Source organism: Schistocerca americana, chromosome 4 (genome assembly GCF_021461395.2).
Source record: "Schistocerca americana isolate TAMUIC-IGC-003095 chromosome 4, iqSchAmer2.1, whole genome shotgun sequence".
NCBI classification, from domain to species: Eukaryota; Metazoa; Arthropoda; class Insecta; order Orthoptera; family Acrididae; genus Schistocerca; species Schistocerca americana.
Genome location: NC_060122.1, coordinates 68048959 through 68121047, shown reverse-complemented (window position 1 = coordinate 68121047; position 72089 = coordinate 68048959).

The following is a 72089-nucleotide window of genomic DNA, read 5'->3' as shown; positions in this document are numbered from 1 at the left end:
CGCTGCTCAAACTAAAAATATTGTGCAGGCGTTGGTTAATTTTAAAATCAACATTATGCCTTTCTCACTTATATTATCTTTTCTGCCGACGTTCCGTTCCTAATCCATTACATACGGAAACATTTATATATGTCTTTCTTGCATTGACAGTGCCAGATATGCACCTGGTAGCGAAAATAAGAATTAATTTTTTTCAGCTTAAAACGGTTCCGTATTTAGGAATTAGAATATCTACCACGTTTTTCTGCCATACGATAACTATAGCCCATACTAAATCTCTACGAGTAGCTGCTCCTTAATCATAACCGACAGGAATATCCGTATTTGTTGCAGACTTCTTGTCGTGGTAAACAGCCGTCGACGGAGTGACTACTGAAGTCAGTGCCGCACAACGAGTAGCCTTCACCACTCCCACATCTCCGTAACGAATATCTAACAACAGAAAAAACGAAGACAACACAATACACAATTTCTGTATTACTACAGCTGCCGTGTGTCTCCTGCTTAGAAATGAAGCTCTTTGGTTGCAGGGACGAATGAAAATTTGTGCCTGGCTCTCTTGCTCACTAACGCTATGCCGTCGTGCCACAGCGGCTTTGCATAACTGTCCACCTCGTGGCCTGAGGCGTGAATAGGAATTCTGATTGAGGAACGTTGCGTTCTGGGGCAGTCAGTGCAGCTGTGCAAAGCCACTGTGCCAGGAGGGTGTGGTGGTTAGCGGGTTTGCCTAGGGAGCTCGAGACCCGGCTTCGAATACCGGCCTTCGTACAAAATCTTCATTTCTCGCTTCAGTCTGTAAAGCTTTTACAAACTTGTTCAGAGGTGCTGTCAAGAATGTGCGATCGCTCGTTTTTCAGGACTACTCTGTTCAAAGAAGAAGTTCTACGCATAATCATTGAGCCATGCGCGGCATGTAGTTTACTGTTTGTAATCTTCTCTTTCGGTACTGCCACCTCGTTTTCTTATTCCATTTACTGGCGTCACTAACTTCCTGCCTTACCTGCCTGTGAGTGGCAGCAGCAGTGCTTATCGATTAATACCATCCCTGGAGCAACCGATGGTGTTTTCCGGGTCGTCGTGTGTCTGGAAGGGTGTGGGGACACACCAGTTGGGCACGGAGCAGCAGTCGGGGACGAAGGAGCGTCGGGCATGGACCGTCAGTGAGGTGCGGACAGCCAGTACTTGCTGACCGCTGGCGACACACATGGACTGTCCGACTGAAGAAGGCTGGAGCGGGAACGACCGTTGGTTGGTCATTCGGTCGGTCGTCTCATCGGCTGACGTGTATTTGATCTTTTGACCGTTTCTGGATGGGGCAGTTGGTCGGTTGCGGCCTGTAATGGTTCTTTATTTACGTGACCATTGCGGCACTCCAACCCCATTTATCGATACCAGTAATACCGTACTACTTTTCTGCGAAGTGACAGACATATTTTTGTGACAATATTCACATTTGGTTTTATTAATGTATAGGTAATCCGATGTATCGATATATTACAGTGGTATGGTTCTTGTCTGTATTCATTTCTGTGAGACTGTCATAATCTTTGACTTACTTGTAACCGTTTTGGCGTGAATGCGCACAGAGCAGCCTTTGTTTCACTTTGCAGAAGTTAATTTGTTATTTCGCTTTGTAAAAGAACAGTCAAGTCTTGTGTTTGGTTAAAGTGGAAATTAAATATATGAAGATTGATACAAAGCTGTTTTCTTGATGATGTGACAATTAAGAAGAAGTATATGCGAATTTACAAAGAGTTTAATGAAAATGTGGATCGCGAACACCAAGTCAAAAATTATTTCTGGCATACCATTGTTCTGACCTGGGATTGGTTGATCATTAAGAATTTCCTGAAAAACGCATTTGTTAGGTCTTCAAATATTTCTAAAATACAGATCTGGACCTTCTAGCAGTCAAAGTGGAATCACCCTAGAATCAACAAGATGAGCCATAACAACTTCGACGAAAACTATGTGGGAATCCATTCAAGATAAGTGGCAAAATTAATGACTTTTTTACAGTGACTTCATTATTTCCATTCTGACGATACCATCCACAGTCAATAACTTTGTTGTTGCCCGATAAAGCGAACATATGCTGCGTGAACAACATTATTAATCTCATTTCTAACCTATTTTGTAAGTGGTGGTATTGTTAGAGGCAGAGCAGCGTGGAAGGCTCTGCGTCGTGTGATCAGGCCGGGTCCGCTGGCGGTTGGAGTTGCGTTGCTCTAGCTGCGAGAACTGCTAAGTTCGTCACCCACCGCCATACTGGAGTTGAGTAATCAGTGAACCTGTCATGAAGGCCCAACCATTGTGACGTCTCTTCGTTAACTGCTGGTTCTTGCATCCTGGCTGTCCCCGCAAGCAGCAACGTGATGGAGTGTTGGATTTGGCAAATGTTTGCAGACGTCTCCTTGTTGGTGTTTAACCTTGGAAATGATTATAATTTATTAGTGAAGTGCACCAGCGGTACCTTCTGCCTTGTGGTCGTTAACGTTCCAGTTACCTGCCCTGGTCGTTAGCGTAGTTTTGCGGCAATGTGCTTTCTTCGGGGTGTTAATGCTGTCTGGCACGGCATGTAGTTCGACAGCTTGACGTTCTTCTCTTTTTCTCTTTGAGTGTTTATTGTGCCTTGTCTGTGTTTATACGCCCGTTATTATTAAGACATAATCCCGCTGCGATCCTCGTCTTCGCTGATACCTTGGTTGTCGTGCTGTTGGTCGGGTGGAAGGGAATTGATCAGGCGGTTTGTTGGTTTGTCAGCCGTCCGTAGGTCGTGCTGCAACCTGATTGTTTAGTGTTACGCTTGGCTGTCTGTCTCACCTAAACTGTGGTTAGAGTTTCCTCCCCAGGCCGACCCTTAGAACACTTCTGAGCACCACTGTTTGGAAAGTAGGAGACGAGGTATTGGCTGAAGTAAAGTTGTGAGGGCGGGGCGTGAGTTGTGCTTGGGTAGCTCAGATGGTAGAGCACATTCCCGCGAAAGGCAAAGGACCAGAGTTCGAGTCTCGGTCCGGCACACAGTTTTAATCTGCCAGGAAGGTTCACCACTGTTTGTTGTTTGAGACTGTCATTTTATTTGGTCGCAGGTACTGTGCCAGGCCTTCAGCCGTGTATTAATATTGTCTGTTTTATGTTTAGTATAAGGCCTTCAGCCGAACTTCATAACAACTTTAAGATTAGGCCCCGCCGGCCGGTGTGGCCGTGCGGTTCTAGGCGCTTCAGTCTGGCGCCGTGTGACCGCTACGGTCGCAGGTTCGAATCCTGCCTCGGGCATGGATGTGTGTGTTGTCCTTAGGTTAGTTAGGTTTAAGTAGTTGTAAGTTCTAAGGGACTGATGACCACAGATGTTAAGTCCCATAGTGCTCAGAGCCATTTGAACCATTTTTTGATTAGGCCCCCAGCCGTGTTTCATTGAAAATTCTTGTTGCTCTGTATTTAGGCCTTCAGCCGCGTTTGTGTCAGAATCTGTTGATTTGATATGTAAATCCTCGTCTGTAAGGTTTCTCTTTAACTAACTTGAACTCTTGAAACGGCCTTCAGTCGTGTTCTGTAAATGTTTATCTTAAGGTTGTCTTTAATTACCATTGAGTAATTGTTTGGGCCTTCAGCCGACGAGATTCTTCAAGTTTTCTTAAGATGTTTTTTTGTTGTACTGTGTAAAAAATTAACTGTAAAGTCTCTCTTTTATTATGTAAAGATTTTTTTTTTAAATTGGGCTTTCAGCCGAAGAATTAACTTGAATTTTCCATAATATGGCCTGTAGCCGATATTTGTAAATGTTTGGCTTTTAAAGAATTTCCTTAGCTGATCTGAAATATTATTTCGGCCTTTAGCCGAGAAGATATTGTAATTTTACTTAAGTAAGGCCTTCAGCCTTTACTCTAAATCCGGGTGTTTCAAAAGCAATCATTTAAACTTATTCTGGAGAAATTACTTGGGCCCTCTTTGTTGTTTTAAAGAGACAGCTGTGCATTGGTTTGAAGAAGACAACTGTGCATTGGTTTGAAGAATAAAATTATATGTGTTCTTGTATAACTAACAGTAATTGACCTTGGCCCCTTTCCACAACCTGATCCACTCTGTCCTGCGAAACCAGGTTTCAATCATGTTTTCAAGCCATGCTTACGAATTTGTCACATTTCTGGCGTGCAAAAATAGAAAGTCCATTTCATCTGGTGATATCTCGGCCGTATTCTTCTCGGCCACCTTTAGAGTTAGCTAGCAAACTCAAGCTACAGTACTCGCTACCTTTATTTAAACGCTACACCTGCGTCTCTGCACTTGACAGCACAGAATACACGAATACATACTGTTGACCACGACAGAGAGCTTGTGTACGAACTATGTCTACTGTTACACTCTCACTCAATCCTGGGACATCGATACATCAACTAGAGTTATAATGTAGCTACGTCTTCCGATTTGTCACAGACGGCGCCGGCTTCCATGCTTTGTCGAGGTTCGATGCGCTATCACCATTAATTAAATCCTCCGCCAAACGAATTTCCATTGCTTCCTTCACCATCGACTCCAGAATGATGAAATCAGCGGTAGGATTTTGACATTGTTATACAGCATAGAGTGGTCGACATTGACTCAGCGCTGGGCCACAGTCGAAGATACGTCCGTTACAGGATTAGAAAACTCGGTTACAACTGTACTGATATACCTTTGTGGACAAATGCTCGACCTAAAACTTTATTAGCTTGGTTGACTACGAGTCAATAGAGAGTGAACGTGCACCTTTAAGAAATAAACAATCTATAAACCATTAAAAAGTAGAAAGAATTAGTTAGGGAAACCAGATGAAATAATGAACGGGAAATACTGAAAATAAGTGTAATTTTCTGTACAATTCCAGCAGGGTAATAATGCAGCATAAATCAACAGCTTAGCGTTCAGTTCAAACAATATTGATTCGACGAGCATCCACACAAAATGCTAAGTATGTCCTGACATGCATTTCCAGAAAAGTTGCTAAATTAACTGAACAATAATTAACGAGGCAGTGAAAAATGTAATCACATAGTGTGAGCGGAGCATTGGAAAATAGTGGCACGCACGAATGAAGTTCAGACAACAGCTCACTAGCTCTCGAAAATCGGTAGCATCATAAAGTTCGACAGCGGGAAAACCTCACTAATAGTCTCTACTTAAACTAAAGGTCACTAATCTCAATCACTGTAGTGATAAGACAATAAGCAAGTTCGTCTCACAATTATAAATAGTACATACAACGAAATCCTATAATTCAATAGCTGTCAGTATTTCTGTCATCATTTGAAGCCCAGAACTCTCTCCCATGAAATTATTCTACATCAACATCTACATTTATACTCCGCAAGCCACCCAACGGTGTGTGGCGGAGAGCACTTTACGTGCCACTGTCATTACCTCCCTTTCCTGTTCCACTCGCGTATGGTTCGCGGGAAGAACGACTGTCTGAAAGCCTCCGTGCGCACTCTAATCTCTCTAATTTTACATTCGTGATCTCCTCGGGAGGTATAAGTAGGGGGAAGCAATATATTCGATACCTCATCCAGAAACGCACTCTCTCCAAACCTGGCGAGCAAGCTACAACGCGATGCAGAGCGCCTCTCTTGCAGAGTCTGCCACTTGAGTTTGTTAAACATCTCCGTAACGCTATCACGGTTACCAAATAACCCTGTGACGAAACGCGCCGCTCTTCTTTGGATCTTCTCTATCTCCTCCGTCAACCCGATCTGTTACGGGTCCCACACTGATGAGCAATACTCAAGTATAGGTCGAACGAGTGTTTTGTAAGCCACCTCCTTTGCTGATGGACTACATTTTCTAAGGACACTCCCAATGAATCTCAACCTGGTTCCCGCCTTACCAACAATTAATTTTATATGATCATTCCACTTCAAATCGTTCCGCACGCATACTCCCAGATATTTTACAGAAGTAACTGCTACCAGTGTTTGTTCCGCTATCATATAATCATACAATAAAGGATCCTTCTTTCTATGTATTCGCAATACGTTACATTTGTCTATGTTAATGGTCAGTTGCCACTCCCTGCACCAAGTGCCTATCCGCTGCAGATCTTCCTGCATTTCGCTACAATTTTCTAATGCTGCAACGTCTCTGTATACTACAGCATCATCCGCGAAAAGCCGCATGGAACTTCCGACACTATCTACTAGGTCATTTATATACACTCCTGGAAATTGAAATAAGAACACCGTGAATTCATTGTCCCAGGAAGGGGAAACTTTATTGACACATTCCTGGGGCCAGATACATCACATGATCACACTGACAGAACCACAGGCACATAGACACAGGCAACAGAGCATGCACAATGTCGGCACTAGTACAGTGTATATCCACCTTTCGCAGCAATGCAGGCTGCTATTCTCCCATGGAGACGATCGTAGAGATGCTGGATGTAGTCCTGTGGAACGGCTTGCCATGCCATTTCCACCTGGCGCCTCAGTTGGACCAGCGTTCGTGCTGGACGTGCAGACCGCGTGAGACGACGCTTCATCCAGTCCCAAACATGCTCAATGGGGGACAGATCCGGAGATCTTGCTGGCCAGGGTAGTTGACTTACACCTTCTAGAGCACGTTGGGTGGCACGGGATACATGCGGACGTGCATTGTCCTGTTGGAACAGCAAGTTCCCTTGCCGGTCTAGGAATGGTAGAACGATGGGTTCGATGACGGTTTGGATGTACCTAGACGATCACCAGTGGTGTACGGCCAGTGTAGGAGATCGCTCCCCACACCATGATGCCGGGTGTTGGCCCTGTGTGCCTCGGTCGTATGCAGTCCTGATTGTGGCGCTCACCTGCACGGCGCCAAACACGCATACGACCATCATTGGCACCAAGGCAGAAGCGACTCTCATCGCTGAAGACGAGACGTCTCCATTCATCCCTCCATTCTCGCCTGTCGCGACACCACTGGAGGTGGGCTGCACGATGTTGGGGCGTGAACGGAAGACGGCCTAACGGTGTGCGGGACCGTAGCCCAGCTTCATGGAGACGGTTGCGAATGGTCCTCGCCGATACCCCAGGAGCAACAGTGTACCTAATTTGCTGGGAAGTGGCGGTGCGGTCCCCTACGGCACCGCGTAGGATCCTACGGCCTTGCCGTGCATCCGTGCGTCGCTGCGGTCCGGTCCCAGGTCGACGGGCACGTGCACCTTCCGCCGACCACTGGCGACAACATCGATGTACTGTGGAGACCTCACGCCCCACGTGTTGAGCAATTCGGCGGTACGTCCACCCGGTCTCCCGCATGCCCACTATACGCTCTCGCTCAAAGTCCGTCAACTGCACATACGGTTCACGTCCACGCTGTCGCGGCATGCTACCAGTGTTAAAGACTGCGATGGAGCTCCGTATGCGGCAAACTGGCTGACACTGACGGCGGCGGTGCACAAATGCTGCGCAGCTAGCGCCATTCGACGGCCAACACCGCGGTTCCTGGTGTGTCCGCTGTGCCGTGCGTGTGATCATTGCTTGTACAGCCCTCTCGCAGTGTCCGGAGCAAGTATGGTGGGTCTGACACACCGGTGTCAATGTGTTCTTTTTTCCATTTCCAGGAGTGTATATTGTGAAAAGCAATGGTCCCATAACACTCCCCTGTGGCACGCCAGAGGTTACTTTAACGTCTGTAGACGTCTCTCCATTGATAACAAGATGCAGTGTTCTGTTTGCTAAAAACTCTTAAATCCAGCCACACAGCTGGTCTGATATTCCGTAGGCTCTTACTTTGTTTATCAGGCGACAGTGCGGAACTGTATCGAACGCCTTCCGGAAGTCAAGAAAAATAGCATCTACCTGGGAGCCTGTATCTAATATTTTCTGGGTCTCATGAACAAATAAAGCGAGTTGGGTCTCACACGATCGCTGTTTCCGGAATCCATGTTGATTCCTACATAGTAGATTCTGGGTTTCCAAAAACGACATGATACTCGAGCAAAAAACATGTTCTAAAATTCTACAACAGATCGACGTCAGAGATATAGGTCTATAGGTTCGCGCATCTGCTCGACGACCCTTCTTGAAGACTGGGACTACCTGTGCTCTTTTCCAATCATTTGGAACCTTCCGTTCATCTAGAGACTTGCGGTACACGGCTGTTAGAAGGGGGGCAATTTATTTCGCGTACTGTGTGTAGAATCGAATTGGTATCCCGTCAGGTCCAGTGGACTTTCCTCTGTTGAATGATTCCAGTTGCTTTTCTATTCCTTGGACACTTATTTCGATGTCAGCCATTTTTTCGTTTGTGCGAGGATTTAGAGAAGGAACTGCAGTGCGGTCTTCCTCTGTGAAATAGCTTTGGAAAAAGGTGTTTAGTATTTCAGCTTTACGCGTGTCATCCTCTGTTTCAATGCCATCATCATCCCGGAGTGTCTGGATATGCTGTTTCGAGCCACTTACTGATTTAACGTAAGACCAGAACTTCCTAGGATTTTCTGTCAAGTCGGTACATAGAATTTTACTTTTGAATTCACTGAACGCCTCACGCATAGCCCTCCTTACGCTAACTTTGACATCGTTTAGCTTCTGTTTGTCTGAGAGGTTTTGGCTGCGTTTAAACTTGGAGTGAAGCTCTCTTTGCTTTCGCAGTAGTTTCCTAACTTTGTTGTTGTACCATGGTGGGTTTTTCCCGTCCCTCACAGTTTTACTCGGAACGTACCTGTCTAAAACGCATTTTACGATTGCCTTGAACTTTTTCCATAAACACTCAACATTGTCAGTGTCGGAACAGAAATTTTCTTTTTGATCTGTTAGGTAGTCTGAAATCTGCCTTCTATTACCCTTGCTAAACAGATATACCTTCCTCCCTTTTTTTATATTCCTATTAACTTCCATATTCAGGGATGCTGCAACGGCCTTATGATCACTGATTCCCTGTTCTGCACATACAGAGTCGAAGCAGAGTCCAAGCAGTTACTAAGTATTCAGTCCAAATATGCTGTCTTCCTTAAGGTACACTGCACTGTGGCTGCACAGTCCAACCCACCAACCAACTGCTCTCCACGACTGCTGAAAAAAAACCACGTGCGTGGCTCTGCTAACGCTTATAAGCGTCTCGTGACGTCATGGCTACTGAATTCATATTAAACATTTACAAAAGACCCCCATCCAATTGTACATGCAGTTACATATACACACCATATACTAGTACATACAGAAAAATCTTCCAGTCTCTTTGGGATCTCTCATACATTATTGGTAAATACATGAATAAATTACACGAAGGCCAGTCCACGGTCAGCGCTGCAATGTGCTGAAACTAACTTTCAAATTACAAATTCTTCTTAAATCACAGGACAATGGTTACTCATACATTGGAAACGTTAGGTAATTGACAGGGGACAATTATGCTGATACAATGTGAGGTTTGTGCGGAGGGAGAATCGTTCAGTTGTGGCCACTCCTTCTCTCTTTGCTCCGTTTCTTTCTCTGATCTTTCCTCTTCTTTCCTCCTTCTTCGTTTCGCGGCTATATCTCAGTGTTTTCAATGCAGAAATATAGTGAGAAGGAGGCACATGTGTGTGGTGGTTCACGATACCGTAGTGCTGTGAGGAAGCATCACTCTTGTCTCTCTTTTCTTTTAAAACTATAAATAGTAGCGTAGGTAGTACTACCCATCGTTCTGCTTAACTGAATGAGCGCGACACCACTGATGAAGTTTCAACCTCGAAAGAAGTTTATTAATACCAATTAGCTGAAATAAAAATAAAAAAAACTCATTCATTCCAGAAGTCACTCACAGTTAGAGTAATTAGTTTCTGATGTGTATGTAGTGGTCATTAATACTTAAATGATCGTTTCAATAATTCTATCACTGTCCGTTTATTAGTTGTTAAGCAACGTATCAACAAGCTGAGTATGCAATGATTAATATTTGTCCTATCCCGACATTAAATCGCTTCTCGCTTGCTTTAAGCATAAAGACGATTACTATGCCGCTCATATAAGTCTTTGATAGTTATTATCAAGCAAATGTCCGTAAATTGCGTTTAATGTTACTGAATCACACACGCGACGATAACGCCCGATATCCAGCCGCGTATCTTAAACTCCGCGCCGATATTTTAGAATTCGTGGCGATTTGTTTGCTCCACAGTCGGACCGTGGTTCCCTAGAAGAATTTTTAAATCAACTACGGGTTGTAAATTAACAGTTCTATACCCATTCATGAAAGGTACAGCAGATCGACGACTACTTGATCGCGCACTCGAGCAACACGGAAGTTTTTTGTTCTTACAAAGAGAAAACATATCATGCGTAATGCAACAAGGTGATTTGCTATGTCAAAAAATATTTATATCTATCTCACTAAAACTCATTACCTATTAATTGTTGTACATAATTCAATTCTTTACTCTGCAATTAATCAATAAAATTTAGAAATGAATGACATGTATTTTAAAAAATCTCAAGTTGATAAGACGTCATGGGTCACTACTGGTTTCGACTCCTCTACACTCACGTGACGTACAGTATGTAGGACATACTCATGTAATGTTACACAGTTATAGACGCCGCGGTTGTAGACTCTTATGGTGGCTGGTACAACAGTGTAGTTGAGTTGGAGATCACGATGGTGACAGTCCACTTGCCTGGGTGGAGCAGCAGGGGGGCGGTGTTGGACGCGTAGCAGTCGTTCAATGCGTTGTCATAGAAACAGCGTTGTTAAAACATTCATTTATTGTTCATCAACTACAACAGTCTTGATGATGCTCGGAAACGTGAACGCCACCGGGAGGTAAGCTCTATACGGCCTGCGACGAGACACAGCTGGCGGCGAGCAGCCTGACACTTTGCAGCGCCGGATGGCCGCTGGCGAGGTCTGCAGATGCTGATGACAGCAGCACTCGGATCACAGACTCCCCGGCTTCCCGCGACGTAGCACGCAGAGGTGCGCAGAACCACATCGCGGCCCCAGAGTGAGCGTGATGGCCCGCAGCAGCAGCGGTGGCTTCCCACGTGAGCAGAGACAGACAGCGCAGAGTTTGTCTGCGCAGATTACGGCTTCTGAACGGCTGCACGGCCCCAAGCACGAGCTGTAGTCCTCCACGGTGGGAGGCCGGCAGCATCTGAAGTAACTCCCAGGTGGCCAGCTGGTTGGAGGGCGTTAAGCCCGTAGCGTCTGACTTGGCACCAGCAGCAGGAACGCACCTAGTAGCGCCAGAGTAAAGGGAAGGTGACTGGTTAAGCCATGTGAACTCCTAATCTCTTAGACTCGTGGACTAACTTAGGCCTCTACTGGGACTTGAGACTGGAGACTGCAATATCTTTGACTAAAGATGACGAGTATTCGTACGGTCTCGGCTCGTCTGGTTTTGTTTCAGCATTGGTTTCGATCACATAAGCCACGATAAGTGCCTGGCTTGCAGGTGAGGTAACCCGGCCAACATTGCTGCAATGAATGTGCTGAGTTGGTGGTACTTCAACTCTGGACCCTTCACTCAGCCTGACGACGTGATAACTGCCAAGCGTCGTAACTGCCGTCTCTCCAGTCCACCGCCTTGCTGCACAGCCACCAGCCATACAGTCGTGTTCTGCGGGCTGCAGCAACTGCTGCTTGCTTACAACCCTCCCCCTGGATATCGCATGAAAACAATTTGCACCAACAGACACGCGTCAGGTTGGTTACAAGATAACCTCCAGCATCCGCCGCGCTTCCCTGTGGCACCAGCCTCACCAACAGAGGCGCAAGCAACAATACAGATGACGCTGCCATCGCGGTACTGCGTTGTCCCTGCAAGTCACGTACCTCTACCGATTACCGATATCCCTCCACAGGGCGATTTTCATATGTTGCTGCCAGTTCGCACTCCAGCCTATGTCGGCTGCTCTCATCAGTCGGAATTCGCATCACCAGCACATGGGGAGCATCTCGCTGCAGCGTCCACAGACTACGTCCACCCTTGAGCATCTTACATTCAATTTCGACCAAAGTGCTACGGACACCGTCCTTCCTTCAGCAACCTGCACTCACTGCTAAGTAAGTCTAAGTAAGGCTTCGATTATTAATGCACACTCTACGCTCTCCGACGACCAAAGCTCATGCACCTCATCAGTATAAGCATATTCCAATACAGTCCATGCCCGAGGCAGGATTAGAACCTGCGACCGTAGCAGTGGCGCGGTTCCGGACTGAAGCGCCTAGAATCGCTCAGCCACTGCGGCCGCCGATGACACCACACACACTTCTTCAAATATAGGTCACATCCTCACTAACAAGGGAACCTCCCCATCGCACCCCCCTCAGATTTAGTTATAAGTTGGCACAGTGGATAGGCCTTGATAAACTGAACACAGATCAATTGAGAAAACAGGAAGAAGTTGTGTGGAACTGTGAAAAAATAAGCAAAATATACAAAGTGAGTAGTCAATGGGCCACATAAGCAACATAATGGAGTATGCGAGATTAGGAGCGCCGTGGTCCCGTGGTAGCGTGCGCAGCTGTAGAACGAAAGTTCCTCGGTTCAAGTCTCCTCCTCAACTGAAAATTTTACTTTCTTTAGTTTTGCATAGTTATTATCTGTCCGTTCGTTCATTGACATTTCTGTTCACTGTAATAAGTTTAGTGTCTGTGTTTTGCGACCGCATCGCAAAACCGTGCTATTAGTAGACGAAAGGACGTGCCTCTCCAATGGGAACAGAAAACATTTGTCGCAAGGTCATAGGGCAACCGATTCCTCCACAGGAAAACGCATCTGATATATTCTATACGACACTGGTGACGGCATGTGCGTCAAATGACAGGAATATGTTGTCGACCCACCTAACTTGTACACTTGGCGAATGGGTAAAAAGATTCTTCTACCTTGCCCGATTTAGGTTTTCTTGTGGATGTGATAATCACTCCCAAAAAAGTGATGAAAACATAAGAGTTTGTCACATAAACTGAAAATAAAAAACTAAACTTTTTCACTCGATAGAAGATTTGAACCTAGGACCTTTCGTTCCGCAGCGTCTCACGTTACCACGAGACCACGGCGCTTCTGCGTTCTTATCGTCCTTAATGTTGCCTATCTTCCCTTGAACTACTCAGTTTTTATATTTTGTTTATTTTTTCACAGTTCCACACAACTTCTTCCTGTTTTCTCAATTGATCTGTGTTCATTTTTCAAGGCCTATCCACTGTGCCAACTTATAACTAAATCTGAGGGGGGTGCGATGGGGAGGTTCCCTTGTAAGTAGCGGGGTAACGTGATCTTTCACTCTCCGCCAAAGACGGCAACACTTTAGAACTTCAGCAAGGGGATTTGATGCACCACGAGGCTTTACAAGATCAGCTGTGAGTGTGGCCTTTCATAAATCGAGCAGATGATCCGTACATTCCAAGAGACATGGACAGAATACCGGAGATACAATATACCCTGCCATTAAAACTCAATAAATCTGCTGTGCCAGAGCACTACATCGACAACGGTCATTCTGTGTTGTGTGATATGTCGAGATTCTAGAGTTCTGCGTTCTTATCGTCCTTAATGTTGCCTATCTTCCCTTGAACTACTCAGTTTTTATATTTTGCTTATTTTTTCACAGTTCCACACAACTTCTTCCTGTTTTCTCAATTGATCTGTGTTCATTTTTCAAGGCCTATCCACTGTGCCAACTTATAACTAAATCTGAGGGGGGTGCGATGGGGAGGTTCCCTTGTAAGTAGCGGGGTAACGTGATCTTTCACTCTCCGCCAAAGACGGCAACACTTTAGAACTTCAGCAAGGGGATTTGATGCACCACGAGGCTTTACAAGATCAGCTGTGAGTGTGGCCTTTCATAAATCGAGCAGATGATCCGTACATTCCAAGAGACATGGACAGAATACCGGAGATACAATATACCCTGCCATTAAAACTCAATAAATCTGCTGTGCCAGAGCACTACATCGACAACGGTCATTCTGTGTTGTGTGATATGTCGAGATTCTAGAGTTGACATCATTATTCTAGGACGTGGTGTTGAAGGAAACATTGGAAATTCGTTCAGCGAAAGAATTAACAGAGGTTTCGGTCAAGACAAAGCATGCAATGTGGCGCTTCCTCTGATAAGCTAGCAAAGACGTCGGTACAGTACAACTCCTAATACCGCATCGATATCCCAGCATGGATCGAGTGTCTAACCCACAGAATCTGTACTTACAAAGCTCGTTGACGTCGAACAAAATCTGTGGCCCTAGTTTAAAATAACGGAAGCGGGTGCTGCCAGTTCATTCGAAAGATGGCCGAAAGGTATACGTTCTATAGATGTTGAAAGAATGGTTTTTCTGTGGTCGTACACCTGAAATCTAATGGTTCAACCAACATGCCGCGAACATATGAAGAAGCACATGTTCCGCGCTGCCTTCAGGTGTCAGGGTTCTTGTTGTGTATTGATACGGTACGGCAAGAAGTTTACCTCCGTCGCCCCAAAGACACATTTGAAGGATTAATCAGTATCTCATGTTCTTGCAGTCTACTAAACAGCTACTATAGTTGGGGTAAATGCTCTGACTAATTGGACGACATTTCAAGCAAGTCATCAACATAGACGTGACAGCACTCTTACGTGTTTGGTTAAAAATCCTATGGTTAAAAATCCATGAAGCGCTAAAAAGTCTGAGCAGAACTGCGCGTACATTTCGATCAGCATCCGCGTTCGCAGAGCAGTAAGCTCCACTCGGGTGTTTTAGAACAAAATTTTATGATCACACGACTAAAACTATCAGAAACTAAACGAAATGACATAATCTGAGAAATGCAAAAAGAACGCCGACGAATACCAGAAAAAGAAGTTCACGATTCTGCCGTTTTGTGGCTAAGTGTCGGTTAAGATAAAGATAAACCACCTTCCGAAGGGACATAACATTTAATCTATCATCAGAGCTCCGCCAAAAATTCACAAGTTACTGAGACGAGTAAAATGTGCAGCAAGTCTCAGAACACCTAGGATTTACAAAATGTCTGGTGAATGCTTAGTCTTACATCTGACAAACAATGCGCACTGTTTGAAGACCACGGGGAGAAGTATGAGAGGTGGCATCGCGTACGCTGTCCCGAAAAAATTGCTACCGCTGAGCATGCTCTGGCATGTGGTCACGGTATCAAGTCTGACCAAATCTCTCTCGTGAATCACACTAACGTAACGGCTTTTGAGACATCGTAATTAAAGAAGCCACTGAAATTAAAATCATTGACGGCACTCTTAAAAGAGACAGTGGCGTACAGATTAACGTGATATGGCTCCAGCGATCGCAGGATTAAGGCAGACGTATCGAACAGGAAGGCAACGTATGACCGTATACGGCGATACCGTGGGCACCGAAGACGTCACATTCGGCAGATAGAGTATTTTAGGGAGGACCAGCGGCACATTACCAGTTATTCCATTTGTCCATTACCAAGGAGAAATTGATCGAATGCTAGCGGTATTTTAATAACTTGACATGGCAGGTATCCCGTGTAAATTGTATTGTATAATTTATGCTGTTTCACATACATTTCCGAAGAATATCGTTGTTGTGTTGGCTGAGGAGCCAACACCGTGTTACGAATGGAGGCCGAAATGCACGCGTTTTAGCTCACGCAGGCTGGCGTGAGGAGGGAAGAACTATACTGACGTGAGGTCTGGAACATGACAAGGACTGAGAGTTCAGAAATCGGACGTAATTAGTTTGACACTTAACTTTAATCCATTAATGGGGAGCGTCGCTCTTGACGGTACATGATTCACAATCTTATCTGTTCAGAAGACATATAGTAACTGAATATGGCGCCTTGCTAGGTCGTAGCAAATGACGTAGCTGAAGGCTATGCTAAACTGTTGTCTCTGCAAATGAGAGCGTATGTAGACAGTGAACCATCGCTAGCAAAGTCGGCTGTACAACTGGGGCGATTGCTATGGAGTCTCTCTGGACTAGACCTGCCGTGTGGCGGCGCTCGGTCTGCAATCACTGATGGTGGCGACACGCGGGTCCGACGTATACTACCGGACCGCGGCCGATTTAAAGGCTACCACCTAGCAAGTGTGGTGTCTGGCGCTGACACCACAATCATATTGTTCTTTACAAATCAAAAACTCATCCACATGACCTTCTAAATATACGAGGGGCGTTAAGTAAGTTACGTATCACAAGTCGGTTGAAATATTCGGAATTAGTTGAGGGACATCGTGGAATACGCCCGTGTCAGGCCCTATAGTTTCAAAAAGTTTCGATACGTAGCCTTCAAAATGGCGTCTGCAACGGACGTGCGTTCCAAGCATAGATCAGTAACTGAGTTTTCTTTGGCGGAAAACCGGAGTGTCGCAGATATTCAAGACGCTTGCAGAAGGTCTAAGGAGACCTGGCAGTGAAAAAATGCATTATTTTGTCGAAACATCGTCACAGCTGATGAAACATTACTTCAAACCGGAAACAAAACGGCAAGCCATGGAATGACACCAGACAATCTCTGCTCCGAAGAAAAAGTTCAAAGCCGGACCCTCAGCGGGTGAAGTCATGGCAACGACCTTCTGGGATCCTGAAGGGGTTATTCTGTTTCATGTCCTCCCTCATGGTGCAGCGGTCAACTCTGAAGTGTACTGTGTAACCCCCAGGAAACTGAAGAAACGACTTCAGCATGTTCGTTGCCACAAAGCAACGAATTTAAAAATATTGCGACAGTGAGCTACAGGAACCAGTTTAGAATTATTTCAGAATATAAACAGTCTTGGTTGTGAAACTGTTTAATGTCAATAACGCGTTTCACCATTTTGGGGCATCATCTGGTTGTCTAAAAATAGTTGGACATGCATTTTCTATTTTATATGGCTATATGAAGAATGAGTTTCACATAAAACTACTTTTACACAATCTAATTATTGTCAAAAGGGTGAAAGGCTTCATTTGCATTAAATAATTTCGCAACGAAGTCTGTTTTTATTCTGAACCAAACGAAGGTTTCCTTCTCCATGACAACACAAGGCGTCACGTAGGTCTGTGAATCCGTCAGGAGCTCACAAAAGTACATTGGACCGCTCTTCGTCATGCACCCTACAGCCCGAATCTGACACTTTCTGGCTTCCACAATACAGAACGCGCACCGCCGGAAGCAGTGAGATTACTGATGTAGCAAGACGCTGGCTGAGAGGTCGAATAGTAAAGTGGCCCCACGCGGGCATACAGGCCCTCGCAGTAAGGTTTCGTAATGCGGTAGCATTGAACGGAACTAATGATGAAAAATAGGGATTTGTAGCCAAAAGGGTGGGGAATAAAAAAAGTGTTGCGTTACATACTCAAGGCCCCTCCTAAAGGTGAGCGAGCAACATCATGAAGGCCAGTTTGTATCTTGATGTCGAAGAAACTATCTTGTGCAGTCAGACGAATCTAATTAGATCACCCTGTAGCATAAGTTTTACTGCCGTAGCATAATTACTATCTGTGTACTACCTGCACGTAACGAAGTAATCGCATCGCTCCCCCAAACACACACCGCTACACTTTGATAATTCATAACTGACACAGTTTTATTTGTGGTTATCGGACATGTATAAGGGATTGTTAACAGAAAGAACACGCTTCTTGCAGAACCTGACCTTGTTGCCAGAAACGAAAATCTCATCGCATAAAGGTGCATGAACGTAGCGCTTGGGCAATGTTGAACGTAACAGCAAGGCAGGGTCTCTTTGCCGGAAAAGACAGGCTAAACACCAAGCGTTCCAGAGAACCAGTGATGCGTAAGAGCTACGACTGATTTCGTAGTTCCTCTACAGGTAGTAGTACCAAGAGTTGTGCTCTACCAAAACTGCAGTTAGGTAGTTTTGGTACATAAATAACGAAGTAAATGGTAGGATTACCAGTAGTAATGGTAGTACTGTTAGGCAAAGAAACATAAATGAATGTATAAAAGAGAAACTTGCAGCAGACGTCGTCCGTTTGATTTTCGATCTTTTTTTTGTTTCCAATATACATAATTAAAATCGAACATGATTCAGTATTACTCCATTGTGTCTTTTATATGTTTACGAAATGATAACTCGTTTTATTAGTAATAAGTTGCTCAAGTAACTTCTGTGATTTATCTAACCAAAGCAATTACTTACGATGACAGAACAGTTTATAAGCAGAATCATAAAAAATCTGTGTAATTATTTTTGTTCTTTTATACTCAGCAGAACGGTCTTGATCAAGTTGTTTATGAATAAGGAAAACATGTTTTATATTAGCTTGTCGAATTGAAGCGATATTTGATATGTTTTTGTTTTGAGTTTTAAATTTTACTTTTTTTAAGGAAAGTGGTTGTTCTAGTGTCATACGATGAAACTGTATTATTTATTGCTTTTACTACGACATTCCTCTGTTTCACGTTACATATCAACAATTTTCGAGTAGAACTTGAATTGAACATAGACAATTCAAATTTTGCTCTATGTACTATTTATTTTTAAGTAACAGATAAGACGAAAACTATGTAGAACAAAAGTGTTATGTAGGTTTCACAGAGCTTCACATATCCTTATCTTTCTAGAGGAATCTAGTAACACACTGACCACCTACGCACACAAAGCGATCGAAATGAAGTAATGCCTGACAGGTATGCTACACACCTAACACACATCTAACACGGTTACGATCTTCATTGACTAAGGCTAATTGGAAAACTACCATATTCTGAGCTTACTTCTGATAGTCTACGGCAGCTTAAGGTAGTTTTACAACTCTACTAAGACCTTAAAACAACATTTGATTGTACAAAGCTATATCTAGTAGTTATTTGTAATTTTAGTGTGGGTCGACTGTTGCTACATTCTAAGGCCTGAAAGAAGAAAATGTGAAAGTAATGGCCACAGGACTCGCTTTCTTCGCTCTTCATGCCTTCCAGAACCTCATCTGAGAAGGAAGCAGAAATCCCACGCAAGGGCAGCCGCCATCGCGGTGACGGCGGCCGAGCTCAGACATCACCGCAGCCTTCCTCGGAGGCTGTCCCCTCCCGGTGGCTGACTTACTTAGAGCTGTGAATACATCACCGTCCGCCGTTGATTACGGGGAACGGAGTGACGCGACAAGCCGCTGTGGGCGGGGGTGCACATCGCATGCGGCCTGCTGCGGCCTTGTACCGGCCGCAACTGCCGTGCTGCTGTGTGTGGGCGAAATCTTTCGGCCCCGGTACATCTCGTCCTAACATACTCTGGCAGTTACTTTTAGCAAGACGGGCTGCTTGTGTAACACCTCTGAACAGATGTAAATTCCTCATCATTCAAGTTCTTGATTTGCATCGATGCAACCAATGTGAAGTACAGTCATGAAGCTCTAATTATTGCTTCGAAAAAAATAAAGTTACGATTCCTTTTCATTTGCACGTACATGTTTCCCATCATGGTATTCACTGAAATCCCTCCGGCACGATACTATAGCACACTGCTAGATGAGCGAAAACAAAACAGTGCAGTCAATTGACGAAATGGAGTAACGTGCAGTCATTTGTTTTCCGTACTTGAATGGGAACGACACTGCAACAGTCTGTGTTGAGTTCGTGGAAGTCTACGGCAACAGTTGAAACGTCACAGGTTTACGCTTCATTTAACTAACTGAACAATTTCTACATGTTTAATAATTCATTTTACGCCGAGAGCGTCCTTTCAATGTTTCGCATAGTTAATTAACCTCTGGATTTAAGAATGCTTCCGTGTATATTTTTTCTTCTGATGGTATCACACCTCCTCTCTCATCCTTTCATCCCGTGATGTATGTGGATGGATAAACGTAATTATGCATGGAATATATAATAATCTGGGGGTAGCAGTAGGGTAGTTTAGCACCAAGATAACAACGTGAGCAGATTCGGCAGAGAGTTCGTGATTCCAAAGATAGTGGGGCTGAGCAGGGCAGAGTCTGTGAGGTTGGTTCTCACTGAGGTCCCAACCCCCACCACCAGTTTTTTTGAACGATTGGCGGTTGCTCCTGGAACGCGCCATATTAGGACACTCTGGGGCCGCCGATTGAACGAGACGGACAGAGGGGTGCGGTGCTCGTCATGGATGGTGAGAAAAGATACTCATAATGTAGGTCGTTTGGGGTAACATTGATTATGAAACATGTTTAGGTGTGAATTAATTTGTAGAAATTTTTCAGATTAATGTGTTTTAACTAGCGGACTTGGGCGCGAGGTGATTCAGGGCATGAACCAACGGTTCTTGTTCTTAGGTCAATAGCAGATAGGTTCGTTAATGTTTCATTTGTTGCATAGTTTAGTTCCAGATACAAACAATATAAATTTTCCATGATTCAACGATTTATTTTACTCGTTTCTTTGTTGTCGAACTTGACCACGTGTTGCCAGCATTCATAACGGTAGTCACTAGATTTGCCTTTCGTTGATCATAGCATGAATAATGTGGAGTCATGAAGCCTGGGCTGGTTTGCTCACGTTGCATTGCGGTTGCGTAATACGCGGTTTCAACATGAACTTATCCGCATTGATCTGCATGTGAAGTAACAGAAGTAACGTTTGAGAGAGTGAAAGGTGGTATCCTTCCCTTCTCCGCGCGTTACATAGGTGTGACAATAACTAAATGGTGTAAAGAGGCCACCATTCAGCATCATTCATTTTTATCCATTTTAATCATTAGTGGATGTAATTGACAACGAAGTGTTGTCTATGTTTCCGGTATGACGAGATGCAAGAGATAGTGAGTGCTTCGTGAAGGTTTTGTCACTGAGAGTGGTAGTTTTCTTAAATATAATAGACTTCATGTATGTTTTGTCACAGAGACTAATAGTTTTATTAAATATTATCGAAATAAATCAGAATGAAAATTGAAATTCTCTCTTAGCGTTATTTAGTGTCCTTCATCCATACCACTGAGATAATGACTATATGTGGTGTCACCGCCAGACACCACACTTGCTAGGTGGTAGCCTTTAAATCGGCCGCGGTCCATTAATATACGCCGGACCCGCGTGTCGCCACTGTCAGTGATAGCAGACCGAGCGCCACCACACGGCAGATCTAGAGAGACGTCCTGGCACTCGCCCCAGTTGTACAGCCGACTTTGCTAGCGACGCCACACTGACAAATACGCTCTCATTTGCCGAGACGATAGTTAGCATAGCCTTCAGCTAAGTCAATTGCTACGACCTAGCAAGGCACCATCACCAAGTTATATTGAGATGATAATACTGTATCAACAAGACCAATGTTCACCAATTGTGGATTAAAGTTAAGTATTCCAGAAGCTACGTACTTTTCTTTATAGCATTCATTACGTATCCTGTTTCAGACCTCACGCCAGCCTGCGTGAGTTTAAGCACGTGCCTTTCGGCTTCCTCTCATTGTGTCTAGGCTGTCATGCCTAGACACAACACTATATTCTATCAATTTTCGATCCAGGCATATCCATTGTATGCATTATGCACTTCATGCGACTAACTGAATTAATAGTATCAAAAAAAAAAAAGAAAAGAATGTCTTACAGTCCCTAATGTGCACGTATTGTTCCATGGCAATTCACCGATGTTGCGTTATCCGTTGCTTCATTTTTAAATTAGAATACTATCTTTCATAGCGGGTTTAATTACCCACATCTCAATTTATCGGGCCGAATTGAAATAATTAGACACATAGCGGTAGAAATGGGAACCATGGAGCACTGCGTCCGCTTGTATTAAAGGGAGATACTTCTCACATGAAAATTAATCAGCTTAACAAACGAGGGGTAAACTTTCACCGTGCATCCCAGTGGAAACACCGTTGACGCTTAAGGATGGCTCTATTGACTGCAATACATGACGTAATGAGGCAACCACACCCTTCTCTGTTGTCCCTGGCCCAGCACTGATGTATGGGTTGCGGCGTCTGCCCTCGCTGCCGAGCCGGCGCCCTGCGATGCTGCTGACAGGCCCGTGGAAAGCCAGCGACCTCTAGGGGCCAAGGTCCTCTCACACCGCTTGTGTCACCGATATGGCATATGATGTTGGCTGCGCTCGGGGTTCGAATCGCTGCCCCCTGGCACGAGTCAGATGGCGGCTAGTCCTGTGGCGCGGTGTTCCGCTAGGAACTCAGCGACGCCAGCAGCAGGCCTGGACGGCAAGTCAGTGGGGCTGTGTCACCAAGTCCCTCGAAGGGCTTAGTGCTGGGGCAGGCACAGTCCGGTCTCGAACCCATTATTGGCACCGGCAGCGCCCACTGCTCTCGCTGTCTGGCGTAGAATTGACGTTGTGGTGGTGTTGCTGGTTTCCGGTGATGAGTAGGGATCCCAGGCTCAAAATCAGACCAATTAACGTGCCTCTGGCGCACGTTTGTTCCACTAAAATTCGTCACCTAATCGTATCACCTATAATAAGAGACCTGCCCTGGTGAGGTGGAATTGCAGCACTGGTCACATGATTACCGCTGTGCGGTAGAATTTATTGCTCTGCTTGGCTAGGCTAGGTTCGCAATCCACTTGCGTGTCTGTTACTGCGACCCATTTGTCGCCACAATGGCCTCTACCGGCCCACGGCCGTCAACACAGCGGCTTGCACGCTACTTCTCATTACTTTTTGAAATCCGGTTTCGCAGGACAGAGCGGATCAGGTTGTGTAAAGGGGCTAGGACCAGTTACTGTTAGTTACTCAAGAACACACAACTTCACTCCTCGAAAATCAATGCAGTTTTCTCTTTAAAGCAACAGGGATCAATTCACGGCTGAAGGCCCAAGTATCTTCTCAATAATACAGTCTAAATAATCCATTTTAAAACACAAGGATTTAGAGAAACGGCTTAAGGCCTTACTTAAGTAAAATTAAAATATCTTCTCGGATAAAGGCTCAATTAATATTTCAGATCAGCAAAGGAAATTTTTTAAAAGGCAAGCATTTACAAAGCAATACTAAAGAAAATTTAAATTAATTCCTTGGCTGAAAGCCTAATAGTTTTCCAACATAATAAAAGGCAACCTTGAAAGACTAGCATTTACACAGTACAACAGGAGGCCATCTTAAGAAAACTTGAAATATCTTGACGGGTGAAGATCGAAACAATTATTCAAAATAATTAAAAACAAACCTTAAGATAAGCATTTACACAGTACAGCTGAAGGCCATTTTAAGAATTCAAGCTAATTTAAGGGAAACCTTACCGACAGTAATTTACACAGATTTTAAAACAAACGCGGCTGAAGGCCCGAATACAGAGCAAACAAGAATTTTAAATAAAACACGGCTGGAGGCCTAATCTTAAAATACTTCACATAAGGTTCTGCTGAAGGCCATATACTGAACATAGAAAAGACCAGATTAATGCATAGCTAAAGACCGGGCACAGTACTTGTGACAAAAGAAAATCACAGAGAACCAAACGGTGGTGCTCAGAAGTGTTCCAAGGGTCGGCCTGGGTAGGAAACTTTAACAACAGTTTAGGCGAGACAGGCAGCCAAGCGTAACACTAAATAATCGGGTGGCAGCACGACCTAAGGACTGCTAACGAACCAACCAACAACCTAAACGGTTCCCTCACACCCGACCAACGACACGACAGCCGAAAATATCAGCGAGGACGAAGATCTAACCACTCAAAGACAAAAAAGAAAGAAACACTAAAGCTGTCGAACTACATGCCGTGCTGGAAAGCATCAACACGACGAGAAAAACCCTCGCTGATCTGTCGCAACCGACGGACTGGCTACTCCAGTACGCAGACAGCATTCGTCTGCTCAGCGGAAATCACAGAAGCTACACACAGTTCCACGTAAACACTTGCACCAAGAATTCTGACTATCCTAAAACCAATCACTGTGGAACAACAAGGAGAAATGACAAGTCACACACACACAGAGTTTCCATAAGCGGTCGGCGACCAAATACACGTCGTCCGATCAAACGACCGACCGAACAACCAAACAACGGTCGTCCCCTCTCAAGTCTCCTTCCGTCGGACAGTGCATGTGTGTCGCCAGCGATCGGCGAGTACTGGATGTGCAGACCTCACTGGCGCTCAATTCGACTGAACTCCCGACAGACGACGAGCCGGAAATACTAGCGGTCGCTTCAAAGATACTACGACAGTGCTCTTATCGATGGTCGCTGCTGCTGCCACTCACGGGCAGGAACTTACGCCAGTAAATAAAATAAGAAAACGAGACGGCAGTCCCGTAAACAGAAGATGACGAACAAGAAACGGCATGAACACTAGCAGCGCACGGCTCACTTTTGTTTAATACTTATAGTGTTTACTCAGAGACTAGGTGGTGGCTTTACAACACCATGAAACAGTGGGTATGTAGCGCAGATGCATCGAGTGTGGTCAAACAAGTGTGAATGACGAAGAACAAAATGGTACCACATTTCTGTGATCAGCAGGAATCGAAAGGGAAGTAAAAGCCCTTGTGCTTTAAGAACGTCGTATCACGATACAGGCTATAATGGAGAAAATGAAAATGTCGCACAGTTTTTAACATTTTACACAACATTTTGAACATGATGAGGGATCCCGGCAGCTGGGTTCCGCGACTCCTCACATCCAGTCAAAAAGTCCATCGAACGCAGGCAGCACTTGAAATGTTGCAGCTGTGTCAGGCCAACCCAGATGCCTCCTTTACCACCTGATCACCATCGGCGCGAGATCGATGTATTAATACGACCTTGAGGAAAAGTAGCAAACCAACAATGGATTCGCAACCGACGAAAAAGACGAAGACCCTGTCATGGTGAATGTTTCTTTGGAACTGAAAGAGTATGCTCGTAAGAGCCAAACGTCGGAAGCGCAGACTACTGAAATCTCATGACGAAGTTAGAAGTGGCTGTCAACGCGGAGCGTCACAGAAATCTCTCCAAGTTACTGTCTTCGCTCCACCGCAACGCCATTCTCTGAGCTGTCAGATTTTTCCTCGGCCACGTATTCGTGGATATGACGCCTAGATACTTCTTCCTCTTTTCTCGAATGAAGAAACCATTGCGTAGCGTAGACGTCATTTTTCCGAACGACGACGAGGTGATTTTTGAGGCGGTAGGTTTCCTGAACAGCCGAAATGCAGACTTCTGAAGCAATGTCAGAGCGTTATTTTCAGTAATTGGTGTGGATTATATCCGAAGATAAGTCATAAAACTAGTAAATAAAATGAGTCTATATAGTAGACAGTTCATTCTAGCGGTACAAACGCTTTATGTACTCGTTACACATTGTGCTTAACTTCTTCAGTTTCTTCACACATTTAATGTCAAATTTTGTTTTGTTAATCTAATAACATGTTTCTCTTTACGTTTTCTCATATTTGTATCTGACGATGGCTGCAAAGCACTAAGTTCGTCACAGCGCAATTGAAGTCTGCAGAAAGAGAGGAGACGTGATTACTTCAGATAAGCGGATCATTGTCGTTCCTTGTCTGACATTACCACATCATTAGTATCGAAATATTGTTAGAAACACTGTTTAGACAGATATTACAACGTTCAAGGCATTCCCTGTGTTTTTATGCTTTTCAGTCATTTTCACGTAGTTGTAGCTGATTTCTTTATTACGTGAATTTGCATAATGTATTATTTTCTTAATTCAGTCCTTAGCTGACCTATTAATTTTTTAGTTCGTTGCAGTAAATATAGTTTTACAGTGTGTGAATACAAAAATGTGGCCAGTAATTTCCCTTTGAAGTAACATTTATGTGGAGGATCGGACTTGTTTCATTTGTGTAAGCACTTCAGTAAAAACTATCTGTACTCAGATCATGCTAGTTTACTAAAATGTATCATTCTCGCTCTGGAGGGTAGCAACGATACAAGAATTGCTGAAAACGTCCTTTATTACAGTCGGGGATCACGAATTACAGCAAATGATGATCATTTTGAGGCAGTGATGACCATTTTCAGATTTCTGCACTGAAATATATTTCGTAAAAATACGTTAAAGGAATATCTTTTGAAATACTAAGCTCAGTCGTCATAATACTATTAATAACATAATTTTTTAACGTTATATTAGTATTGAAGGCGAAACCAACAACGGAAACTTTCTTATTTTTAATTTAATATTTTACTTGTGTTTGTATTTGCATGGACTTGTCTTGTTTGCTTGATGTGCAGCATTCCAACATTTTATCGTCTTTATGAGTGTTACAGCGCCCACAGTTTTTATTCTGAACAGTAACTTTTACGGTTTAGACCACTTTAGGCGGTTTATAACTGTACAGGTAAGTGCTAATGCGAAGTGACAGGTTTGCACTGTGTGTGTGTATGTGTGTGTGAGGTATTTTGTTTGCTGATTGTTGCGATACGGTTATTTCACTCCAACATTATTCAGATAATTAGGCACAGTAGTGATCCTTAGAAAAGACGTTTTATTATGTACTATGATATATTGTGCGTTACGCACAAGTAGTACGGACGTTTCGTACAGCAATTTCGTTCTAAATTATATGAGTCTCGCTCCATTTAATATGTTTGTAATCTTTTTGGTCGTTTCAGTTTCGTCGTAATTCATGAATATTACTTTTAGGTTAATATCTTCACTGCGAGAGCAGAGAAGCCGTCTTACTGACAGTTCTTCGCATGTTTTTATTTTTTTTTTTATTTTCAGAACCGACATCTTGCTCTTAGTCACATTACGACGTTTTCTCTGTGATTAATCGGTCGAAGTAATGAGAAGGTACGCCTGGATTAAATGGTAATTTAAATTTTTTGAGACATTTTATGTATGAACAGGCGCTATCTATTGTCAGTCCTGTGCGACACCCTTGAGTTATCTCAGTGCCACAGAGTTTTCAGGGATGTAGGCTGAGTATTCTGTTGCAACCAGCACATCTACTCCCATGACTCATCACTGGCTCAGTTTCTTGCGTATCCTGCACTGGTAAGAAAAGTGAGTACCTATTCCAAAGAATTGGAGTTCAGACCCCTGACCAGTTATCATGACTAGGTTGTACACGGCTCTACAAATGTCCATAAACAGCACGGTCCATTTCGTTTCCCATCGTTTAGCAGTCGCCGCTTTCTCTCCATGTTATTCTCTCCATGTTAGTCTCTAGTCTTGCATCCTTTCCGCACATCCACGCATTCATTTAGGAATTTTTCTCATTGTAAAATAGTTTCTTATACGTATCTTGGAGTTTTTGCGGACACTCCAGAATTCGATAGGTTGGATGCACACTGCGACTCAAAATCTTTGCCTGGAAAAAAAATTCAGATATCATTGCTATTCAATGTCCTATGGAGCAAGATGGTGCAGTGCTGAAGCCACTGGAGTCTCATTCGAGTATACTAATGTTCAAATCCCCGTACGGCCATCCATGCATAGGGTTAGCGATGTTTCCCTAGATCAATTAACGGCAGTGCTGCGATTTTTCCTTTGAAAGCGACATTTGAGATTTCCTTCTCCCTCCTACATGTACCAATGACATCGGCGACGGGACGAACAACTTTACTTTACTTTCCTCATTTCCATTTTGTACTATGCATGGTGCGATCCTCTACACTTTTTCTGATGCTGCCAATAGGTATTTTGGTGAAGTCGAATTAAATAAATTGTACACAGTGAAGAGTCGCGTATAACACTATACGGTATTTTTGATGAAGTTCTGGGAGCATGATATGACCCTGACACCTCGAAACAAGGTCTCTGCAGCAAGATAACGGAGGCCATTGGTTTGAAACACAGATCCAACAAAATGAACATCTCCCTCGTCCATTTCTCATTAGTTCGAGCGACATTAGGTGACGGCCCTGCGCCCCTTTCATGAACGTCGTCCCTCCGACAAGTACATTCGACTTCAGCTCCGTTTCTGCCAGCACCTGCTGTTGCATGCGAGACAGTTGCCTCTGCCCTCGGGTCACTCCTGCGCACGGCTCGCTCACATCTGGATTCCCCTCCGTTTACACGCCTCCGTGTGCGTGTGTGTTTGCGTTCCACTTAATTTGATTTTCGGCCCCTGCTTATTTACACGATAACTTGGGGTGGCTCCCTATCATGAAACTGGTCGAGCGTATTACATAGCCAATCAAATTTAATTCAATATCTCCCTGCAGTTTCCACTGCGCATCCGCTTTTGCCAGATGTATTTTAAAAAAGTAAGTGCCAATAACGTAATCCAACTCTGCAAAACATGTCTTTCAACGAATCTGACTGGTGAAGAAAGCAATAATACGGTCCACTCTAATATTAATTTTCCCTATTGGCTGTATACGTTTTCCATCACTGTTTTATAGTAACATTATATGTATATACTGCAGTCACTCGCAATGTAAATGACGTTTCAATGTCATAACATTAATTTACTTGCAACACATTTCGAGTCATGCTTACCTTACAGTAAAAAGTGGAAACCGACTTACAACAGTGTAAGTGCTACAAAACAAGAACAGGCTAACACTGCACCCAAAGGAAGCAACGCATAATACCACCAAAAATATTTACATAACAATATGCCTTTTTGGTAGCATACAGGGTGAGCCAGTCAAGTTCCTTACCTCAGGTATTTCCAGAAGTCGAAATTCTGTTTTCAGCCAGGTGAGATGTGAGAAAGTTCTCACTGAACGACTTTTCAATACTATATTAATTGCAGAGATATCGATGTCAAATTGACATTTTGAAACAGAACTATAGTAATTTCAGTTGCTAGTATCGTGTTTCTAAATGGTACTAATTCAACGGTGTTTCCTTCTTCAAATTTTGATTACTGGTTTCAGAGTAATAACAAAACAGAACGCACGATATTTCTGTTTTGGACGTGAAACTGATTTCTGTTTTATGCAGGAGTTAAGAGATTTCATACCCAAATAAGAAATACGTCACGTCGGATACGTAGGAAAAAGGATGCTGCAACGCCACGACACCGGTTTAAGAGGAGGTTTACTATCTTTGGCCCGAGAAAAGCATGTGCTTTGAGAACCTTTTTTCGCGATGTTTTACAGATATCAAAGTCAAATTTTGTCAAAATTTTTATTAATGTTTTCTCTACAAACTGGAATTTTTTCGACAGGAAATATCTAAGAGCAAAGGCGGAAGTGCCGTCGGAACGAAACAAAATTTCGATGTAGACCTCCACGCGCAGTATGTCGCAGGTCAGCCGGCTCATCTGAGATCAAAACTGAGTTGAAATTAGCGAAGTATATAAGATTCTTTACGAGTTGTACCTCGCTTAAGTTATTTGGATCATTGGAAACAAAATGGCGGCTATTTGAAAAAAATAGGGTTTTTTCATCGATTTTTCGACTTCGTCGGCCAAGTAAAAATATTTATAGTTGATGGATCGGAATAAAAGTGATACAACTCCTAGAAAATTTAGTCAGCTTAGTCGGAAACAAAGAATCATGCCAGCCGGTCGGTGTGGCCGTGCGGTTCTAAGCGCTTCAGCTTGGAACCGCGTGACCGCTACGGTCGCAGGTTCGAATCCTGCCTCGGGCATGGATGTGTGTGATGTCCCTAGGTTAGTTAGGTTTAAGTAGTTCTAAGTTCTAGGGGACTGATGACCTCAGCAGTTAAGTCCCATAGTGCTCAGAGCCATTTTGAACCAAAGAATCATGCCAATCGGTTCGGTAGATTTGAAGTTACCGTACCGCACGATAAAAAAAAGTCATTTCGATAAAAACGCGTTTGAAGTTTTGACTACATATGAATGCAATATTATGCAACGTACATTCAATCTGCTATTCCGAGTCCATAAACTAGTCATTCCTCTTCCTCACAGAGGGCGTTCTGCTCAATCTGGTTCATTCTGCGCTGCTGCAGAGCCTTTCGTACTGCCGGTGACAAGCCGCTTGAATCCAGCAATTGTCCGAATGCTTGGCGAACTGCGTCGAATAGAGTCCCAGAGTGACGTCCATCGTTTTCATGGTCTCCAGAATTGATGAATATCCTTCGTTGAAGCTGCTCACTGCCAGAAAAGTCGCAATCTCCACAGTTTCGCACCAGAATGCAAATGATTGGGGGCTAACTTCCTAACACACGCGTTAAAACCTTCATTTGAAGTTTGTGTATTTCCTCTCAAGCACCGGTACAATAACTCGTCATCCGAAATAAAAACACTGGTGCGTGAAAAAGACCGATTTCAGGCAGGGGAATTTTTTTGTTCAATCGCGAATAACGAACATTTCCGTTCTGTACTAGGAAAAACCGTTACAGGGGTGGATTTTAAACACTTTTATGGATCCAATAAATGCAATTTAAAAAAATCGATTTTTTTGAACCAAAAGATAGTAAACCTCCCCTCAAAGATGAAATTTTGCTATCATTCTGTGTGGCTCATGAGTGTCAAGTAACGGTTAAAACATCTTTTACAAATAAAGAGAAACTGTACACGCTACTTCTCTACGGAGAATGCGGAAGGAACACGAAGGGAACAGTTGACACAGTTGACAAATAGACTCAAAGACGTACCGGCAGACGGGGTGTAAAAACTATGACAATATTTAGTGAATGCACAAGATATTGTTATCGGAAGGACGCTGGAATACTAGGCTGAGGCTAAGGAGGCCTGCAACGACGACAGCAAACGAAGTGGACGATTTGGCATCGCTTGTTCGCAACACACGTTGACTTCACAGAAACTACGAGAGCCTTGTTCGCATTCAGCGTGCAAACGGCCTCAGTCGGTTGGTTGGTTGGTTTGGGGAAGGAGACCAGACAGCGTGGTCATCGGTGTCATCGGATTAGGGAAGGATGGGGAAGGAAGTCGGCCGCGTACTTTCAGAGGAACCATCCCGGCATTTGCCTGGAGTGATTTTAGGGAAATCACGGAAAACCTAAATCAGGATGGCCGGACGCGGGATTGAACCGTCGTCCTCCAGAATGCGAGTCCAGTGTCTAACCACTGCGCCACCTCGCTCGGTGCCTCAGTCGGTATCACGAGTTACTTCACTAATATATTAACAGGCTGGACTGCAGAACCTGCAAGGAATTCTATCGCTCGGTTCTGATGCCACATGAAGACAGTGGGTTCTTTCTTTAAAGATTTTACTTTGCGGTAAAACTACCTTTGCAACCTTGTTTTCCTTTTAATGATTTTCATCTTGTAACCTCTTTTCGATACCCTACCCATTCCATTCATTATTTTTCCCAGTACACTGTAAAGTCTGAAGGAATTACAATGTCGTGTGCATATTATTCGTATATCCTTTATCAACGTTATTTCGATGTAGTGACTCATTTCTTGAGGAGATTTGCTCCTCATTTTGGTCCTGCGGCACTAGATGTGTAAAACAGTCGAGGAAGCTGAACATCAGATACAGTCGAGTGTGAATATTTGGGACGGCGGATTTATAGGAGACTACGTAATTGCTCCTTACTTCATTGAAGAAGCCATAACGTCCAAAAGATACTCGCAATTTCTTACCGAAGCCGGCCGCGGTGGCTAGCAGTTCTAGGCGCGCAGTCCGGAACCGCGCGACTGCTACGGTCGCAGGTTCGAATCCTGCCTCGGGCATGGATGTGTGTGATGTCCTTAGGTTAGTTAGGTTAAAGTAGTTCTAAGTTCTAGGGGACTGATGACCACAGATGTTAAGTCCCATAGTGCTCAGAGCCATTTGAACCATTTTCTTACCGAAGTGCCACCGGCTGTTCTAGAGAAAACACCGCTTGAAGTGTTAGATGTAAGTGGTATCAATACGACGGGTGCCCTAGCTTGTGGCTAGGAAAATGCCCACACAGCTCTGCCCCTATCGCTGTGTAGGATGTGATGGCGGTAAACTCAGAGATGAAATCTAGAGATGAAATCTATGCCCAAATTCCGACGACCTCAGACGATTTAAAATATCCCATTGTTGTAGCTTGTACTCTGGTGTCGAAAAAATCGCTTCATTACCTCAAATAACTCCTTGCACCCGCGACTACAAACGTGTATTATTACAGTAGACGGTGGGCATTTCGATAACTTGACAAAAATGGAATACTAAGAAAGCGTTTATGACCGCCAACTTTTATGATTTACTTTCATTTGATGCTGTTGCTGATGAAATTTTGCAATATAAATCCAGATCTTCACATTAAACTGATGACACGAAGTTATAATTTAAAAATCTTTACACCTTAATTACCTTTTTTAGAAATTCGTTCGGTTTTAGAGAGCGCCTTTCAAGGCTCTGGCAGAATCAAGAGCAGAAATGTTACCGTGGTTAATTGTTGAATCATCCGTACATGCCCCGTCCTTTGCCTTTCACTTGTTACGTCGTTCCACGACATTTAGCCATGTGTGACTGGAATCACCTTTAAACTGAGCTTTTCTCCACCATTCCGGTTTTGTAATCAGTGTTTAAGCTGCGTCGAGAACGAGCGTTCCATCAGCCTGACGCTGTAGTTCCGCATAACAACACCAACTCCCACGTAAGTCAGCGATTCAAAACACATGAATCCTAAGTTAGAATTATTGAAATTTCTCCGATGCTGGTAACAAAACTTTTAAGAGTGAAACACCGTGGAATTTGTCTGGTTTAGAACTACTATACTATCTGCAGATGTTATTGGCTTATTATGGCGACGGAAAAATAAAGGAAGAGAGATTTAAATTGCGATCTACTTCAATGAATATTAAACTTGAAATTATGAAGTTAGAATGAGTCTTACTTGAATGTTAAACGTTACTGTGCTTCGCAAAGTAGCTTTTCACTTCATTTAAGAATGCCATAAATGGATCGAAGCTTTCAGGACTATCAAGCTATGCCTATGTTTAATTAGTTTACTTGTACGACGCAGGTTCTTACAGTTGCCATAGTGATCAAACAGTAGCGAAACTAAGCTGTGGCCACCGCACTTCACACCGCTCCTGTTGCACGCCTCTCTCCTGAAAGGCTTGTTTATTTCTCGCGTTAGACGTGCTGGCCACCCACACTGATAGCACACTCTGGAACGTATGAATGTAGTCGTCACAGTATAGGCGGAGAATATACACTACTGCCCATTAAAAATGCTACACCACGAAGATGACGTGCTACGGATGCGAAGTTTAACCGACAGGAAGAAGATGCTGTGATATTCAAATGATTAGCTTTTCAGAGCATTCACACAACGATGGCACCGGTGGCTGACATGAGGAAAGTTTCCAACCGATTTCTCATACACAAACAACAGTTGACCGGTGTTACCTGTTGAAACGTTTTTGTGATGCCTCGTGCAAGAAGGAGATATGCGTACCATCAAGTTTCCGACTTTGATTGGAGTTTATCGTATCGCGACATTGCTGCTCGCGTTGGTCGAGATCCAATGACTGTTAGCAGAATATAGAATCGGTAGATTTAGGAGGGTAATACGGAACGCCGTGCTTGATCCCAACGGCCTCGTATGACTAGCAGTCGAGGTGAGAGGCATCTTATCCGCATGGCTGTAACGGATCGTGCAGCCACGTCTCGGTCCCTGAGTCAACAGATGGGGACGTTTGCAAGACAACAACCACCTGCACGAACAGTTCGACGACGTTCGCAGCAGCATGGACTATCAGTTCGGAGACCATGGCTGCGGCTACCCTTGACGCTGCAACACAGACAGGAGCGCCTGCGATGGTGTACTCAACGACGAACTTAGGTGCACGAATGGCAAAACGTCATTTTTCCAGATGAATCCAGGTTCTGTTTACAGCATCTTGATGGTCCCATCCGTGTTTGGCGACATGTTCTACTGCTGCCTTGGCCAGCACATTCTCCAGATCTCTCACGAATTGAAAACCTCTGGTCAATGGTGGCCGAGCAACTGTCTCGTCACAATACGCCAGTCACTACTCTTGATGAACTGTGGTATCGTGTTGAAGCTGCATGGGCAGCTGTACCTGTACACGCCATCCAAGCTCTGTTTGACTCAATGCCCAGGGGTATCAAGGCCGTTATTACGGCCAGAGGTGATAGTTCTGGGTACCGATTTCTCAGGATCTATGCACCCAAATTGCGTGAAAATGCAATCACATGTCAGTTGTAGTATAATATATTTGTCCAATGAATACCCGTTTCTCATCTGCATTTCTTCTTGGTGTAGCAATTTTAATGGTCAGATAGTAAATTATAATAGTAAATTATAGTCCTAATGCAAAGATGACCTATTGCGACGAAACCGGACCGCATGCAGGCTGGAACTAACAACACTCATAATGCCACTGATATGAATATTAATCTTGTGGATATGTAAATTCTAAGAACAAATTTCCAAAGTTGTAAAATGATGAAATTGCTCACACTTGAATAAATATTTATTTATACGATAATTACGTTAATAACACGATCATTTTCGTATTTCTATTGCTTCAGCGTTTAAATAAACTTAATTCTCTAACTAATTCCGTAATGATTGCTGTGTAATGTGATAAGATCCGCTCCGGCGACACGTCTTTCTATTGCAGTATCTCAATCCATAGTAAAAAGAAATACACTGAGCAACCAAAGAAACAGGTACAGCTGCCTAATATCGCGACGGGGCTCCGCGGGCACGCAGAAGTCGTGCAACAGAACGTGACGGGGATTCGGCTAATGTCTGAAGTAGTGCTGGAGGGAACTGACACCAGGAATCCTGCAGGGCGTCTCTGATTTCGCGTTCACACACATGTGGTGCTCAGACGCACTGCTTTCTTGTTTGTATGCCGGAGTGTGTCTTTCATGGCGGACCGTGCACCATGTATGCTGTGCTGTAACGCTGCAGAAATTCAGGACTGCCTACATCGATCCGGTTTAGTTTGTTTCATGAACTGGACGAACGACGCGGAAGCACATTTTGGATGGACACGGTTACAATGGAAATGACCACGGAATTTTAATATTTTCATTTATAATATTATATTTATCACCTTTATAGGTTCTTGTATAAGAATTCTGGTAAAGGTTTGCTCCCACGAAACGAATCAATTATAGTACTATTGCACTGTGAAAGTTTTTGATCCCACATTTTAAAACTGACTTTCATCATTCGTTGTGGCTAAAATCAAATTTCATTCACGTAAAAAAAAAAAAAAATCGCAACACTAAGAAGTTATGCGACACAAACGAAAGTTCGCAAGCGTATATCTACATTTGAAAGATGATGTCTATTCAAATTTAGCGCCAATCGCATTAGAGTCGAGCTAGTAACGTACTATGAGGATGATAATCAGGTTTGCTTTAAATATACACTGCAACGGTCATGTTGTTGCATGTAATGAAGTGTTCACCGAGGTTGGGCGACGTAGTGTTAACAGCCCTACGAGAAGGTGAATGCTGGTTGCGCGATATTGCAGAAAGACTTGGCAGGATTGTAGCCACTGTACATGACTGCTGGCAACGGTAGTCACGAGTATGAAGGGTCGCAAGGAGCTCCAGACGGCCAGATGGCACTACCGAGAGCGAAGACCATCGAGTTCGTGGTATGGCTTTGGAGCATTGTACTGAATCTCCAGCAGCAAGCTGAGCAGCTGTTGGTGCCACAGCGACGCAACGAATTGTTACAAATCGGTTACCTCGAGGACAGCCGCGAACCTGACGCTCTGTAGCGTACATTCCACTGATCGGAAACCACAGCCACTTGCGACTTGAATTATATCAAGCGTCAGCTCACTGGAGGGCGTGGTGGAGGCCTGTTGTGTTACATGACTAAATTTGATGCTGCCTTTGTGCCAGTGATGGCCGTGTGTCGGTTAGAAGAAGACCATCGTGAGCCAGCAAACAACCAGTCTGCTTGCTAGACACACTGGCCATACACATGGTGTTATGATCTAGTGCGCGATTTCGTACGACAGCAGACGCACTCTCGCCGTTATCCCGGGCATCCTGACTGCAAGTTTGCAGGTCAATCTGCTGATTCGACCTGCTGTGTTGCCACTGATGAACAGCATTCCAGTGGTGTTTTTTCGACCACATACCACTGTTGTAACCCAACATGCTCTACATCTACATCTAGATCTACGTCTACATGATTACTCTGCAATTCACATTGAAGTGCTTGGTAGAGGGTTCATCGAACCACAATCATACTATCCCTCTACCATTCCACTCCCGAACAGCGCGCGGGAAAAACGAACACCTAAACCTTCCTGTTCGAGCTCTGATTTCTCTTATTTTATTTTGATGATCATTCCTACCTATGTAGGTTGGGCTCAACAAAATATTTTCGCATTCGGATGAGAAAGTTGGTGACTGAAATTCCGTAAATATATCTCACCGCGACGAAAAACGTCTTTGCTTTAATGACTTCCATCCCAACTCGCGCATCATATCTGCCACACTCTCTCCCCCATCACGTGATAATACAAAACGAGCTGCCCTTTTTTGCACCCTTTCGATGTCCCCACCTGGTAAGGATCCCACACCGCGCAGCAATATTCTGACAGAGGACGACCGAGTGTAGTGTTGCATCTTCTAAGTGTCCTGTCAATGAAACGCAACCTTTGGCTCGCCCTCCCCACAATATTATCTATGTGGTCTTTCCAACTGAAGTTGTTCGAATTTTAACACCCAGGTACTTAGTTGAATTGACAGCCTTGAAAATTGTACTATTTATCGAGTAATCGAATTGCAACGGATTTCTTTTTGAATTCATGTGGATCACCTCACACTTTTCGTTATTTAGCGCCAACTGCCCCCTGCCACACCATACAGCAATCTTTTCTAAATCGCTTTGCAACTGATACTGGTCTCCGGATGACCTTACTAGACGGTAAGTTACAGCATCCTCTACGAACAAGCTAAGAGAACTGCTCAGATTTTCACCCAGGTCATTTATATAGATCAGGAACAGCAGAGATCCCAGGACGCTTCTCTGGGGAACACCTGATATCACTTCAGTTTTACTCGATAATTTGCCGTCTATTACTACGAACTACGACCTTCCTGACACGAAATCACGAATCCAGTCGCACAACTGAGACAATACCCCATACAGTGTTGCCTTGGCCTGCTCGAGCATCTGATCTGTCTCCTCTCGAACACGTATGAGACGTACTGGACAACAGCTCCAACGTCACCAACGAACAGCGTTAACCATCCCTCTATTGACCGACTAAGCGCAACAGGCGTGGAACTCCAGTCTACAAACTAACATCAGGCATTGTACAACACAATGATGCACGTCTGCATGCTTGCATTCAACATTCTGGCGGTTATACCGGTTATTAACGTCCAGCATTTTACGTTTGCAATGGCTTATCACGCGCTTACGTTAACCTGTGCTCTTGCAATGTCAACCACTTAAATATATTTCCTAGACAAATGTATTCCAGAAATTTCCTTACCTGACTTAATTAGTTTTTGGTGTTCCAACTTTTTTCGTCGGTATATATTTTCATATTTTTGGGTAGAAGTCAGGTTTACGTAAGTATATTAATGAGCATCCACTGCGTCACATTAATCAAAGCACAGGGCAAGTGCACTTCGGAACAAATACTTCAGCTATAGCGCTTGCCTGGAAAATAGCCACTACGCACCGTTGAAAAACTGTAAACTTTTCAGTTTTTCCGAATCACTAGTTTGCAAATTGTATTAAATTTTTGAGATATGTACTTATTTTACTTCTACATATAGTAACTTCATATTGTAAAACAGTACGCGTAATGTTAATTTACAACATTTCTGTGTTTTCTCTTATTTTACTTTCTTTTATAATTGTATATAATGATTCTGTTTTTTCTGTCACCAGCTGTTCTTTTGGTGAAGCGTAATTACAGAACTGCTTCTGTTTCCATTCTTCTAATTTATGTTTTGGTTCTTGTACTTTCAGATCACTGCAGAAGCTTTGCTTTAGTCAGCACTGTGACACGCAGTGTACATTCACAACTGTTAATGTCCTGGTTATAAACCTCAAATGGACAGTAATGTACGTGGAGTACACCGCTGAAATGAATTCAGTACTCAGTGAAAAATGTAGTTCAGTTTCGCGTACATAAACCTATGACTATTCAACAATGGTGACACCATTCAAATCTGCTCGATGTCCGTACGATCTTAGCAGTTTTGTTCAAACCAGAGACCGTATTCAATCATGGCACAAGTTGCATCCGATTAGCAATTAATAAAACATTAACTTGCTAAAGACTAAGATTTCAGTGTGTGACAACCAGAAAATTTGCTCAGGTCTCTGATGTATTTAAGTCTTAACTAAAGCAGCTATTTATAAGCTCGATATCAAAATATTGTTTGTGAGAGAAATCCAGACATTCGTATCAAGAAGTTGTTCGTGACCTAAAACCAGTTGTGATGATACTTTCTAACATAATTTGCGTCCTATAACACTACATAATTATTGAATCATTTCTGATGTGAAGTGTAGGTTAGTAGAAAGGTTTTTGAACGGGTGGCATTCATAAAGGTGAAAAATTATGTTGTTTAGTCGTTGTAAGTATAAATTAATTTTAATGCTCTCTTAGATATTAGGAGAGGCTATAAATTGTTGTTTCCATACAGGTAAGAAATAGCCTCAAAATAAAACTGCTGACGTACTGTCGTTTTCAAAGAAAGGAGTCTGTCTTTCGCCTTGAATAAGGGTTGCCATTTGCCTCGTTAATCTGGGATAAAAACCAGTATCATATTTCTGGACATTGGTAGGGGCATTTGATACATGTTCCTCCTGAAAGAGCGGGTAATGCTTTCAGCGTTGCACCACCTTGCTTCGCAAAACGGAAGTACAGTATGCAGTTAGCGTGCGCATCTCTTTGGTAAGGTATGTCCCAGATAAGAAGAGCGTGAGATGCGGTGAAAGGTATACCGATAAGCTAGAAACGTATGTTATGTAGTCTGATCCGTATGGTTCATTTCGTAACTAGCGAGTGCAGAGTACAGTGCACACCTCTATATAGAATAATCGGACTGAAAACCTACAGCGTCAGCCAGAAAGAAATTACAGATACGAAAATGTGATGCACTTCGATCGGAAGTGATTGTACCTGTTTTCGCAACGCCCTCCCCCTAATGAACTCACAATCAATTCTATTGTGACGGACCCCACAGCAATCCTTTTACCCTTAATTAATTCAGCCCCCTCTATCTCGTACAGCGCATTGAAATCGCCTTATTTTGGGGCCATCGTTTGGTTTGCTATTGGGTACCGGGGGAGGGGGAGCACATTCTGTGAATTAAATGCAGCCACGATGCAGACGAAGAAAACGTTTTCTTCTTTCTTCCACGAGCTGAATATATGAGAACACACAGCTCTTCAACACAAGTATTCCGGCAGCACATGTCGTACGAACTGGAGCTAACGAAATCCTTTCAGTTCCATCAGCACATTTGGCAATCTGAGATGTTCGTTGTAATGCAAGACTGATAAACGAGAGATTATCCCAGACGAATAGAGTCAAAAGAAGCAATAAGATTGTTTCTTGTAGAACGTATGTAATATTTACTGTCCATTCTTTGCAATAAAGAAGTGAAATTGTTTAGGTTTGCAATGTAAAACAAAAGAAAAATTTCCCTTAAAATAAACGAATAAATCACGCTTATAGTACTCAACTACGAAACATAATTAACTTAAATATGGTGATACAAAGGCAGATGTCATACGCGAAACATCCGAAGGAAGGAAAGCTATATGTTAATGACTCGTTGATATGAGTTAATTTTAAATTAAACATTTCCTCAGTTGAACAGAACTTTGGAAAGAAGTCAGTCATGAATGTGATGAAGAAACCAGACGTTTGCCTACGGTGACTTAGGAGACATCATATGAAGTAAACTCTACTTGATGACGTGGATTTAATTCAACTCTTTTATAGATGACACCACCACGTTCGTTCACGAAAATACTGGTTCTCACAGAGTCTATTTGAGAACATTTTTTGAAACAAGCGACTTGTCATTTGGCGCCACTCCTCTGCCATTTCCTCTCGTACGTTTTGCGTCGCTTGGGTCTTAAACCGGCAGTGAGCCTACCTTCCGCCTCTATGGGGCGAGCGTCCAGATGCGGCAGAAGAGGTTTCGGTGACAGAAGCGACTGCTCCATGTTTTCACTCTGATTAGCGCCACGGTCATATTGTTTTTACCAAACGGTACGATTTCCGCTACACGACTGTGAGAGATGTGAGGTCCCTTTTATTGCACGATCTATTTCAGGTTCTTTGAGGAGCTTTTGAGTATTCATAATTGTATTGGGGGAGTGATATGTGACAGTAAGGGTGAGAAGATAATGTACAATCGCCATAAACTGACTGTTATATGACGCAATTTTCACAACTCACATTATTTACAAGACGAGAAAGAATATATGTAAGAGACAGGTAGGACCATAAGAAACTGTTCAATTCCATCCACTGTAAACCAAGACATAAATCCCACATATTTGACCATTTACACCAAGATGTAAATATAAACGTCGCTACGACAAAGCAGTTATGAGAAGGGTAACGAAATTAAAAGAACTACAGGAAAATAAGAAATATGTATAAAATTAGGACACTCATAGCAGTAGTACATCTCTGCCGACTCTGGTGCATAGTTTGTTTATGACGTTAGTCGGCACCACAGTTGTGACTGGCTGCAGCCGCTAGAGTTGGCAGGAAATTAAAAATTCCAAGACAGCAGATGACAAGAAATTTAAAAATTGTGAAAAACTGAAAAATAAAAGACGGTGTAGGATGGGATATGCACAAAATGGCGAGAAATTCAAAAATGAAAGCTGGCGGGGTAATTGAATAACTCTTGGGAAATTGAAAGAATATCCAACATAGCGGAAACAGCCTAATTGGGGTTTGAATCTCACCACCCAGCCCCTTAACACTCCAACAAATCGGGACATAATATTAATATGAGGATTAAAAACCGCACCAGATTAATAGTATGAAATTACATAAATTCCCGTTGAAGGTAAAAGGTATACATTATTTCCACAAAAGCCAAAGATATGTATTTACACTTACATAACTCTGTATTTATTACCATATAATTAAAATGACGTACAAAAATTTTGCCACGGTCAAACAAATGAATGATTTCCATAATACTTACAAAAAATCGTGTATACATACATACCTCTAGCATAATATTAAAATGATATATAAAACTGACACCAATTTGTATTATTTCACTTAAAAGCCAAAGATTATGATGTAACCATATATACCTATGCATTTAATGAACATTACATTAAAATTATACATAAGAAATGTCCCACATGCAACGGTATGCATCACTTGCATAATACAGAGTATACCAACCTATAAGGGCACAAAATGGTAAATAGATGAATGGTAAAAGGTAAATGGTTAAAAGTTAAATGATAAATGATAAACAGTGAATGACAAGTGGCAAACAGCAATGAACAATAAATAGTAAATGGCCAACAGCAAGCGCTATGTCGTAACGGTTGAATATTTAAACAGTTATTGCCCCCAAAACTGTAACAATTGACCCCAAACTGTGCAGATATCCTCAAAATTATGTCAATTTTCCCCAAAGTTGTAACATACTGTCTCAGAACTTTAACAAATTGCCTCAAACTTATAGTAAATTGTGCACCAATATTGTAAAAAATTACCCTCTCATCTTTTAAAATTCATCTCATTAAATACTTTTCCTCTCTCTTTGCCTCCGCATTAATTTTCATCTCACATAACTCTGGGTGCTCGAAAAATATTTATACAGACCACTATAAATTTCCTCTCTTTCTATCTGTGCTTTATCATTAAATATCATCTCAGATTTATGCACCATATATAGAAGTAGCATAAACACTTGACACACACACACACACACACACACACACATACACACACTCAGTATGCGCCGGTGAAGTAACGGTGCTCTCTGTATCTTAATCACCTTCCTCAAACGTACCCTGGCAAATATGACAACTCTCTTCTCAACGAAATGCTGATTCTTCCTTGGACCTTAATATCATTTTCAATTCCGCAATAAAATGGCATTCACATTCTCAGTAATTGCACGAAGCTGCTCAGTAAACAACTCAAGAAAATCGTTGCTTCTGTACGATTTAAACTTCGATTATTCCTGATCATACTCGCAAAGTAAGTAGTAAGCAATGGTGAATGATTTATGCAGGTGCACCCGACCGGAATACAAACCAGAATCGGTACTGCGACTGCAATCATCAACTGGTTCCAATATCCATTCTGTATCAACATAAACTACAAAACACGGTTTTAGTTAGGTGCTGAACTTTGTAAACAAGCTCGTTCTTGCCATACTGCTGGCCGGTTTAAATTGTAATCAACTAAATGTGCCTCTAACTTTTCGTGAGAACGAAAATAACACAGTCAACAATCACATACTACAGTTGGATGCCGATGACAAGTAACAATACTAGTTCTGAGCCTCGATATATTTTTATGCAATAAAAATGCTATACTTTATTTTACAGGTCAGTCATGATCACATAAATAGGTTCGTTTATAAATAATTCTTCTACTGCCATTCACGATTTTCTTTATTCTTCTTTCCAAGTGCATATCATATTCTGTGGAAGACCTATAATCTGTTATAATCTGTTGACCACTTGTAGGAACACATTTGCAACTGTTTCCTATATTTAATATATGTTCGGTGTTTAACGTGTACAGCAAGTTGTATCTCATGTTTAGTGTGTGTGAGACTCTGCACAAATAGACCATAAGAAAACTGTAAGTACAAATTCTTCTAAATTTCGCCACTAACTTCACAAAAAGACCGCCGACCAACAAAAAATCACGTGTTTTATATATACTGCAGTAAAGTCAACGAAATGAAGCAGACTCCCACACATCGACAACATCGACATCTACATCTACATGGGTACTCTGGCAGAGGGTTCATCGAAGCACCTTCACATTTCTCTATTATTCCAATGTCGTATACTGCGTGGAAAGAATGAACACCTATATCTTTCCGTATGAGCTCTGATTTCGCTTATTTTATCGTGGCGATCTTTCCTCCCTATGTAGGTCGGTGTCAATAAAATATTTTCGCATTCTGAGGAGAAAGTTGGTGATTGGGATTTCGTGAGAATATTCCGTCGCAATGAAAAACGCCTTCCTTTTAATGATGTCCAGCCCAAATCCTGTATCATTTCTGTGACACTCTCTCCCATATTTCGCGATAATATAAAACGTGCTGCCTTTCTCCGAACTTTTTCGATGTACTCCGTCAGTCCTATCTGGTAAGGATCCCACACCGCGCAGCAGTATTCTAAAAGAGGACGGACAAGCGTAGTGTAGGCAATCTCCTTAGTAGGACTGTTACATTTTATAAGTGTCCTGCTAATAAAAGGCAGTCTTTTGTTAGCCTTCCCCGCAACATATTCTCTGTGGTCCTTCCAATTTAACTTTAAATGCGAACACAATGTTCAAGCTCCGCTGGACCAAAAGAACCAAGAGAAGCTCATCACTTGTGTCACACAGATCTCGACCACCGCCTTTAAGAAGCAAACCGACAGAATATCAGCCTGCCACAAAATTAACGAAATCATTGAAAAGGAAATTGCAAAACTATTCCCAGCATATAAGAAAAGAGAAGAAGCCCTTACACGTACCATTAAGAATAAATTAAACATAAATAATGCAATAATTGTAAAAGCTGCCAAGGGCAACACAACTGTTGTAATGGACAGAACTACATACATAGAAAAAACTTTAGACTTCTTCCAACCCAGCAACATAACTGAAATACATAAAGATCCAACAGCCAGAATACAAAAGGAGATTAAACACATTTCAAACAACATTAACTTTCTACTCACCATCCAAGAAGCAAGAAACATTGTAACAATGAGCCCACAAGCACCTTGTCTTAGGTCACAACCTAAGATACACAAAGATGGGACCCCCATCAGACCCATAGTGAACTGCAAGAATAGCCCAACATTCAAGCTCAATAAAATACTCTTCAGAATTCTCAAACAAGCATACACATTCAATAATGAGAGAACACTTAAAAACACAACAGAATTCACACAATATGTCAAAAACATACAAGTACCTGATGGAGCCACACTTGCCTCATTCGACATACAAAACCTTTATTCATCAATGCCAATAGATACCACACTACAAATAATTAATGCCAACCTACATAAACACAAAAAAATCCCTTCAACTCACATTAAAGAATTAATGGACCTGCTTGAATTCACACTTTCACACAACTATTTTAAATTTAACAATAAAATCTACAAACAAACAGATGGTCTGGCAATGGGCTCAAATCTTTCCGGATTGTTAGCATAAATATTTATTAGTAACCTAGAAGACAAAATCTTGAATTCCAATCACCACCTCCTCAAAAATATCATCTACTACTACAGATATGTAGATGATATCATAATTTTAATCAAAGGCACTAAAGATGACATCAGTGAGTTGAATCAGTTTTTCAACAACTCCCATGAAAGCATAAAATTCACAGTCGAACACCAAAAAGATGACAGTATAAATTTCCTAGACCTTACCATTACAATAAAGAATAACAGACATCAGTTTGAAATTTATCGGAAGCCTACCACAACACATACTACAATCCACAACTCCTCTTGCCACCCCGCAGCACACAAAATGGCAGCATACCGGTACATGATTAATAGAGCTATCCAACTACCACTCTCAGAAGATAAGCGTGATCAAGAAATTGAAATAATAAAACAAACAGGTATTGAAAATGGCTATAACAACTCCATAATAGACACTCTAAAACACTCAACAATGGCAAAGCAATCACAACACAGAAAACAAAAAGAAAATAATATCTTGCATACAATCCCCTTTCTGGGTAACATTTCATACCAGATTGCTAATGTCTTCAAACGGAAAGGCATAAGTATATCCTTTACAACAGACAACAAGATTGGACAGAAGTTACCCCACAACATCGGCACACGAAACCCACTTCATCACACAGGTGTGTACAAAATTGAATGTTTGGACTGTGACTGCTTCTACATAGGCCAGACAGGCAGATCATTTGAGATTAGGTTTAAGGAACACATGGCAGCACTAAAAAACAAAAAATACCACACATCAGCAATACCTACCCACCTACATGAAACAAAACACCATGTTAACAACACAAGTATTAGCATCCTACACATCCAACCAAAAGGCAGAAAACTAGACATCCTTGAAACACTCCAAATATACAAACACCAAATGAAACAACCAGAATCCATCTTAAATGACAAAAATGACAATATTTACAATAGTATCATCTCTGTTTTCAGCAACTGCCTACACTCTTAAAATACACACACACACACACACACACGTGCACATATCCTAATATTTACCATAAATATTGACAGCCGCCAAGAGTACAAGAGATTGACCTCATTCACAGATAATTCATCACACCAACAGCTTGTACCCCCTGTCAGCTTAAAACTGTATGTACATCATCTACTGCACAAATGTATATCTATCTGCATATTTTACAACATTAACCAGTGTATTACGCCAACCTTTAGGCAGCTAATATATGCAACATGTAATCTTAAGACTCCTTGCCATGTAAATGTTTGCTCCCATATAATCACTCCTTCCTCTCTCTCTCTCTCTCTCTCTCTCTCTCTGTTTCTTCAAAGAGTGTCATCTATGTATGATTTTACTGCTGTAGCCAATACGATCATTGTAATTGAAGCCTATAACATTTTTACCTAATTGTTATTAGCAAGTATGAAGTTTAAGCCATTTTAACATTTCACCTGATTGCATAAACGAGTACGAATGTTTAGCTGTTTTAACCTTTCAAAATTGGATTTATATACCACCTGAAGTACACACACATATATTTGACACCTCAAAACAAACACCTCCAAATGGTTTAAACGATTATTCTGTAATAATGTTGTTACAATGTATATTCTTTGCACTTTGCGATTATGTCTTCTCTTCTGCTGTACGAACCTTGCACCCAGCTGATTCCAGACGCCATATTTGTTTACAAATGTGGCAGTATGCATGTGAAGTGTTACGACAGAAAAAGGAACCTGTGACCACTGGAGGTACTCTAGTTTACTTATTAAAGTTTACCATTAAATATCAGTTTAATTTTTTGTCAAAAGTTATCCAAAACCATATTCTGAAATAGTGTCTTGTTTCTCCACTAGGCAGTGCCACAAGTTCCTCCAAATGTCGTAACACAACATACACACATATGTAATACTAACAAATGTAAATCCACCCGATGATGGAGGTTTAAACCTTCGAAACGCGTCGTGGAAAAAATAAAACGGTGACTGGTAACAGTAAACTTGTTGTTTCATTTAATACTTCCAATTTAAGTTGTTCGTAATTGTAATACATAGGTATTTAGTTGAATTTACGGCTTTTAAATTAGACTGATGTATCGTGTAACCGAAGTTTAACGAATTCCTTTTAGCACTCATGTGGATGACCTCACACTTTTCGTTATTTAGGGTCAATTGCCACTTTTCACACCATTAAGATATCTTTTCTAAATCGTTCTGCAGTTCGTTTTGGTCTTCTGATAACTTTGTTAGTCGTTAAACGACAGCGTCATCTGCAAACAACCGAAGACGAATGCTCAGATTGTCTCCAAAATCGTTTATATTGATAAGGAACAGCAAAGGGCCTATAACACTACCTTGGGGAACGCCAGAAATCACTTCTGTTTTACTCGATTACTTTCCGTGAATTACTACGAACTGTGACCTCTCTGACAGGAAATCACAGATCCAGTCACATAACTGAGACGATATTCCATAAGCAAGCAATTTCACTACGAGCCGCTTGTGTGGTACAGTGTCAAAAGCCTTCCGGAAATACAGGAATACAGAATCGATCTGAAATCCCTTGTCAATAGCACTCAGCACTTCATGTGTATAAAGAGCTAGTTGTGTTTTACAGGAACGATGTTTTCTAAACCCGTGCTGACTGTGTGTCAATATACCGATTCCTACGAGGCAATTCATAAAGTTCGAACACATATGTTCTAAGATCCTGTGCGACTTTCCAGTCTTTGGGTATGGATCTTTCGTCGAGCGAACGGTTGTATGATTGTTAAGTACGGAGCTAATGCATCAGCATACTCCGAAAGGGACCTAATTGGTATACAGTCTGGACCAGAAGATTTGCTTTTATTAAGTGATTTGAGTTGCTTCACTATTCCGGGGATATTTACTTCTATGTTACTCATGTTTGCAGCTGTTCTTGATTCGAATTCTGGAATATTTACTTCATCTTCTTTTGTGAAGGCATGTCGGTAGGCTGTGTTTAGTAACTCTGCTTTGGCAACACTGTCTTCGATAGTATCTCCATTGCTATTGCGCAAGAGAAGGCATTGATTGTTTCTTGCCACTAACATACTTCACATACGACCAGAATCTCTTTGGATTTTCTGCCAAGTTTCAAGACAAAGTTTCGTTGCGGAAACTGCTATAGGCATCTCGCATTGAAGTCCGTGCTAAATTTCGAGCTTCTGTAAAAGATCTCCAATCTTGGGGATTTTGCGTCTGTTTGATTTTGGCATGTTAGTTTCGCTGTTTCTGCAACAGTGTTCTAACCTGTACTGTGAACCAAGGAGGATCAACTCCGTCGTTTGTTAATTTATTTGGTACAAATTACTCAATTGCTGCCGATACGATTTCTTTGAATCTAAACGACATCCGGTCCGCCCATATTAATTTGAAACGAGTGGAGATTGTCTCTCAGGAAGGCGTCAAGTGAATTTTTATCTACTTTTTTGAATAAGTATATTTTTCGCCTATTTTTCGAGGATTTGGGGATTGCAATGTTCAATCTCGCTACGACAACTCTGTGTTCGCTAATCCCTGAATCGGTTTTAATGCTCGTTATTAACTCAGGATTATTTGTTGCTAAGAGGTCAAGTGTGTTTTCACAACCGTTTACTATTCGCGTGGGCTCATGAAATAACTGCTCGAAATAATTTTCAGAGAATGCGTTCAGCACAATTTCAGATGATATTTTATACGTACCTCCGGAATTAAACATGTATTTTCGCCAACATATCGAGGGTAAATTGACGATTATCGTACGAGCAGGGTACGTGTTGGAAATCAAACTCAGTATTTCTTTGAACCTTTCAGCAACTGTATCATCTGAATCGGGAGGTCGGTAAAAGGATCCAGTTATTATTTTATTCCGGTTGCAAACAATGACCTCTGCCCATACTAAATCACAGGACATTTCTACTTCGATTTGGCGACAAGATAAACTACTTCTGACCGCAACCGTGTTTAGCCTGTCCTTTCGGAACACCATTAGGTTCTTCGCAAAATTTTCGGCTTTAGCCAGCTTTCAGTGCCCATAACGGTTTGAGCATCAGTGCTTTCTATTCGCGCTTGGAGCTCTGGTACTTTCCCAACACAGCTACGACAATTTGCAACTGTTTTACTAATGGTTCCTGTATCTACGTTCTTCCTGTGTTCCGCCTATACCCTTTGTGACTGAAGCCCTTCTTGTGTTTTCCCGAGACCCTCTAACCTAAAAAACCGCCCAGTCCACGCCACACAGCCCCTGCCACCCGTGTAGCCGCCTCCTGCGTATTGCGGACACCTGACCTATTCAGCGGAACCCCAAACTCAACCACCCATTGGCGCAAGTCGAGGAATCTACAGCCTACACTGTGGCAGAACCTTATGAGCCTCTGATTCAGACCCTCCACTCGGCTCTGTACCAGAGGTCCGCAATCGGTCCTGTCGACTATGCTGCAAATGGTCAGCTCTGCTTTCATCTTGCAGGCAAGACTGGCAGCCATTACCACTTGTGTTAGCCCCTCGAAACCAGAGAGAATCTCTTCTGATCGAAAGTGACACACATCTTTGGTACCGACGTGAGCAACCACCTGCGCCGGCCGGGGTGGCCGAGCGGTTCTAGGCGCTACAGTCTGGAACCGTGAGACTGCTACTGTCGCAGGTTCGAATCCTGCCTCGGGCATGGATGTGTGTGATGTCCTTAGGTTAGTTAGGTTTAAGTATTCTAAGTTCTAGGGGATAGATGACCTTAGAAGTTTAGTGCTCAGAGCCATTTGAACCTAGCCAACCATCTGCAGTTGGCTGCACCCTGCACTCTTCATGGCATCTGGGAGGACCCTTTCCACATCTGGAATTACTCCACCCAGTATGCACACGGAGTGCACATTGGTTTTCTTACCCTTCTTGACAGCTAAGTCCCTAAGGGGCCCCATAACGCGCCTAACATTGGAGCTCCCAACTACCAATAATCCCACCCTCTGCGATTGCCCAGATCTTGCAGGCTGAGTGGCTTCCTCTGAAACAGGAAAAGCGACAGCATCTGGCTCGGCGGCAGTGTCAGCCATAGACAGCACCTGGAACTTGTTTGTCAGACAAACTGGGGAGGCCTCACCTGCGGCCTCCGTGGAAGTCTTTCGAGGCCTGCTTCGCCTTGGGTGACCTCCCACTCCACCACTGGTGAGGGGTCAGCCTCAGTGCGAGCAGTAACTGGGTTGGCCTCCGGTGAGTACTGATCGTAGGACTCTGACGTGCTGGACGTCCGTTGGATCCCGACGGCCGGCCCACAACAGTGGTGCCCATCCACTGCAGCCTCAAGCTATGTAACCGAAGCCATCACAGCCTGAAGCTGAGAGCGAAGTGTCACCAACTCGGCTCACATCCGCACACAACAATCGCAGTCCCTGTCCATACTAAAGATGGTGGAAAACTTAAACTATGCAGATAAACGGACTATTAGCACGTGCTGCAGAACTCTACTCTAGACCCTGACGGAAACTCACGAACTGTGTCTAGTAATAAGCATTTATTCGAAAACATAACTACCGAAGCACTCAGATGAAACTAAATAATTTTCCACTGATTAGGAACTTGTAATATGCCACAAAATCGGTTTCCTTTCCGACGCAGACGAAAACGCGACAACTGTGACTATTAGATATTAAATTTACACGCAAAAACTCAAGAAACTAAGCACCTAAGGCACACAGATGATGCAATAAAATTCGCTCCTGGTTAGGAACTCGTAAATGATACAATTTCGGTTACTTCCCTGTTGCTGCGTCTGTCTCGGTCGGCTACTGCTGCCTGACATCACATAGAAAAGACATAACACACACTAAAAGCGCCCTTGAAAATGGGGTCATTTCCCGAAACGCGTCTTTTGAAAAATAAAGAAAATCGTGACTAGTAGGAGAATTATTTATAAATAAACCTATTGTTTTCATAGACTTTTAGAACCATTTGTATGGATCAAATAAAAAAATAATATATATCTGTGTTATCAATGTGCAAAATCGTTAGATATAAATGTCTCTCGAGATGGTCTTTTTTGATATGCAGCAACCTAATTCTAAAGTCTTGGTCTTCCCTTTGGTCTTCCATAACCATCCACTAATAATCATAATGTTGGATACCATAGATGTTTACAAATAAGTCTTTGTTTATTTTTTCGAAAATGTCAACATGTTTCAGCTCTGCAGGGTACGGTATGTTGGCAATGTTTAATTTCTTTGCAGACGAAAATATATAGGCAAAGGTTCTGCGTTACAGAATACGATGCAGATGGAACTGACCGTTTGAAACAAGCATTGTCATATGACACATTTATTACTGTATATTTATGTACTATAGGTTTTGGCAGTTTCACATATCGTCGTGCATAAAATAGCTTGTTTTCATTAAATTGATTTGCAGCTGAACTATTTCCATCAGTGCACACTTAGATATTAATTGAATAGCATTCATCAGTAATTTCAGACTGCATTAACTTCACTTTCTTTCTGTTGAGGTACATCTGCCTTTTCTTGCCTGACTGCAAGAGATTTTTGGGCCAAGAAAACATTGATTTTAAGAATTTGGTTAATTAGATGATCTCTGCTGTCCAGAGTGTGAAAACAGCCATCCAAGAAATGTCTAGACTCTTTAAATTCAAGGCTGTTATTTATTACACCATTACACATTCGACTTCTAAATGCAGACTCAACAGCAACCCTTTAGAAATCTTCTAATTTAGTTAATTTAGTATGCTTTGCTGCCGGTTCGCCCATTACAATTCTACGAAGGCTGTCAATAAAGTGAACTCAATTTTTTTTAACGTTAACGAAGTTATAGAATTTGTTTTACAATACTGTGAAAGTACACACTGTAATTTATTTTTTCACACAGTTTCCAGCCATGAGACATTTGTCATAGGTGTTGACGAGCTTTGAAATTCCGCAGTCATAGAATTCTGTCACGTATGATTGAAGCCAACCAACGTTGCTGGTTTTGTTCAGAAGGGTAGGTGGCGAAAAACTATAAAGCTAGTAAAATCCGTCACGAACTTCGTGAAGATCTGGCCCAGACGTAGTGAGTGAAGATGGTCTAAGACAATGATGTTCTATGTTCAAAAACGGGAGAATCAATGTCCAACATGAAGAGAAAAGTGGTCAACCGAGAGATCTGACTCTGTAGGTTGACGAAAGCGTTAGAGAAAAGCTCATATTCACCATCGCAGGCCTTTGTGTTCATTTCCCACATATCAATCGTACTCTTCTGTTCAAAACGAGCGTCGTAGGCTGACTTCAGTCACAGCAGCAGAATTCTACGGTGGCGGATTTTCAAAGCTCTTCAAACGCCTCGGCAAATATTTCAGTGTTTCTCGAAACTATGAAGAAAAGTAAATTACGATGTGCATTGTGAAACAAATTCTGTAACTTCATTCACATTTTTGTTTAAAAAATGGATGTTACTTTATGAACTGCTCTCGTAATATTAGGTTAAGATTTATAATTTAACCAGCAACCAGCCACAAGTTGTGATTTAAAAAGGTTTATTTGAATCGAACCATGACGACTTTCGGATTTCTTACAAATCCAGCTTCAGGTGGCTGTTACACGTTGTCTTGCTGGTGCCTCGATTTATATTCATTGTTGGTTCGCTGCACTAGTGCAGGGGGCAGACACACGACGTCTTCTTATCTGTTCCCTGCTTCAAAAGATTCGGCAAGCACATCAGCGAGACTGAGCTTCCAGGATGTCTCGTACCTTGGAGATCGTGTTTTTGGAAATGTGATAAACGGGAACAAGATAAGACTTGGTGACAAATGCTTAATAACCACATTTCTGTCTACTGTCTCAGCATTTTGGCGTACTGAAAAGCAGGAGGATTAGCTGCAGTAACTTTGTATCTCTCAGAGACACCATCATTAACGTGAGCAGTCATGCTGTAAACTGTTCCCTCCTATTAGTACGCAGGGTAATAGTGATCACCCTATAAACTAATCATCATTGTTCCTGACAATCATGATTGCCCTGACCCAATAGCAATAGTATATATATATATATATATATATATATATATATATATATATATATATATATATCTGTGTGTGTGTGTGTGTGTGTGTGTGTGTGTGTGTGTGAGTGAGTGTGTGTGTGTGACCCGTACTGGCTATGGCTTATGCGTTGGTTTAAACCTTGACTCATACTCTGCGTTTGGTTTCCCGCGGTTATGCCGTGGTTCTTCCTCTTTCTACATGTGGCAGCAGCGCTGTTTAGCGATATTCGCACCTTGTACTATATTTGGTCTGGTGCTTATAGTTTCCGGCTAGCCGGTGTGCGGAAGTCGGTCGGTTGGTGTGGATCAGCCAGGAAATCGCCCGCGCGGCGCAGTGGGCCGGGCCCTCGGGCGGTATCTACGCAGTGTCGGAGTGTGTGGGAGCTGTTCCAATTGCTACGGGGTTCGTGGCTCACCGACCAAGGACATCAGAGTTGAGTGGTGATTTAAGTACCGAAGCCAGACTGTTCACATTGTGCCGTTGGTTTTCATGGTTGGCTGTTGCGGGTATTCCCGTGAGCAACAGCGAGTGTTCGAGTTGGCGAAAGTTTGGCCACCATCCGGTGGAGTTTTACTGTATTTTGGTTATTTGAAGTCCAATGGCTTATAACCGGTGGTTCGAATTTGTATGCTTTTGGTTGGGTTTTAAATAAAGGGCCTTCAGCAGCTTTAAAACTGAAAGTTCCGTACTTGGCTAGTCTTGATGGTTTGGGCCTCCAGCCTCATTTAAAATATTTTTTTGGATAAAGCTTTGGGCCTGCAGCCTTTTGAAAATTTATTGTAGTTGTGTTTTTCAATAATGGGTCTTCAGCCGTTCTAAAATTTAAATTCCTTACACGTTAAATCTTACATTTTTTGGGCCTTCAGCCTGTGTAAAATATTGTTTAAAGATGAAGCTCTGAACCTTCTGCCTACTAAAAATTATTTTAGTTGTTTTAAGTAATCGGCCTTCAGACGTTTTTAAATTAAAGTTCTTGTCTTTCGAGTATCATACTGTGTGGGGCCTTCAGCCTAATTGAAGATAAGGCTTTCTGCCTTGTGTGTGTGTGTGTGTGTGTGTGTGTGTGTGTGTGTGTGTTTTGTTTTTATTGTACCAGCAGTCTTAAATCATGGGCCTTCAGCCGTCTTTAAATTAAGCTTTTTTCCTTTTCAAATGTTAAATTTGTTTGGCCTTCAGCCAAGTTATAGAACTTACTTACGTGAGGCCTTCTGCCTTCTAAATATTCTGTTTTGAGTCTGAATTTTAAGTTAATGGCTTTCAGCCGTTATTAAATTTAAGTGGTTGTGCCCTTAAGGCATAAGGTAGTGTGGCATATTCAGCCGATAACTAAGTTCAAAATATTTTGCTGTATTGTTTGGACAACTAAATAATGTTATATGTGTCTGAGTGGAAGTGACAGACCCCTTTTGGACCCTTTCCACAATTACAACTACCTGTTCTGTCCTGCGGACTTAAGCAGGGCGTTTCAGTGTGTGTGTGTGTGTGTGTGTGTGTGTGTGTGTGTGTGTGTGTGTGTGTGCGTGTGTGTGTGTGCGCGCCTTTGTGCGTAAATGTCTTTGACCTTCGCGGAAGTTATGCAACTAGACATAAATTTTACAAATAATTTTAATATTACACTAAAAAAATGCAGAGGTACCTTTAATATCTTTGACTTTCCAGTAGATACCCCCAAACTTAGCGCCACTTTTATTCAAGATTTTAATATTACGCCAGTGGGATGTACGTGTACACAGACATCCTTCACTTCCGTGGAATTGTGCATACCATTGATTTTCAAGTGACTAGTAACTTTTATTTAAGTGAATAATACATACACTCCTGGAAATGGAAAAAAGAACACATTGACACCGGTGTGTCAGACCCACCATACTTGCTCCGGACACTGCGAGAGGGCTGTACAAGCAATGATCACACGCACGGCACAGCGGACACACCAGGAACCGCGGTGTTGGCCGTCGAATGGCGTTAGCTGCGCAGCATTTGTGCACCGCCGCCGTCAGTGTCAGCCAGTTTGCCGTGGCATACGGAGCTCCATCGCAGTCTTTAACACTGGTAGCATGCCGCGACAGCGTGGACGTGAACCGTATGTGCAGTTGACGGACTTTGAGCGAGGGCGTATAGTGGGCATGCGGGAGGCCGGGTGGACGTACCGCCGAATTGCTCAACACGTGGGGCGTGAGGTCTCCACAGTACATCGATGTTGTCGCCAGTGGTCGGCGGAAGGTGCACGTGCCCGTCGACCTGGGACCGGACCGCAGCGACGCACGGATGCACGCCAAGGCCGTAGGATCCTACGCAGTGTCGTAGGGGACCGCACCGCCACTTCCCAGCAAATTAGGGACACTGTTGCTCTTGGGGTATCGGCGAAGACCATTCGCAACCGTCTCCATGAAGCTGGGCTACGGTCCCGCACACCGTTAGGCCGTCTTCCGCTCACGCCCCAACATCGTGCAGCCCGCCTCCAGTGGTGTCGCGACAGGCGTGAATGGAGGGACGAATGGAGACGTGTCGTCTTCAGCGATGAGAGTCGCTTCTGCCTTGGTGCCAATGATGGTCGTATGCGTGTTTGGCGCCGTGCAGGTGAGCGCCACAATCAGGACTGCATACGACCGAGGCACACAGGGCCAACACCCGGCATCATGGTGTGGGGAGCGATCTCCTACACTGGCCGTACACCGCTGGTGATCGTCGAGGGGACACTGAATAGTGCACGGTACATCCAAACCGTCATCGAACCCATCGTTCTACCATTCCTAGACCGGCAAGGGAACTTGCTGTTCCAACAGGACAATGCACGTCCGCATGTATCCCGTGCCACCCAACGTGCTCTAGAAGGTGTAAGTCAACTACCCTGGCCAGCAAGATCTCCGGATCTGTCCCCCATTGAGCATGTCAGGGACTGGATGAAGCGTTGTCTCACGCGGTCTGCACGTCCAGCACGAACGCTTGTCCAACTGAGGCGCCAGGTGGAAATGGCATGGCAAGCCGTTCCACAGGACTACATCCAGCATCTCTACGATCGTTTCCATGGAAGAATAGCAGCCTGCATTGCTGCGAAAGGTGGATATACACTGTACTAGTGCCGACATTGTGCATGCTCTGTTGCCTGCGTCTATGTGCCTGTGGTTCTGTCAGTGTGATCATGTGATGTATCTGACCCCAGGAATGTGTCAATAAAGTTTCCCCTTCCTGGGACAATGATTTCACGGTGTTCTTATTTCAATTTCCAGGAGTGTATATTCACCTTGACACCATTTTACGCATCATTTTTATAATACTTTGATTAAATACATACGTAATACGTGTACGCAAATATCTTTGACGTTCAAGTTAATTATGCCACTCCGTGTCATTTTTATACATAATTTTAACATTACTCCAGATGTATGTATGTTTATGCAATTATCTTTGACTTCAACGGAAATGTTGTAACTTGACAGCATTTCGAGGCATCCTTTTAATATACGCCAGAGGCATGGACGTGTACACTAATATCTTTCATTTTCTCCAAAACGATGACGATCTTTGTCTTTAAACAAAGGGGTACATTGTTTATTATTGTATATCTGGCGCTATTGTTATGCCTTACATGAAAACTATATTCTTATTGGCTGGCGAGGGAAGTTAGTAGGGAGCAATTTTTTCAGTACTTCAATGTAACTCGCTGGAGGGGTACAAAGCACAAGTGGATATTTCTGCTACCTTGGATTATACTTTTCTTTAATTTACCACCAGTTTTTAAATTTTCCACCATGTGCCATCTTGGAATTTTTAATTCCTGCCAGCACCAGAAACTGCACTGCCGCTTCTGTGGCGCTGACAAGCGGCAGAAACTTAAACTATCATCACTGATTTAGAAATACTATTCACAATTTATGAAATCGTAAGATATATTTGAAATTATCAGATGCTGCTGTCGCTACGTTAAGGAATAGTATTGAAAATAGCATTACACGAGAAATAAAAATATTAAATGTGAGAATTGTTAAGGCCTAAGGAACTCACAAAAGCATAAGAAATGAAGAGTGCAAAAGTCTTGTGTTACTGAAGACGTGCTCAAAGGAAGAAACACATTCTTCAAGAATGCAGTGACTTCCTCAGCATCGAATGTTAACAAATTGTAAACGAAAAGATAGAAGAAATCACGCAAAAGATTTATGATGCGAGAACCAAATGATCAGGAGGGCAGATAGAAAGCAACAGTAGCAGAGAAAGAAGTGGCGTACTGCAAATAATAAGCCGTAACTCTTTAAATGAGAAAACAAGTATCAGCCATTGTCATCTAAGGAAAACTGATGCATTTAGAGCACACTGGTCATGCAATCCAGAGTTACCCACGAAAAGTTGAGCATGATGGTGAGCTATCTTTACAAGCCATGAATTCAACGGAGAACCAAATTATAGGCACATCTCATCAGCTTTTCAGAATGGCATCCCTCTGAGATAACCACGTGTAAGCAGAACCTAGAAGTGTAAGAGTTTCGGTGTAATTAATCAGGCCTCGTAATTATTTACTGATCTAATATGTACAATAGTGAAAGGGAACAGCTGAAGACGTCCCGATCTGTGAGCAGTTAGTCATAAAGCAATGGCACATGAAAGGGAAACTTGAGTTCACCTTTAGTGGCACGACAAATTTAGAAAGCCGGTTACGGTCCCGAAGAATGCGAATAAGAATATTTGTGAATCTAAGAATGATGAAGATGATGTGTCGAAAGACACGCGAGATTAACAACTTCTGTAAAAACTGTGCATAAGTAACAATGGTGCTAAGGTCTTACGGGATCAAACTGTTGAGGTCATCGGTGCCTAAGCTTACACGCTACTTAATCTGACTTAAACTAACTTACGCTAGGGACGACACACACATCCATGCCGGAGGGAGGACTCGAACCTCCGAGGGGGAGCCGTGCAGACCATGACAAGACGCACTAGACCGTTCGGCTACCAGCGCGGCTAGTGACAATGTTGAATTGATTGGACCAATAGTTATATGTAAAGGAGAGACTTCATAGTACAGTCTTCTGGTAAAAGGCTGATAAAGCAGAAAGTAATGAAGCTTAATTTGAACAACAGTAATTATACACTACTGGCCATTGAAATTGCTACACCATGAAGATGACGTGCTACAGACTCGAAATTTAACCGACGGGAAGAAGATGCTGTCATATGCAAATGATTAACTTTTCAGAGCATTGACACAAGGTTGGCGCCGGAGGCGATACCTACAACGTGCTGACATGAGGAAAGTTTCCAATCGATTTTACATACTTAAACAGCAGTTGACTGGCGTTGCCTGGTGAAACGTTGTTGTGATGCCTCGTGTAAGGAGAAGAAATGTGTACCATCACGTTTCCGACTTTGATAAAGGTCGGATTGTAGCCTATTGCGATTGTGGTTTATTGTATCGCGACATTGCTGCTCTCGTTGATCGAGATCCAATGATTGTTAGCAGAATATGGAATCGGTGGGTTCAGGACGGTAATACGGAACGCCGTGCTGGATCCCAGCTGCCTCGTATCACCAGCGGTCGAGATGACAGGCATCTTATCTGCATGGCTGTTAACGGATCGTGCAACCACGTCTCGATCCTTGAGGCAATAGATGGGGACGTTTTCAAGACAACAACCATCTGCACGACGTTTGCAGCAGCATGGACTATCAGCTCGGAGACCATGGCTGCGATTACCCTTGACGCTGCATCACAGACAGGAGCACCTGTGATGGTGTACTCAACGACGAACCTGGGTGCACGAATGGCAAAACGTCATTTTTTCGGATGAATCCAGGTTCTGTTTCCAGCATCATGATGGTCGCATCCGTGTTTGGCGACATCGCGGTGAATGTACGTTGGAAGCGTGTAGCCGGCCGATGTGACCGAGCGGTTCTAGGCGCTACAGTCTGGAACCGCGCGACCGCTAATGTCGCAGGTTTGAATCCGGCCTCGGGCATGGATGTGTGTGATGTCCTTAGGTTAGTTAGGTTTAAGTAGTTCTAAGTTCTAGGGGACTGATGACCTTAGAAGTTAAGTCCCATAGTGCTCAGAGCCATTTGAACCATTTGGAAGCGTGTATTCGTCATCGCCATACTGGCGTATCACCCGGCGTGATGGTATGGGGTGCCATTGGTTACACGTCTCGGTCACCTCTTGTTCACATTGACGGCTTTGAATAGTGGACGTTACATTTCAGATGTGTTACGACCCATGGCTCTACCCTCCGATCCCTGCGAAACCCTACATTTCAGCAGGATAATACACGACCTCCTGTATGGGCCTTTCTGGATGCAGAAAATGTTCGACCGCTGCCCTGGCCAGCACATTCTCAAGGTTTCTCACCAATTGAAAACGTCTGGTCTATGGTGGCCGAGCAACTGGTTCGTCACAATACACCAGTCACTACTCTTGATGAACTCTGTCATCGTGTTGAAGCTGCTTGGGCAGCTGTACCCGTACACGCCATCCAAGCTCTATATGACTCAATGCCCAGGCGTATTATGGCCAGAGGGGGTTGTTCTGGGTACTGATTTCTCAGGATCTATGCACCCAAATTGCATGAAAATGTAATCACATGTCAGTTCTATTATAATATATTTGTCCAATGAATACCCGTTTATCACCTGCATTTCTTCTTGGTGCAGCAATTTTAATGGCCAGTAGTGTAATATATCAGTCAAATATTCTTTCGTTTAATACTAGCACAAGTAGAGGCTGAAACTCAGATAGGAGACAGTGATTAGATAGATGTGAGCAGCACTTACCGGTTCTATCGATTAGAAACTCTCGCCCATAGACCTGGACAAGTCCCCAGCGCATTCAGTCCTGTGAATTTCCAGACGGCTGAGAAGTGGCACAGGATCCATAAATGTAGCTTTACTGCGTCGTGCAAAGTCGAGAAGAAAATTACGATTTCATGCCGTTATTAACAGGAAGTAACGGGGAGGCAATTTCGCAAACTAAACACAAAGCTGATGTGGGTATGTGAGACTACATATGTGTCTGTAAATTAGGAGAGACAACAACAACATTAGATATCAGCATAAGGCTTTTAGTACATAAGCCGCATCAAATTTAAGCTAAAAGTAAAAACTTTGAGGATACCCGCCACCTTCCTCGTAGCACCGTCTTCCAAGTATGTATTATTTTGCCTGCTGGGCATGAGGACGGTCGTTACGATCGTGAAGGTTTCTATTTTAATATTTATCTGGCACTGTATATATATACAAGTAACTGCTTATTAACGGTTTCCATAGTGAAAAACTCCAATATCACTTTTAACTGACTGTGGTGCATGTGGTGTCACCGCCAGACACCACACTTGCTAGGTGGTAGCCTTTAAATCCGCCGCGGTCCGTTAGTATACGTCGGACCCGCGTGTCGCCACTATCAGTGATTGCTGACCGAGCGCCGCCACACGGCAGGTCTAGTCTAGAGAGACTCCCTAGCACTCGCCCCAGTTGTACAGCCGACTTAGCTACCGATGGTTCACTACATACGATTAGAAACCACAGTTTAGCATAGCCTTCAGCTACGTCAATTTCTACGACCTAGCAAGGCGCCATATTCAGTTAATATAACTACTATCTTCAAGAATGTATTCTGAGCAGATAATATTGTGAATCATGTACCGTCAAGACCGACGTTCATCAATAATTGATTAAAGTTAAGTATCAAACTAATTACGTCCGCTTTCTGAATTCTCATTCCCTGTCATGTTCCAGACCTCACGTCAGTATAGTTCTTCCCTCCTCACGCCAGCCTGCGTGAGCTAAAACGAGTGCATTTCGGCCTCCACTCGTAACACGGTGTTGGCTCTTCTGCTAACACAAGAGTGCAGTTAGCTATATGACTGACTAAAACTAGCCTGAAAAGAATAATCAAAATTGTACCGAAATACGAGCGTTTTGGAGACAGTATTCTAGGTTGCCTCTCTTAACTTCATTGAGGGTTTTACATTTAACCTATAAAGCGCTGCTACTTTCCATACCATCTCCACGAGAGTTTTACCTGAAATTTATCCTTGATGTGAGCTGCGTAAGTAGCTTGAGAAATTCTGGGATAGGTCGTCTAATAGTCTACAGTCTTTTCCTTCTACTATCCCTCTTCAGTCGAGCCGCCTCTCCACCTAAACTAAATGTGATCTCGAATGAACACGATGTCCTAATGATCCTTTCTTACGAGGCGTTCAGTTTACAAATCCAGAGAGAAAACGCTTGAAAAGTTAGAGCATGTACTACTGTAAATGTAGCAGCTTTAGATGTGAAATAGATCCTATGATCTGATGCGTCTTCCTTACGAATGGTTCAGTTTTTAGAAGCAAGTGCAAACGAGCGAAAAGCCAACGCTTGTATTTGAGGAATTAAAGCAAAGCGGTAACCAAGCAGTTTGAATGACCATTAGTGGAGGCGATGCAAAGGGTCTCGCGAACATAATTTACGATGCCATCCGTTAAGCATATCGCCAATGTCATTGTGCTCTTTCAGGTGAATGATGGGCTGGATACTAGTCTCGGTTTCACAAATTACGATAAACAAATAGTTAAGATAGGACAACACAAGGAACAAAGTTAATAGGATTCATAGGCAGATGGTGTACACGTTTTTGGTGAAAGGAAGGTATTCAGTCACAAAGTAACAATAAAATAAATTTGCCAGATCATGAATACAGAGAACCCGCACAAGACCGGAAAATGTTACGAAACAGAGAGAGAAACGGATTTACCGCCAATGACAAGTAGTTTAGAGAGAAAATAAAATAAAACAAAGAAGTCGTGGTTATATGAAGTGTGGGACATTGCAGGTACCATTGCTATCGACTAGGAGTTCTTACCATTTGGTGGGGGTGTGACGGACAACGGCCGCCCAGGAGGGGGCTGCGGTTTCGGAGGGTCCTGCTGGCGGGACGACATGTTTAATGGATGAACTGCCCTCTGGAGCTCTTACCGGCGTCGGGACACCGATAAAAGTGCGCATGTAAAGTCCGTTCCAAATGATTTCCCCGGGGGGCAATATGAAGCCTTCCAGTTCTCGATAAAGTAAAGGAGGCAGCCGGCAGGGCTGCCACTGGTTCGTCAGAAGAAGTGCGCCGACTCCCCCGGCCATAGTTTAGCACGAGCGCCACCGCCAGTGGGGTTCCCCTGCTGCTTAAGGGCGTAGCGAGGCCGACGACTTGTCCTGCCGTCTGTCCCCAATGACGCAAAGTGGTGTCGCCTAAGTTACTGGCCTCTGCTAACTTCCGTAGACGCGACACTTCTGTCCCTAAGTACCACTACGTTACCGTGAGCAACAGAACGTGGACTACACTCGTACAGTCAGACTGTAATCTGGAGGTTCAAGAGCTGTAAACCTTTCACACAAGACTGCAAAATGTTGCCATCCAAGAAGCATGGGGAGTAACGTGTATTCCAGACGTTAACAACAGGGTTTCTCATGCCCCCCTCCCTCTCTGCCCCTGTCTCTTCTCTCCCTCTTAGTCTCTCTGCGCATTGGCGTGTTAGACCCAAGTTACCTAAATCGCAGAGACTTAGCTGATACGTGTAGCTAGTAGGCATGCAGCAGCCCCTTCTACCGATATTGCCCCTTTCAACCTCGCTTGGGATTATTTGGCGATATAGTCTCGAGACGGATGTTTCTCTTTTAGCACATTAAAAATACGTGATGTGTGATTCTCTCGAGCCTCAGAGCGGAACATAGAGACTTTGTTAATAGTTCTGGTTACGAATTTCATAAAAACTGAATCATGTTGTTCCTGTTAAATGGATCCTAACACAGTAGGTGTCTGAGAAAGAAGACTGCAAGCATTCTTTCCATCGCGCAGTTTTTTGATATTATACTTCCACGCTGACTGTACCAATGGTGATACAATTTTTTATGTAACAAGGTTGGCCCGACTCTCTGGGCAGAGCTGGCGAATGTTCCCTCCGGCGAAACAATGGTACCTCGCAGCCCCGAGCCGGGTTCAGGGCTTTTGACTGCCAAGTGAGCGAGGCGATGGGCGTCACCAGCGGAGTCGGGCACGTGTCTTACCGGGCAGACAGCGCACGTGGCGTTTTGGAACGTACGGCTCACCGAGGTCGAGTGTGCTGATGTAGCTGAGAATTCTGACGTTTCCGTCACGGTGCTTTATAACGTGACTGGGATGTAAATGTGATCAGCATGTGCCTGAAGAGATAGATTTGGCATCAGTCACTGTGAGCTGGTGTTTTCTGCTAATTCTGCCGTCGGCTATCCAGAAGGATTTAACTGTTTTAGTCGGCCCTGGTGGCCGAGCGGTTCTAGGCGCTTCAGTCTGAAACCGCGGGAACGCTACGGTCGCAGGTTCGAATCCTGCCTCAGGCATGGTTGTGTGTGATGTCCTTAGGTTAGTTAGCTTTAAGTAGTTACAAGTCCTAGGGGACGTTTGACCTCAGATGTTAAGTCCCATAGTGCTCAGAGCCATTTGAACCATTTTGAACTGTTTTAGCTCGTTGGAACCTTTTTCAACTCCGTTATATAAGCTGGCTGTCAGTTAGGTCATGTGCCGCTGTGAATGTCGTTTTCGTAGCATGTTAATGGGTGCAACTATTCATAATTAGTTAATATTTTAATTGATTTATGACTGTCTTCCCAGTCGTCAGCATTTACTAATTCCAATTTATTACGCGCTGTTATAAAACTTACGGCTTTGGAGGAGGTTTCTCAAACACATAAATGATTCAAATGGTTCTGAGCACTATGGGAACTTCTAAGGTCACCAGTCCTCTAGAACTTAGAACTACTTAAACCTAACTAACCTAAGGACAGCACAAACACCCATGCCCGAGGCAGTATTCGAACCTGTGACCGTAGCGGTCGTGCGGTTCCAGACTGTAGCACCCAGAACCTCTCGGCCACCCCGGCTGGCTGAAATATATAAGTCGTTAGCGACACAAGAGGGGTATCTGTAAAATTGATGTTGGTTTACATATTGTTGTGTCTTGTGTCTAATACCGAACTGTTTCAGGAAAACATTTGGCTAATTCACATAAACTACACCCATAAATGATGACTCATTGTGTCAGCAAAAATTATGATGTAAGCAATCCGCATGTGTAATGGAAGCAGGTGGATCTTTAATAGCAGCCGCCGTAGATCGTGATTGTCGACGATCCAAACCCAGAACCATCAAAGTTCATTACTGAAGTGAACCTAACGTTCTTAAATATTTCACTTTTGATATTGTAGCATACACTTACTTGTCTGCTTCCATAATCATACTGAATTTCTGTTTTGAATACACATTTTACTAGAATTAAGCTGTATTTTTGAATTTCTTTGGTTTTTAATCATTGTGTATTAATAGCTGGAAAAAAATGGACATGTCGTGTGGCTAGGGCCTCCCGTCGGGTAGACCGTTCGCCTGGTGCAGGTCTTTCGATTTGACGCCACTTCGGCGACCTGCGCGTCGATGGGGATGAAATGATGATGATTAGGACAACACAACACCCAGTCCCTGAGCGCAGAAAATTTCCGACCCAGCCGGGAATCGAACCCGGGCCCTTACGATTGACAGTCTGTCACGCTGACCACTCAGCTACCAGGGCGGACATCAATAGCTGTTGAGGTGCTTTTAAACTCGTTAGATGTTGAAACAAAATGCCTGCGAGTCTTGTTTTTACAATTGTTGGTGCGTTTGTTGTTTCTCTTTACGCGCCATTATGGGACATAACCGGAAGTATTTGCGGTATTAGTTCTTCAAGTTAAATTTCGAGACTGTAAAGTGGTTTACTAAGAATCTGTAAGAAGCGATCTGTTCAAATTATGGAGATCTTTTATGTATTTCAGAAGTTGCTATTAAAATAAATCTACAACTATTTGAAATCTGTAGCTCATCTCAATCAACTGGTCCCAGCTGATTGCTACAGTTGATCATAAATCAAAGCGAACGCAACCTCTTCTAGTGCATGATGTAGGCTATACATATGAATAACTGTATACGCACAGAGACGAATATCGCAAGTATCACTTTATTGAAACAAGGAACATCATAAAATATACGAGTCTCATTGTGCTTTTACATGTCTAACGCGGCTCAATGACTGGTTCTGTAGAACGCTACGGACTATCTGATGAGATAGCTTGACCGCATAATGAGGCTCACGTCTTGTATCGGCTTTCGACGGGCGATGACGTGCAGCGAGGTGTGTGATGGGCCGCCAACTCGGTTGCTACTGGGCGAACGGTCTGCACGAAACCGATGACTGACGATGCCGACATGCGAGCCTGTGAGTGTGGGTCTTTGGTCTCTCTCTCCCGAGTCAGAAAAAACTGGAGGTGCTTTCCTTCTATCAGTAACCAGTGTTTCATGGAAATGTTTCTCCACTGAGAGACAGTAATCTGTCCGCAAATCCCCCTTGTCCAACACTCGTTTTTCGAGGAAGGTTCACCGACACCACCAGCAAATACATAAAACCGCCCATTTTGTATGTAACGCCAGCGTACATCAGTCACACGTTGTCTATCATTCTTCCAAATGCACTACAGTATATGTGAAAGTAACATTGCTCTTGAATTATTCAGCCATTAAAGCAACGATTACTGGCTGTGTTTGCTTAAAGTAGGTAGTGGTCTTCATGCCTTTAGTAAAAAGCCTCTGGATTGCTGGCTGTGTTTGGGTAAAATAGGCAGTGGTTTTCATGCCTTTAATAAAAAGCCCCTGTCACAAGTTCGCATACATTTTCCCCTTCAGCCAGTTGTCGAGGTGGCGGAATATGAAACTGATCTGGACGCCAGAGACATTTTCTGGGCGCTATAACCAACTTAACATGTTTGTAGCAATCTCTCTCCTAAGTACCCAAGTTGACATACAGTATCTCACCTTAAAAATCCCATTTGACCGTCTTGCTTTAGGTTTTACAGTAGTTTCCCCGCATTGGTGCAGGCTAAAGCTGCAAATTTTTACTTCTATTAGAGGAGAGCTATCGTTATTCAGCAGAGGTGGTGCCCTATCTCTAGTGACTCTCTACCAACATGAGGTTTAACTAAAAGTTTTCCTCACCTTTCATCAATTTTTCTTTTTTTTTTCAAATTCTCTGCAGAAAGTCTCCTGACATAACAACACATTCTACAGATTATTCATCGAATATGAGGGAAATTTTTATGACTAATAGAATCCAGTATGCTTTACTGGACACTGGACGTTTCACACCTGACGAACTTCATGCTGCTCACGTCCTAACATCTACTGATGGAGAAGATTTCTACCTCCCAACACCATCACATAGCAGGGTGGTGCTAGCACTAACCCTCAATGCTGAAGCAAACAGCAGGACCTCTTGTGGTCCACGCAGGCGCATTTGGGTGCTGAAATCTACCAACAGCATGAAAGAGTTAGCTGACCACACTATTGACGCCAGGTACATCGTGGATGCATCATCAAGAGTCATGGTAAAATTCAGAGTGGGACCGAGGACAGTCCAGCATCGAGCACTAGACCAATTCAAGCTGTGCCTGCTCGCCACCAACTAGGTATGGCTGTGGGCCCGCTAAACCTCGCATGGGCTTTCAACTGCAGAACTGACTGGACAGATGTCAGCTAGAATCAAACAAGCAGCCGAATGAGCAACAGCTGACACTGAGAGACAAGAATGAGGATTTGCGGTAATTTCCAAGAATGATTGCCTATCGAAGTCGGAGGGTTCAAACGATACATATCGAACACGCGACCGTAAATCGATCATGCGATTCTGGTGGCGGGTGTTATGAGTATGTTTACGGTGATCCTACAGCAACGACAAAATAAGAGCGTTACAAAAATACTTTTAATTACAAAGGAGACGACTTATCTTACTCGTTGTCGGTTTTGTCGTCATGTCAAAGGCCATTACGCTGGTCGTGGTCGATAATTTGGAAGAGCCCAGCCATGTATTCTTCCTTATACTCGTTCGTTTTTCCACCTGTCCGCAATGAAACTGTTCTTACGAAGTTTTACACACTTTGCACCACCACAGTCTATACAGTCCCTTTCGTCGTCCGATAGTACTTCATATTTGTGACAAAAAGCTGAACAATTTTCTACGCTGGATAAGAACGGAATTAGAGTTTTCCATGTGAGAGAATCCACCGAAGAAACGTCAAGAACATCAGATATCCGACTCACTACCGACATGAATTGTCTGGGTTTCCCTAGCAACTCAAATAATTCGCGTGGGTATGTAATTTAGAGCAACTAAGGGAACGACAGAAAACATAAAAATGACGATCACAAATAATTGATCACAACGCCACCAGAGTCGCATGATCGATTTACTGTCGCATGTTCGATATGTATCGTATGAACTCCGCGACTTCGATGGGCAGTCATTCTTGGAAATTAACCGGATTTGCAAACATTGAGAACAAATCACTGAACTTTAACAATGTTTTACTAGCATCGTTGTCGTTACACAGGATCCCAATAGCTTTCCTGACTTCACGCAGAGATGTATCCACTTGGCCCTCCGTAATACTAAGATGTGATGTAAAGTGGAACAATCAGAGAATATAAGTTTTTCAAAAGGTGTATGTGATACTTGAGTGCTCGACCTTCTATCGATCTCGAGCCTCGCTGACGTTCTTCGTCTGGGTAAGTTTGCAGGTAAGTCGGTGGCGCCATCAGTGGGGACAAAAGCCCTAAGGCAGGAAAGTATTGGGCAGTGAGTGCGTGGTGTGTGGAGTGAGCAAGAGTTGGAGGTCTGCATGGTACACAAGTAAACGAATCGGCTGCTGTTAAGATGCCGAGCCTACTTTTCACGGTTGGCTATCGGCCTGGGGATTGGTTTCCGAAAGCGGGCATGGAATTTGAAAAACACACCAGTGACATGGAGGTCAGTTGGCTGGTTCGATGCTAGTGAAGCCGGTCTGATCTCCTGCAGGCTTAACGAACGTACGCACTCCGGCCATCTTGTCCAGGTTAAGCAACTTCCATGTATGTCCTCACCTCTTGCTTCACTTTCCCCCCCCCCCCCCCCCCCAACCCCCTGTTGAGGCTTATGGAACCAGCTGTTTAAAAGTAATTTGGCTAAAAACGGAAGAGTGAGTTTTGGTGAACTATAGCTGCTTATGTAGTGGCTGTTAATTGTTTTTATAATTTTGTGCTTTGTGTGTATACTGTCTTACAGTGGGTTCACAATTAATGGTAGCTGTTTATCAGTCATTTGTTTAAAATCTGAGCAGTGAATTTTGGTTAACTGTAGCTGTAGCTGCTTATTCAGCGACTGTTAATTGTTCTTTTTTTTTTTTAAAGAAAACTTGTATTTTGCTCTCTACTGAATAACAGTCGGTTCATAATTAATAGCAGCTGTTTAAAAGGTATTTGCTTAAACTCTGATCAGTGAATTTTGGTTTAGTGTAGCTGCTTATTCAGTGACTGTTACTAGTTTTTTAAATTCTGTGCTTTTTCTGTGTAGTGAATGACATTAGGTTCACAATTAACAACAGCTGTTTAAAAATCATTTGCTTAAAATCTGTTAACGGAATTATGGTTAACTGTAGCTAACTATTCATTGACTTTTAACTATTTTTATGTTCTATATCGTAGCAGTCTGCTGAGTGACAGTGGATTCACAATTAATGGCAACTGGTTAAAGATCATTTAGTTAAAAATAATTGCTCAGTGAGAAGTGCGAGATATACTTAATTGTTTCTAAATGCTGTGCTTTTAGAGTATAATTAATGGCTGGTGGCTCCTAATTAGTGAAAGCTTTTTAAAAGTCATTTTTCTGTCTGCTCACTCACTTTTACTGTAGATTGTTTTTAAAACTCGTTTGACTTTAATGTAGCCAAATTATGTACTAAAGATTATGAACGCTGAAACAGTTGGGGATTTTCTAGCCATCAAATGGTACCCCAGAGCGTATTTATTTTCCTTTAGTGCATAGACCCAGAGGGGGGGGGGGGGGGGGGGTAGTGGCCATCCTTTTCTTCCCGTTCTAAGTTCCTATCTTACTCGTGTTAGACTCTATTTGATTAATTGCATACTGTTTTCCTGATAGCAATCGTCAGCATGGAAGCCAGGCCCTGCCGTGGGATAGGCTACCTGAAGAAAGACCACCTTCTGTACGAGTTAGAAATTAGGCGAGGCTTAGTGCCTCAGACTGGCCGCTCATTTGTGCGACACCGTCTTGAAAGTCTTGGACCTCAGCCTTGGCTCCAGTGGTGAGGTACGTGCTCTACTCGGTGATGATTTGGCGGCGTTGGCAGGACTGCAGGAAAATATGAACTTCTTACGGGACAGTCAGTCTACGTGCAAACAAGTGTTTAGGATTCAAGCGCAGGCCCGACGTTGGGTGAATCGACTAGGCGATTTAAAGCACGCATCCCTAAAGCCGCACGAAATTGCTGCCGTTCTTAGACTAATTAGTCAATTTATTGGGCTACAGGTAGGTTTGAGTCTTCTCGCTAGTGTAGCTGGGAGGGTCGGTGGAGGTGACAATCCGCCCCGTCGGGAGAGCGGGTAGACAACCGAGGGACCCGTAAATGTGATCTCCTCTAATGCTTTCGCAAGGTTGCCAAATCCCATTTTGCATCTGCTACAAGGGATTTACGAGCTTTCTACCGAGCAGGTTTAATAGATTGAATGTGTGTTGTGGTTAACCACTTGGTATGAACTTCACGCTGATGGATGCCATTGTTCTTCAGCTTCTTTATCCGCTATCTCGCGGGGTTTTAAGCAAGATTTTTTCTGAAATTATACGGAGTGAAGTATCGCTTCTTATTCTAAGACATCGCATTATTCAGCGGAAGTTTTCACCCCAAATCAGAATTTAGCTGGAGTGCAAGCATTTTTGGTATGTGCAATACCAGCGAGGGACCTTGCCTAAATACAGTGACGAGATCCACACTACCATGCTTGCGTGACATTGCAAGTAGTGCAATGTGATGTGGTTAAGACAATATTAGAAGGCATGAAGCCCAAGGACTGGTTGCTCATGGCTTTTTCTAGGAAACATACCACCATCATGGAATTAGATAATTTGGTTGCCGTGATTGGAGGGATAAGATTTTTTGATGATGAACAGGAGGCGGACAGTCGCCTACTTACCCCATCTGAGGGGAACCAAGAGGAGCACGTGGGCTTTGCTCTCGGTAAAGTTAAACGTAAGGTCTGTTTCAGTTGTTGTGGCACGTGCGGTTATGTCCCGCGAAGTGGATCCCACGTACAAACATCTGGCGTCTTAGCACATAGGCGAGAAGAGGATCCGGTCTATCTGTTAGGAATTGCTCCAAAAATACAGCACTGCCAAATCTTATGCTTCTTTATAAGTGTGCCTCAGCCGTGCGTGGCTCGTTTTACCGCCATCATTTATTTTACACCCTGTTTTGAACTTCCTTCCACCTCACTACTTTAATTTAAATTACTATTGTCACTGACTTGCTGCTTTGCCTGACGGTGAGAGACGCTAGCAGCGCGTATCGATATATCCCCTCTCGTAGTATCTTTGCTCGACTGCTATTACTTCCCGGTCATTGTCTGTCGTAAGGCAGTTCGGGTCTCGAGTTCGGGCTGACAGTAAGCTGGAACGCGTCTGGAGCGCAGTCCGGGCCTGCTAGTCGGGGAGTTGCAATGTGGCACTAGTGCAGTCGGGTTGGAGCTGTGACGTCTGCATCGACATGGATCGCCCGACCATTGCCGGAACGCATTACTTGAGCCAAGCCAGGGTCTTGGTGGATCGTCGGTCGATCGTCCTACCGGTCAACGCGTTTTGGCTCGCCGATCGTTCATGAGTCGGCTGTGTGTGTGTGTGTGTGTGTGTGTGTGTGTGTGTGTGTGTGTGTGCGCGCGCGCGTCTCGACTCCCGATTTGTCTTCGTGCGTGCTTAGTTGCTGTTGGGTATCGTTCAGGTCTTCGTGCAAGTGTTTGTCACGTTGTGTGTGTGTAGCTGGGTTGGCATTATTTCCACTGACGAATATTTTAGATGTTGTCGGCATAAGAGCTTCGTGGCTCACCGACCCAGGACGTCGAAGGTGAGTGGAGTTTTAAGTACCCAAACCACGTGAATTCATGTTGTTGGGTTCGTTTCGGTGGTTCGCTGCTGGGGAGGTTTTCCTGTGAGCAACAATGAGTGTTTATATTGCTGAAATTTAGCCGCCATATGGTGGAATTATCTACATTGGTTGACTAAAATTCAAGTGCACCAGCGGAATTTTCTACCTTGTGGCCGTTAGTGTTCTGAGCACTAACGTAATTTCAGACAGTGTCCTTTTCTCACCTGTTGTCGCTGTCCAACACGGTGTGTAGTTTTGACAGCTTAATTCATATACATATTTGACTGTGGCCATAACATTTAGTATTTGAGTTCTCATGTACCGATTGGTGCAAGCAAGCCGTTTTGTCGGTCGGTCCGTAACTGTCCTCTGGGTTCCGACGGATCAAGTGTAGTTGGGCTCACCACCCGTCTTATCTAAGTGAACGAGGTCAGACCGATCCCCTGGAGGCTTCTGAGTGCCGTTGTCTTTACTATCTTTCTCACCGGTGTTTGCCGCGCGGGATTAGCCGAGTGGTCTTGGGCGCTGCAGTCATGGACTGTGCGGCTCGTCTCGGCGGAGGTTCGAGTCCTCCCTCGGGCATTGTGTGTGTGTTTGTCCTTAGGATAATTTAGGTTAAGTAGTGTGTAAGCTTAGGGACTGATGACCTTAGCAGTTATGTTCCATAAGATTTCACACACATATGAACCTTCCTTTCACCGCTGTTTAACTGTCTGTTTGTAATCTATCATAAGCCAATGATTTAAAAAATTCTTGGGTTTACTGTGTTTTCTGTAAATTAAAGGTCTTCACCTGCATATAAGTTAGTTCGAACTCCGGCAAGTGGATTTTGTTGAAAGGTTACTGCCGTTGTGTTCCTTTTCTTTTAGTGCGGTTTCAGCTACTTAAAACTTGAGGCTTATGGTTAATTTTCTTTTTTTTTTTTTTTCATTTGGAACATTCTTCTTAAAATTACCTTTCAAGCTTAAGCATTGCGGCTTTCTGCCCCTAAAGGTTTATAGTATTTTGAATTTTGGAAAATCAACTGTGGGCCTTCAGCCGCCTAAAACCTTATTCTTAAAATTACCCTTTAAGCTACAACATTGCGGCCTTCTTCCTTTGAAAAGCTATGGTAATTTATTTTAAAATCTTGAAAATTTTATTGTGGGCCTTCAGCCGTTTCAAATTGCATCTTAGTTATGTTTGTCTATTATCCACTTCTGTCTTGATGCTTTGGTTCAAAATGGTTTAAATGGCTCTGAGCACTATGGGACTTAACATCTATGGTCATCAGTTCCCTAGAACTTAGAACTACTTAAATCTAACTAACCTAAGGACACCACACAACACCAAGTCATCACGAGGCAGAGAAAATCCCTGACCCCGCCGAGTATCGAACCCGGTAACCCGGGCGCTGGAAGCGAGAACGCTACCGCACGACCACGAGCTGCGGACTCTTGATGCTTTCAGCCTAGCTGGAATATATATATATATATATATTCATTTGTAATTTTAACTGCGTGTCTTCAGTCACCTGAAATTTACCCTTAAAAATAAAGATTCCTTGTTTGGAGGCCTTCAGCCGTGAAAGATTTGGAGTTTGAAACTTGTAGTTGTAAAAGTTGGGCTATGTGCCGCTTTGGTTGTAAATGTGTTACTAAATTACAATTTTGAGGTGAAACTGACCGACACCTCATTTAGCCCTTTCCACAATCCTAATCACCTGTTCTGCCAAGCGGATTTAGCGGGCGTATCAGTGCCCACTTGAAAAATGAGCCTGCATGCGTTTTTGATTTTGGGTGTTCTTTGTCATTACTTGATTATAACTGGTATCTCGAATTTGGGAATTTATGTAGAAAGCCTCCTCTGTTTTTTGGGACATCTTAATTTCAAAACATTTTTAGCTATCTCGCCAATGGCCTCGCCGCAGTGGTAACACCGGTTCCCGTCAGATCACCGAAGTTACGCGCTGTCGGGCTGGATGGCTGACCATCCGGTCTCCCGAGCGCTGTTGGCAAGTGGGTTGCACTCAGCCATTGTGAGGCAAACTGAGGAGCTACGTGATTGAGAAGCAGCGGCTCC